Raw genomic sequence first — 72089 nt, forward strand, 5'->3', positions numbered from 1 at the left:
TTGATTGACTAGCACAGATCAGTGAAAAAAAAACAGGGGGCTTCCTTTGTGCAACGGCCACGCATGGCAGTCTGCAAAGACAGAGGACCTCACCGAAGTGCAGAACTTACTCCAGTTATTAACGAGTCTTTGTAGAATCTTGCCTATCTTAGGAAGCATTTTTTAAAAACTTTTTTGTCTATTTTTGAGAGAGATAGATAGAGAGACAATAAGCAGGGGAGGGGCAGAGAAAGAGGAAGACACAGAATCTGAAGCAGGCTCCAGGCTCTGAGCTGTCAGCACAGAGCCTGATGTGGGGCTTGAACTCATAAACTGCGAGATCATGACCTTAGCCAGAGTCAGACGCTTAACCGACCGAGCCACCAAGGTGCCCCTCTTAGAAAGCTTTTTAACTTCAAACAGGAAGCCCAAAGAGAGATAGGCTGGAAAATGTGGCTCCAATTAGATCTAGATACCCAGCAGTCCAGCACCATAGTTTTGAATGGTGAACTTGTGGCTGGTCCCGTATATAGGGGGGCATGGCTAGCTACTTACACAATATGTTGAGTTTCTCAAGCACTTGTAAGTCCCTCATTCCTCCCCAGCCAATCAACCAAACCCTGTGTCGTCAAGTGTTACAGAAAAAAAACACTGCGATGGGTTCTAGTCACCACGCTATTAAGATATGTGATTTCGAGAAAATCCGTTGGTGTCAATGAGTATCAGCTGCTTTGTCTGCAAAGCTAGGAATTAGTTCTCATCCAGTTCTGGCATTCTACAATCCGTAACTTACTGAGCTCTGTAACAGAGCAGCGGCTCCCAACCTTGGTTTGCACGTTACAAATAGTTTTGAGAATTTTATTTTTTATTTTTGAGAGAGAGAGATAGAAGGGGGCGCAAGTGACCAAGGGGCAGAGAGAGAGAAAGAGAATCCTACAAGGGAGAGAGGAAGAGAGAGCAGAGACAAAGAAAGAGAGGGGGAGAGAGAGAGAGAAGCGGGGCTCACCCGAAGTGGGACGTGAGCTCACCCAATGTGGGACTCAAACTCATGAACCAGGAGATCATGACCAGAGCCGAAGTCAGATAGATGCTTAATGTCTGAGCCACGTAGGGCCCAGTTTTGAGAGCTTGAAAAATGACCTTGACACATGGGCTGCAACCCAGATCAATGAAATAAGAATTTCTGTGATAAGGCTCAGGCATCAATATATTTAACTCTGTCCCTGTGATTCTGATTTTCAGCCGAGGGTGAGAACCATTATCTTATTTCATTTTTCAGTTTTCTAGAAGGGCAAGCTGAACAGGGTGAACAATGAGCCCTGGAAAAGCATACCTCCCAGGGACCCCATCAGTAGCCAGTGTGGCCCCGCAGCCAACGGCATCTGCCATGCGCAGTTAGTTCACTCGCTGCATTAGAAATCATTGTCTTCTATGGATGCTCCCAGTGCTATCTGGCAGTCCACATATTCTAGGGCAAACTTCCAGAATTAGGGGATTACTGCTGTGGGTGCTGAATTCTTGCTGCAAATGGTTTAGATGCAACCATTTCAGCCAAAGGACATTTTTCCCTATTGAGGGAAGAGAAAACTTCAAGTTACTCCACGCACTGCAGAATGAACTAGAAACGAGTGGCACCCAAGGGATAATTTAATCGTTTCCCTTCTCTTATGTAATAATGCATATTTTTGTTCAATTACGTGAATCATCGGATTCGTCCTAAGATCAGAATGCATTGAAAAGCAGGAGGAAATATATCTGTGGCAATTAGCTGCTTTTTAAAAGAAAAAAGGAATCATAATCAGTTGAGCTTTCTATGGTTCAATAGCACTAACCAGCATTTATGTCACTTTCAATGATAGGTTGGTCTGTTTCATCGAACCTTTTTTTTCCTGGGGAATGAAACGGCTATATAATTTCATGATTCACCTCCATACCTCCTGCCACATAACCTCATGTTCCACGCGAGCCTGCCTCCTACGTGCAAGGGCTCGCCCTTCACCTTTAGTTGTTTGTTCCTTCTTGTCTCTGCTTTGTGAGCTCTGGTGCCCTTTCAAAGTAACAAGACAGAAATAACTTGGCTTGAAGTTTCAGGAAGTTAACTTGTCTCCCTGAAGCTCCATTCATTTAAAGCCTTTGAAAAATGTATCTGACAGGATTAAAACACATGACATAAAGGAAGCCCACGAAAAGAGGAGCCCTCTTCATTCCTCTCTTTTCCTTTGAGGCTTAAAACAATCAAATATTGTAGTGGTCAAAGAAAAGCAAACATGTCCGTTAACCAAAGAGAGCATCATTAATTTTCTTCAGAGAGGCTCAGACCCAGGCAATATATTTTCCAGGGTGTGGAGAGAGGTCCCCGGCTGTGAAAGGGGGGCTTAGGCCTATTTTATATGGCTTCAAACCCAGCGTTTCCTCACTTCAGGGTAGGATGTGCTTCTGTGGGAAGGCTCAAAACCGATCTCTTCTATAAAACCTTTCCTATAGTGATTTCCCATATTAAGTTGGATTTTGCCTTCTCTTAATTAATCACACTGTCTGATAACACCAGATTCCATTCCCCGTGGCAACCCAGTGATCATTATTTCTCTGAGGTCTTACAACCATTACTTTCAGGTTCCCTGAACCCATCTGGGAGTTTTAAGGAGCCTGTATTTGTCAGGATTTTATAGAGATGCAAAACCCTATAGGACAGATAGATATAGGTGGATGTCTGATATATACACATATACATACACGGAGAGAGACTTTAAAGAACTGGCTCATGTAATTCTAAGTACCGTCAAGTCCAAAATTTGTAGGGCAGACCAACAGGCTGGAATTCAGTGAGTTGAACTTGCAGTCTTGAGCCCACAGTATGGAAACTCAGGTAGGCTTCCTATATTTCAGTCTGGAGGCAGAATTCCTTCGTTTTGAGGGAAATCTCAGTCTTTAATCTAAAGGCCTTCAACTGACTGAACAAGGCCCAGCTACATTATGGCATGCAATTGCTTTATTTAAAGTCTATTGATGGTACAGGCTAATTGCATTTTTTTAAATGTGTGTTTATTTTTGAGAGAGGGAGAGAATGAGCAAAGGGAGGAGCAGAGGCGGGGGGTACAGAGGATCTGAAGCGGGCTCTGAGCTGACAGCAGCAAGCCTGATGTGGGGCTCGATCTTGAAAGATCATGAGATCTTGACCCGGGCTGAAGTCGGAAGCTTAACTGACTGAGCCACCCAGGTGCCCCACATCTTTTAAAAATGCCTCCAAAGCCACACCTAGACCATCGTTGGACCAAATAATTGGGCACCATCGCCTAGCCAAGTTGACATATGAAATTAACCATCATAGAACTACAGGTGGTGGTTCTCAGGAAATACAACGTTAGCATCTCCTTTGCTTCCCCTTCCACTCTCTTCCTTCCTCAACCAGGGGCCCTTTATGTAGTCACATGACCAAGCAGCCTCATATTCCTCCCAAATTATTTTTTTTTAATTTTTTTTTCAACGTTTTTATTTATTTTTGGGACAGAGAGAGACAGAGCATGAACGGGGGAGGGGCAGAGAGAGAGGGAGACACAGAATCGGAAACAGGCTCCAGGCTCCGAGCCATCAGCCCAGAGCCTGACGCGGGGCTCGAACTCACGGAGCGCGAGATCGTGACCTGGCTGAAGCCGGACGCTTAACCGACTGCGCCACCCAGGCGCCCCTCCTCCCAAATTATTGATGATATCCCGTGGCAGCACCCCATCACTGAAACTGTACGTACAGCAAGGCTGAGCTGCCTGAGTGGGGGAAAGGTCTGGGGTACAAGGACATATGGGAAACCGCACCCTCAAGCAGTATTTCAAAGATCTGCCACCATTACATTTTGTGTTCATCAGTACTGTTTGAGCTGAACCGGCTCTTTTCCTCCCCAGTGATAGAAAGTTCCCTTGGGGCACCTGGGGGGCTCAGTCAGTTAAGCGTCTAACTCTTGGTTTTTGCTCCGGTCATGATCTCATGATTCCACGGGTGTGAGCTCTACGCTTGACAGTGTGGAGCCTGCTTGGGATTCTCTGTCTCCCTCACTCTCTGCCCCTCCCCCATTCGTATCATCTGTTCCTCTTTAAAAAAATAAATAAACTCAAAAGAAAGGAAAGTTCCCTTTACTCTTGTGGTGAATTCTTCACCACCCACTTACCCTTAAACATTTGTGCACCCTGAGTTCTGCTCTCCACCCGCACCTCAGTGAAGTTGGTCCTTGGAGATTTCTAGACGGCACATTATTTGTCAGATTCTGCTGGGTCCGCCCTGTCATTGGCCTGCAGCTGCCTGTGGGGCTCTTCCTGCATGTTCCTCTTGGGTTCTTTGTGCGATCCTCTATTTGTAGGGGAATCATCTTTATCTGACATCCTAAGAACAGTATTCTCCAAAAATTTCCTTTAGCCGTGTTCTCTTCTCTGCCACCAACTCCTTAACAATCTTCTCTACCTTCAAAATTCATGGCCTTGATAAAGAAGATTCCAACATGTGTATCTGTAGCTCCAGAGTCTCTTGCAAACTCTAGACTCATAACTTTTCCCCATATTCATGACCTCTCGACCTAGCTGTCCCTCCGGCACCTAAATTTTATTATATCCAGAAGTCATTGTCTATCTCCTTGCCAAACAAACAAGACAAAACAAAACAAAACAAAACAAAACAAAACAGTGTGTATGTGTGTGTTCCTGGTACTGATCTCTCTACAAATGTGCCATTAATTTCCAAGTACTTGGGTTTCAACTTGAAGTTGAGTGGTATTTTCTGACCATTGTTATGCCCTGCCCCCCACAGCCACTTCATTTCCAAACACTATTTATACCAACAAAACATGTTCTCACGGCCGCCATCTTGGTGAAGGCCTCCTTTTCACTCACCCCCTCCCTTGCAAGAGCCACCTCCCTGCCGTCCCTCCACCAGCAACTGAGCCTCTCCATGTCCCTAAGCACACTTCGGTTTCTCGTTCTCCATGCTTTCGCTTGGGCTCTCTCCTTTGCAGCCCTCTTTCCAAAAGTTACCCTGGAATCCAGAGATTTTGTTCGCCATCTTGGCATTTTACCATATGGCCTTGAAGTATCTTGTGTACCTCTCGTTTTCTATTATGGCTTAATCTGTATTATGGCTCTACCCGTGTAGAGGTAAAGAGTTTACAATCTGGAAGGGAAAACAAGCTACATCCACCAGTATAAAGTGTTGCTCATAGAAGGTGCTTCATTGATATTTGTGGAAGGAAGGAATACGTGTTCACGTTGTACCTCCTCCGGAATTTAAAGTAAAGGTGAGGGGGGGCGCCTGGGTGGCACAGTCAGTTAAGCGTCCGACTTCAGCCAGGTCAGGATCTCGCAGTCCGTGAGTTCGAGCCCCGCGTCAAGCTCTGGGCTGATGGCTCGGAGCCTGGAGCCTGTTTCCGATTCTGTGTCTCCGTCTCTCTCTGCCCCTCCCCCATTCATACTCTGTCTCTCTCTGTCCCAAAAATAAATAAACGTTGAAAAAAAAATTAAAAAAAAAATAAAATAAAATAAAGTAAAGGTGAGGACTTTGCCTTCTCCTCCTCTATTCCCTCTACTGCTCTGAGCTCAGAGTGGTGTGGGACACAGAAATCTCAGTAAACCTCAGTCACTGGAGGATCTCATGGACTTAAAAAGACCTGGAAATACATCCCTACCTTAAGCCCAAAAGAATACCTTAACTAGTGACAGCAAACTGATGGGCCACAGGCTGACTACAGGCCAGATTGCAAATATATTTTGATAATCCTCCTATGTTTTAAATACTAAAAATATTTTTTTAACATTTATTTATTTTTGAGAGACAGAGAGAGACAGGGCACGAGCAGGGGAGGAGCAGAGAGAGAGAGGGAGACACGGAATCCACGGCAGGCTCCAGGCTCTGAGCTGTGAGCACAGAGCCCAGTGGGGTCTCGAACTCACGACCCGTGAGATCATAACCTGAGCCAAAGTTGGACACTTAACCAACTAAGCCACCCACACACCCCAAGGTTTTACATATTTTTAAATTATTTCAGTAATTGTTTTAATAAATACATAATAAAGCCTTTAATAAATCAAAAGATTGCATATGGACACCTGGATATCTACCCTCTCTTGAAAAACAATGACATTTAGCAAGACTGGAACCATGTTCCCACTGGACACCCATCGGCTGGAGCTGATTTCGGTGCGTCCTTACCACGGGCTCAGACTCCACTTTGCCACAATTCCCTCTGACCCTCTTTAAAGTAAGAGCCTGGTCCCCATAGACTCAGCAACCCCTCATCTAAGCCATTTGGGACCATAATTGCCTTGTGTCGCCCACCCACTCGTCAGACTCTTCCTATGACAACATGTGAAACAGTATTCCAGACTTCACACTGACATCCCTCTCCAGGCTGACAAATGCAGACCCTCTTCCCAGGGGATCTTGTGGGGCCATTCCCTGTGCCAAGTACTGCCTGTGACCTCATTCCGTTTCCTTCTGCCTTTCTTCTCTGCTTCAAGCAGAAGCAAGCCAAGACCCTACACAAAGCCTAGTTTTCAACCTCATTCTCCTTAGAGAACAAATGGGACCGATGATTGCCAACCCATCTCTAGTGTGAGTATCTGCCCAGAACAAACGCTTAGAGACACTTTTATGTGGCCTGGCGTCCTCTGGGGTCACATGGAGAAATGAAGAGAAATGCCCAAGTGAAGAAAGGATTCAGCACCACTGTCCCAAGAGAGCTTTTAGATAAAACATGAACATTCCAGAAGCTTTTGGGGTATCTGGTTTATAAAACAGATATTTGGGGACCCCGCAAATCTTCCAGATGATTAATTTAATCTACCCCTTTCCGTCCAGTTACCTAATTGCCTATAGACTTAGCTTCTTACAGCTGAGCAAGACAGTGTGGTCTGTATAGAGACTGAACTCCCTTGGCCCTTAGGCATAGCAGAAATACTAATGATGGATTTGAACAGGAAATTGCTGGGTGGGGCCCCAGCTCAGATGAGAAGTGAAACAGGGCGTTTCTTCAAGTGGAAGTTTGTGTTCAGTTCATGTGTCATCAAATTCCTTAGGTTTTACTGTAAATCGGAGTCATTCCCCACAGCCAGTCTTTTCTGAGAGAAAATTAATATGTGTGTGTGTATTGATAATTCTATATATATTTGGTTGATAGAATTAATATTAATTTAAGAAAATTAATATTTAATGTATATGATTACAATTTATAAATAATTTTATAAAAATTAATTGAGATCTATATTACAATTGCTTGTACATTGGTTAAGGTTTGACTATGCTTTTCTTCTTCCAGAACTGTTGAGAAACATAATACAGATGCATCAGGAGTATGGTTCCTAGGTCATTTTTGTTTGCTTGTTTTTTAAGTTTATTTATTTATTGGGGGGGGGGGTGGGTAGGGGCAGAGAGAGAGGGAGAGAGAGAGAATCCCAAGTAGGGCTAGAACCTGAGCTGAAATCAAGAGTACGACACTTAACCCCCTGAACTGACTGAGCCACTCAGGCTCCCCCTAGGTTGTTTTTAATGCAAATAAGGGGCAAGATCCTGTTAGCTTTCCAGGTGCCTCAACTCTAAGGAAGCAGGGGCAAGAGTGCCTGGGTGGCTCAGTGAGTTAAGCATCCGACTCTTGGTCTCACCTCAGGTCTTGATCTCAGGGTCATGGGTTCAAGCCCTGTGTTGGGCTCTGCACTGGGCATAAAGCCCACTTTAAAAAAGAAGAAGAAGAAGCTGAGGCTTTTCTGGTGAACACTATCTCCTAAGCCTTCTTTGTGACTAGAAATGGACCTAATGCAGCTCTTGGATGAGTGTGTTAAGATGAGCAACATCGAGCTGTGCAGCTGAGCAGGTGTTGGAGGACCTAAGGGCCGATGATTCAACTCATCAGTATCTCCAGCTCCTGCGCGCAGAAGGCAGCCCACACCCCGAGACCTTTCCCGTGACTGGGAGTCAGGGTCCTGGGCATGGGGTGTGGGCAGGCTCCAGTGGGCCTCGCAAAGTTCCTGCTCCTACGTGTGGTTACCAGAAGACTGTAATGACCATAATAAAAAATAACACGAACATGCACAGTTCTGGGCCTCTGAGGTGCTGAGAGTACTTCTCAGCTGGGGCTCCTAGCGTCAGAGACAAATGAGCTAAGTGCTTACCTTAGGGGGGTTGCTCAGCACTCGGACCCCCGTCTCCCAAGGCGACCACTCCCCACGCATTCACTATGTGCTTTCTGTTCTTCCTGGCTGGGAAGTCATAGCTCCGGCCATTACTCCCTCCCTGACCCTCTGACAGCCCGGAGGTCCCGAACTGGCAGCCAAGGAGCTGGATCCTGCCTGCAGGATGGCCCTGTTCACCCAGCGACGTATTTTGCTGGCTCTGAGCACCTGACTCTACGCCTCCTGGGCCCCCCTCCCGCCTCTCCCTCATGGGCTTGTTGGCTGCGGGCTCACCATCCTACCAAATGACTTTACTCTTGTTGATGGCATAGCATCTGGCTCTTCTCAGTCTTTCCCAACAGTGTGTACTTTGTTTCTTGCCTGCTGGAAACAGTGAGCTCCTTAAAAACATGGGCTTTGGGGATTTTCACACAGGGTGTTCTCAAGGGGAATTCTAACAGGACCATGGAGAAGATGGGTTGGGTGGGAAGAGAGGAAAACAGTGGTGAAGGACCAGTTAATTCATTTCCCTAATGTCCACCAAGACATGCAAAAGAGATTCCCGTCACCCAGTCCACAGGTAGGATCCTGAGGACCACAGACTGTGATGAAATCAACCACAGATTATTTATAATAGAGCCTGGATCAGAGCCTAGATGCCCAACTCAGAAATATATATATTTCTTCTATCTGGATAAAGGGAGAAAACAAAGACAATTAAAACTCCCCTTTCTGGGAACCCTCTCACACTGTTGGTGGGAATGCAAACTGGTGCAGCCACTCTGGAAAACACGATGGAGTTTCCTCAAAAAATTAACCTACCCTATGACCCAGCAATAGCACTACTAGGAATCTATCCAAAGGATACAGGAGTGCTCAGTCCAAGAGGCATATGTATCCCAATGTTTATAGCAGCGCTATCAACAACAGCAAATTCTGGAAAGAGCCCAAATGTCCATCAACTGATGAATGGTTAAAGAAGATGTGGTGTATATATATGTGCATATACACACAACGGAATACTACTTGGCAATGAAAAAGAATGAAATCTTGCCATTTGCAGCAACGTGGATGGAACTGGAGGGTATTATGCTAAGTGAAATAAGTCAGATGGATATCATACGTTTTCACTCATATGTGGAATGTGACAAAACTTAACAGAAGACCACGGGAGAAGGGAAAGGAAAAAGACAGTTACAAACAGAGAGGGAGACAAACTGTAAGAGACTCTTAAATATAGAGAAGAAACTGAGGGTTGATGGCAGGGAAGGTGGCAGAGGGGTGAGGAAAATGGGTAATGGGCATTGAGGAGGGCACTTGTTGGGATGGACACTGGGTGTTGTACGTAAGTGATGAGTCATAGGAATCTACTCCCACAGCCCAGAGCACATGGCATACACCGTATGTTAGCTAACTTGACAATAAATTATATTTTTAAAAAATAGTAAAATAAAAAATAAATAATAAACAAACAAACACTCCCCTTTCTGTAGGGAGCCCAGAAATAAACCTATGCGTGTATGTTCAATTAATCTACAACAAAGGAAGTGAGAATATACAACGGGGAAAGGATAGTCTCCTCAATAGACAGTATTGGGAAGGGGTACCTGGGTGTCCCAGTCAGTCAGGCTTTCAACTTCGGCTCAGGTCGTGATCTCACGGCTCATGAGTTCAAGCCCCACATCGGGCTCTCTGTTGTCAGCACAGAGTCTGCTTCAGATCCTCTGTCCCCGTCTCTGCTCCTCCCCCGCTCATTCTCTCTCTCTCTCTCTCAAAAATAAATACATATTTTTTAAAAAGTTAAAAATAAATAAATAAAAACAAATAAACAGTCTTGGGAAAACTGGATGGCAACATTCACAGGAATGAACCTGGACCACTTTCTTACACCACACACAAAAATAAACTCAAAATGGGTTAAAGACCTAAGTGTGAAACCTGAAACCATAAGACTACTAAAAGAAACCATAGGCAGTAATCTCTCTCTCTCTCTCTCTCTCTCTTTGTTTATTTATTTTTGAGAGAGAGTGTGTACAAGCCCCAGAGAGGAAGAAAGGGGGCGGACAGAGGATCTGAAGCAGGCTCCGCACTGACCGCATCGAGACCGACGCAGGGCTCGAACTCATGAACCGTGAGATCATGACCTGAGCTGAAGTCAGATGCTCAACCGACTGAGCCCCTGGGTGCCCCTCTCTCTTTTTTTGAGTACAGTTGACACACGATGTTACATTAGTCAGGTGTACAATTTAGTGACCAGACAAGTTTCTGCCATCTGTCCCGTTACATCCATTACAATACCATGGGCTATATTCCTAATGCTCTGCTTCTTATACCCGTGAATTACTCATCTTACAACTGGAAGCCTGTATCTCCCGCTCCCCTTCACTTATTTTGCCCAGTCTCCCCTCCACCCCCCACTCCCCTCTGGGAACCATCAGTGTGTTCTCTGCATTTATAGGTCTGCTTCTGCTTTTTGTTTGTTTGTTCACTTCTTCAAGATTCCATTTATGAGTGGAATCATACAGTATTTGTCTTTCTCTAGCTGACTTAGCGTAATACCCTCTAGTCTATCCATGGCAGCAGTCTCTGGGACACTGGCCTTAGCAACACTTTTCTAGACATGTCTCCTGTCACCAAGGGAAACCAAAGCAAAAACAAGCTATTGGGACTACACCAAAATAAAAAGCTTTTGCAAACTGAAGGAAATCATCAACAAAACAAAAAGGCAGCCTACTGAGTGGAAGAAGGCATTTGCAGATGTTATATCTGATAAGAGATTATTGCCCAAAATATGCCGAGAACTTATACAAATCAACACACACCAAAACAAACAATCCGATTTAAAAATGGGCAGATGGGCAGAGGACCTGAACAGATATTTTCCCAAAGAAGACATACAGGTGGCCAACAGACACATGAAAAAATGCTCAACATCACTCATCATAAGGAAATGCAAATCAAACCCACAATGTAATATCCATTACATTACCCTGTCAGAACGGCTAGTATCAAAAAGACGAGAAACTACAGGTGTTGGGGAGGATGCAGAGAAAGGGGAACCCTCGTGCCCTGTTGGTGAGAATGTAAACTGGTGCAGCCACCGTGGAAACCAGCATGGAGGTTCCTCAAAAAATTAAAAATAGAAATGCCATAGAATCCAGTAATTCCATTAGTGGGAACTTACCCAAAGAAAACAACACTAATTCGAAAAGATACACAAACCCCTAGGTTTATTGCAGTATTATTTACAAAAGCCAAGGCACGGAAGCAGCCCAAGTGTCCATAAGAGACGAATGGATAAAGGAGACATGGTGTATACATACACAATGGAATATCAGTCGGCCATAAGAAAGGATGAAATCTTGCCATGTGCAACAACATGGATGGAGCTAGAGGCTATCACGCTAAGTGAAAGAACTCAGAGAAAGACGGATACCATATGACTTCACTTTACATGTGGAATCTAAAAATTGAAACAAATGAACAGCAAACGAAAGCAGAAACAGACCCATAAATACAGAGGACAAAGTGATGGCTGCCAGAGGAATGGTGGGTAGGGAGACGGGCAAAATGGGTGAAGGGGAGTGGAAGTTACGGGCTTCCGGTTATGGAAGGGATAAGTCGCAGGAATAAAAGGCACAGCCCAGGGAATGGAGTCAGTGGTATTGTAATAACATTGTATGGGGACAGATGGTGGCTACACTCGGAGTCAACATAGCATCACACACAGTGCCCGATCACTATGTCGTACCCTGGAAGCGAACAGAACCTCACGTGTCGGCTATACTTCAATTAATAAAACAACTTTTTTCCGTCACTTGTGGTGGAAGCAAATGAGTGGCCAGCATTGGCCAAATGAAGCCACTTTGCTCAGCAGACCCCTGCTTTCTTTGTGTGCTTCCATTGCCCACCAGAAGGAACGGTCCAGAGGTTCCCGTGTGCCTCATTCAGTCCCCAGGCACTTACCCAGTGCCCCCGGGGTACTTCGAGTGTGCTAAGCTTGCAGTTCAAAATTCCCCACAAACGAAGCCGACTTAGAGACGGTCTCAGCTGTGGGATGCGAGCCTGCCGCTCGGCAGAGGAAATCTGCTGTTTTCTACGTTGTTTTCACCGTTCTAGGAAAACTGTAAGACTGAGAGAGTTACTCCCTCACATGGCCCGGCCCCCTAGTGAGTGGAGGTGGTTCAGGACAACAAATGATGACCACCAGAGCTTCCAGACAGCCCTGCTGGGCTCGTTGGCTGGGCTCATTGAAATGCTGTCTAGTAAAATGAAGGCATATGGAGTTTCCTGAACTGAGTCCATACCAATAGCAAGGGGAGAGGGGGATACGCAGGGAGCACAGGCTCTGCGTCAGGAGTTGGGGGAGGTAAGCCACAGTGGGATTGTTTAGCCTCCCCCAGGCAGGGCCAGAGCAGAACACGCTCGGTTGGGAAAACTCAATGCCCCTGGGGTAGTTTAAGGTCTCCAGCATCACCCTGATAGTGGAATGGAGCAGTCGGTGCCAAGACCTCACTCCTAGAAGCCAGGCCTCATTCCAGGCGAGGCCATGCTCGCAGAGAGCTGGCATCAGAATATCTACTCATTCTTCAAGCGGCATACCTTGGTGCCACAGGACCCAGTCAAGCCAGGGCATGGCGGGACGATGACCTGGGGAATCACCTGAACTCCAAAGGGTATGGTCCTGGGTACTCCTACCCAGCTCACTACATTCCATACTCTTCGCCATATCTACACTTGGGGTGACACGTTCTCTCTTACTGGCCCCCAGGAGGTAACAGAATGCCCCCAGCAACTTGATGAATTCCCAGTGATGGCCCAAGGGTCAAGTATTTGGATTCTGTTGAAATGCGTGGATCTCCAGGAGCCTCCATGGCGGCTGGCTGGCAGGGGGCAAGTTCGTTGAATTTAATTATCTGAATAAAGACTCCATTAACATGCCTCAAAACTCAGGACGATCTAAAAAGTGCCCATCAAAAAGTCTGACCCCCTCTTCCCCGCCATCACCCACAAGTAACAGTTTTATTAGTTCCTCAAGTACGGTAGCAAATTGTACATACTGCTCTGCATGTTGCTGGCAATCACTCTCCACCAGTTGACTGAGAACTTCCTCACTCATTTCTGCAACTATGAAGTGTCCAGCTTCTTTCATCCCAGCTCATTTACCGGTCCTCTGTGAATGGTCCCTCAGATCGGGTTCAATCCTCGCTACTACGAATTGGGCTGCAACGGAAAATCCTGTACACACGCCTGGTAATATGTAAGAAGGCAATCCCAGAAGCGAGAGAGCGGGATCCAAGAATCAGTGCATTCGTAATTTTTGAGGGACGCGACCCCACCGTCTTCCACACAGGTGGCCAGTTTGCTCCTCGCGAGCGTTGGAGCAGAGTGCCTGCTTGGCAGGGGAAACGTTTGAAGATGGATGGTTCTGTGGGTCAGGGGTAGCCCTGCAGACACCACGTGAGAGAGAGGCAGAAGGCAGCGGATGGTTTCATGCTGTCCGGAGCGGTATCCAGAAGAACCCCGGAACGAATCTGAGAGATGCCAAATCCACTTGAGTTACTCTGGGTTTTAGAAAGTGCTCTAGAGCATGATCGCCCTCTGGGAGGCCTCTTGCAGAACAGAAATCCAACAAAGACCACAAACCCTTGGATAAAAGAACTAAAAAAATGATTTGATGCCCCCCCCCACCCCCCACCCCCCCGCCCCCCGCCCAGACAAGACCGGTTTTTGAGCTTATGAGACTCAAAACCCTGAAACCCTGGTGAACAGCTGGAGGGCAGTGGGGCCACAGTGTGCACAGTGCACACCTGGGGATCAGGATTCGTGTGTTCTAATCCTACCTCTGCCCTTCAGTGTCCCCTGCCTTTCTGTGACTTAACTAGCTCTCCGAGCTTCGGGTCCCTCACCTGAACAATAGATTCCATGCTCTGAGTCTAGGGAATCAGATAATGTGGATCCACATCTCCCGGAAAACTGGAAAGCGCTCTTCAAATGCTGGAGTTAGTGCTACTGAAGGGCAATGTCCAATCAGAATGCTGAGAACTTTGCATCGGGCCAGGAAAAGGAATGAGAAACCCAGTCACATGGGTCCCTTGGGGGGCAAGCTGGGTCGTCTGGAGAATACACGTGCCAGCCTGTTGCACGCGTTGCAGACGAGCGCTCCGATTCTGACCTCTCTGACTCCTTCGCCAACTCGTGGCCCTTGACAAGTTTATCACGGTCAAGAGAAGGACGTTCTATCTCTTCGGTGTCAGAGGTTTCCCTCTCCGCTACAGTAAGCGCAGAAGCCAAACCCAGCCCCCTCCACCGAAGGAACAGCCAACAGCTCTGAGCGCAGAGTCCTCCGGATCGGATCGGATCGGAGAGGCAGTGGGGAAAATCTACCCATGAATATTCATTTGCTACTCATTTAGGAGCGTTCTGTGTGAAGACCCTTTGAAAGCTGCTGGGAATTGGCATAAAAGGGTTTGATTAATTCCTGAGTCAGCTGGCGCCTACCCCAGAACACACGCAATGGTTGTCATCGAGAGCTGGTTTACTAAAGAAAAAGTCTCTGCAGATGTGTGGGCTTTGCAACGCTACAGCTGCCCACTCTCCAGCAAGAATAAAACAGACTCTGGGGCTGGGCTGGGCCCTCGAGAACGAAGGCACAGAACCAAACACCAAATGCAACTTCAGCTCCCTCCGGGAACATCCTGCAGGCTTGCGTCCGAGATGTCACGTCTGAGCAGGGAGACTCTCTCCTCTCCGCTCCATCGGCGGTGCTGTCCCCGACAGCATCAAGGAAGTGCTGGTAGGCACCTCCCAGGAGGGAATTCATTACACAGCTTGCCACCCAGCCATGTCTCCCTGCTGTGGTGGCCTGCTTTTAGAAAGGAGTTTCTTGGGGCGCCTGGGTGGCTCAGTCGGTTGAGCGTCCGACTTCGGTTCAGGTCATGATCTCACCGTTCGTGGGTTCGAGCCCCGTGCCGGGCTCGGTGCTGACAGTGTAGATACAGCCTGCTTTGGATCCTCTGTCCCTCTCTCTCTCTCTGCCCCTCCCCCACTGGTTCTCTCCCCCACCTTCAACTAAATTAACATTTAAAAAGATACATTTCTCCTTTCTTAAAGACTCGACTATTTAATTTTATTTTTTATAAAGCTTGTTTATTTGAGAGAGAGTGAGCAGCGGAGGGGCAGAGAGAGGGAGAGAGAAAGAACCCCAAGCAGGTTCTACCCTGTCAGTGCAGAGCCCAACACGGGGCTTGAAGGCACAGACATGAGATCATGGCCTGAGCCAAAGTCGAACACTTAACTGACTGAGCCACCCAGGCGCCCCGAACTTTTTCATTATTATTATATTTGTTATGCTCATCTGTGATCAGTGAGTATGGTTCGCTGAAAGCTCAGATGACAGTCAGCAGTTTTTAGCAATACGTTTTTTTTTCTTTAATGAAGGCATGTACGTCCAGGTTTTTTAGACATCATGCTATCACTCAATAGACTACAGGATAGTATGAACATAACTTTTATATGCACTGGGAAACCAAAAAATTCATTTTGACTCTCTTTATTGAGATGTTTGCTTTACTGAGGCGGTCTGGAACCCAACCCACAGTGTCCCTGAGGCACGCCTATAATGATGCCAATGGTGTAGTAACAATACCACTAAAAATGATAACAGCGTTGACTGAGTACTGTACTTCAGCTTCCGTGTTTTCCTCAGTCATTTAACTACCCCAACAACCCTTGGAAGGAAGGTATAATATTTATCGCCAATTTAGTGATGAGGCTCAGAGAGGCTAATTAATTTGCCTGCGGCCGCATAGCTAGTGTATGATGAAGTGATCAGTAAATCTTCAAAAAGTTCCTGGCTTTGTGAAGAGAGAAACCCCTTTTAAAAATCTATTTTTCTGAAGCGCCTGGGTCAGGCGCTCGGTCAGTTAAACAACAGACTCTTGACTTTGGCTCAGGTCATGATCTCGTGGATCGCAAGTTTCGAACGCTGCGTCAGGCTCTGCACTGACACTGCAGAGCTTGCTTGGGATTCTCTCTCTCCTTCTCTCTCTGCCCCTCCCCCTTTTTCTGTCTCTCAAAATAAATAAATAAACATTCTTTAAAAATCTGTTTTTCTGAATCGTCCTGTGCCATGCACACGAACTGTGTTTAGCTAGAACTCCACATGGGTTGTCTGGGGAACCTCTGTGGGGAATTCCTGTGGAAGAGATGCAAACTAAAACCAGAAAACGTGACGGGGGGTGTCCCACCCAACTCACACAGACTGTCAGAGGTCCACAACGAGGCCACAAACCCTGACAACCTGCTACCCAGATACATCATTACCTGTTGCCCTTATTCATGGTTTCAGAACACTTTCATGTTTATACCACATGGCAAACCCCTCAAGAAAAAGGGGGGTGGGATAAACTTACGTAGCTGACACTGTTAAAACCTCACCGACAATCATTTACCTGGCTGCCCCTTTTTAACAGGAACAGACCCCAAATTTTGTTCACTCTCCCCAAAGGATTCCATGCACTTCAGGGATCAGTTAAAGCCTCTGGGGATTGGTTTAGGATGGACAAATGAACCAATGCTGGCCAATGAGACACAGAGGAAGGCTTTCAGAAGACTTCTGGAAATGTTTTCTTCAGCTCTTAAAATGATGCGTGAGAGAGCAAGAGTACTTTTTTTCCTGCCTCTGCACATTGTTGACTATATGTGAAGGCTGGAGCTGTGGCAGCCATATTGGCACCACGGGAACCAGACAAACCGGCATGCTGTAGATGGAAAGAATCTGAGTCTTTGCTGATACTGTTGAGTAGCTCAATTAACTGATCCTGCAGATGTCTTTCTGCCGGATTTCGTAACAGATGAGATCCTGAGTCCCTTTATTGTTCAAGCTTTGATGCATTCTGCCATGAGTATTTGTACATGAAATGCCACTGTGCTCGTTGCTGGCAATGTTCTCCAGATATGGAGGGAAGATATGGAGGGAAGTACATTTTGCTACCATGCCACTGTCCATAGTCCACCCATGGTCTCCCCTTTCCCCTGGCTCTCCCTGCTGACTCCCTTTCTCTGGTTCCCGGTCCAGCCCTCAGACCCCAAGCACAAAGCGCAGACATCTGATCACCTGAGCCTGACTCCTCTCCAATGTCAAGTTGTGGGTTTCCTCAGAGCCTCAGATGACCTGTCCCTCGCTCTCTGGGTCAGTCAGTGGACACAGAGGTGGGGTGGCACTGGTGGCCGTGCTGAAAAAACTGTACGAATTTGAACCCAGCGCTGAGTAGGGAAAAGCTCAACGGTGAGGAATTCTCGAGGAAAAAGAAATCAGAGGCTATCAGTGTCTGTGCCAACAAACCCTGCTTGCGATGCAGGGACAGCAGTGTAAGGAATGTGAAGAGGCAGGACACACGCAATCATAAAATTCATTTGTTTTGTAGAAGGTACTATTTCCTGAGCGCTTACCGTATGAGGGGCAGCACGCTACGTGATTTGGAGATGACGTCTCCTTTGCTCCTTATGACATCCTGTGATGTAGATATTTCAGTGTGTCTACTTCAGAGAGGAAAATCAAGATTATCTAAGTCTCCCAGCTGTGTGCTGCTGGTTAGTGGCAGAGCCAGGATTCAATCCAACTTCAGCTGACTCAAGAGCCCATGCACCACAAACTACCGCAATGGATAGCTTCATTCATTCCTTTGTTCATTTACCAGTTTGGGTTTTTTTTTTTTTTTTAATTTTAGGGAGAGAGAGAGTGAATGAGCAAGCAGAGGAGAGAAGCAGAGAGAGAGACAGAGGGAGAGAGAGAGAATCCCAAGCAGGCTCTGCACTGTCAGCACAGAGCCCAATGCGGGGCTTGAACCCGTGGCCCTGAGATCATGACCTGAGTTGAAGCCAAGAGTTGGAAGCTCAACCGACTGAGCCACCCAGGCGCCCCTTCATTTACTGTTTCAATAAGAATTTACCGAGCACCAACACTGAGCCAGCCAGGATTTGAGTTCGACAGTGAAGACATAAAAGACAAGTAAGACAGAGTCTCTGTCCTTATGGAGCTAAGGGGCCAGCAGTGACATGGCTGGGCCAACATCTCCATTTGTACCACAGAAAGACCCCCAGGCCTCATGGAGCACAAAAGGGGCAGAGACGCCATAGAAGGAGTCCTGGACGAGAGGAGATCTCCTTAGTTTTTTGGTTTCTTTTTAGAATCATTCAACATTCTCACAATGTTGAGAATGTTATACATTCTCAAAATACAAATCAAGACCACAATGAGATCCCACCTCACACCTGTCAGAATGGCTCACATTAACAACTCAGGCAACAACAGGTGTTGGCGAGGATGCGGAGAAAGAGGAACCCTTCTGCATGGCCAGCGGGAATGCAAGCTGGTGCAGCCGCTCTGGAAAACAGGATGGCAGTTCCTCAAAAAACTAAAAATAGAACTACCCTACGACCCAGCAATTGCACTACTAGGAATCTATCCAAAGGATACAAACATGCTGATGCGAAGGGGCACATGCACCCCAATGTTTATAGCAGCACTATCGATAATCGCGGAACTATGGAAAGAGCCCAAATGTCCATTGACTGATGGACAGATAAAGAAGATGTGGTATATCGGGGCGCCTGGGTGGCGCAGTCGGTTAAGCGTCCGACTTCAGCCAGGTCACGATCTCGCGGTCCGTGAGTTCGAGCCCCACGTCGGGCTCTGGGCTGATGGCTCGGAGCCTGGAGCCTGTTTCCGATTCTGTGTCTCCCTCTCTCTCTGCCCCTCCCCCGTTCATGCTCTGTCTCTCTCTGTCCCAAAAATAAATAAACGTTGAAAAAAAAATTAAAAAAAAAAAAAAGAAGATGTGGTATATATACACAATGGAATACTACCCGGCGACCAAAAAGAATGAAATCTTGCCATTTGCGACAACATGGATGGAGATCTCAGTTTTAAACAATAGTTGAGAGTAGCTAAGGGGCTGTGGGGGGAGCCACGTGGCAGAAGGGACAGAACAGCAAAGGCTCTGCTGGTCCCTCTCTCTCTCCATGAGGTCTCAGGTCCCCTTCCTGTGATTTCTCCAGCACAGTACTCAGACTTCTTACGTGGGGTCTGGCTCTCCCTAGAGCAAGTGCCCCCAGGCAAGGGTCTTCAAAGACAGTTTCAAACAGACACGTCATTACGTTTGCCATATTCTCTTGGGTAAAGCAGTCACAGAGCCTGTCCAGATTCAACAGGAGGGGCCATACCCCCACGTCTCAATGGGAAAAGTATCAAAGAAATTGTGGCCAGCTGTAATCGACCTCAGCGGCCGCAGGAACTAAACATGCTAATACACATGAAACACTTAGAGCACTGCCAGCACGCAGCAAGCACTAGACCCACGTCTGTTGTTGTTGTTGCCACCACGTTATCACCAGTGGTGCATTCAAGATCCACAAGGTCAGGGAAGCAGGACCTTTCACCCTTGATTGCCCACCTCCCTCCACGACCTTTCCAGATAAAGGGGTGGTCCCCATTACAAAGAGGAAGATGTAACACTCCCCTGCTACCTCAACCTGGCACAACAACTCTGGCCAAGACCAGCCCGCAGCCTGATGGGGCTCCTGAAGGAGATGTGCAGGTAAGGGAAAGGCTGTGCCCTTGTCTGGCACCTGCATCCAACACCACCTGCTTCACCCATCTGCAGCCCTGACTCACAGCACAGAGGCTTGTGTGGAACACATCCAGCTGTGATGGCCTCCTTTGTAGAACACTCTGCTCCAAGGTTTCCGGGTAAATAAAGCCTACAAGGAAGAAGAAAGATCGGGGTGCCTGGTGGCTCAGTCGGCTCAGGTCATGATCTCACAGTTCATGAGTTCAAGACCCGCATTGGGCTCTGTGCTGTCAGCACAGAAACCGCTTCAGTTTCTCCTTTCCTCTCTCTCTCTCTGCCCCTTTCTCTCTCTCTCTCTCTCTCTCTCTCTCTCTCTCTCTGTCTCAAAAATAAACAAACAGTTGGGGTGCCTGGGTGGTTCAGTCGGTTCAGCCTCCAACTTCGGCCCAGGTCATGATCTCACAATTCGTGAGTTTGAGCCCCACGTTGGACTCTGTGCTGACAGCTCAGAGGCTGGAGCCTGCTTCAGAATCTGTGTCTCCCTCTCTCTCTGCTCCTCCCCTGTTCTCTCTCTCTCTCTCTCTCTCTCTGTCTCTCTCTCTGTCTCTCTCTCTGTCTCAAAAATGAATGAATATTAAAATTTTTTTAAATAAATAAAAATAAAGGGTTAAAATAAAAGAAGGAAGATTGTACTTTCCAGCTGTGCCTCTTGTCCTTTATGGTAAATATTTCCTATCCCTTCCTTCCCTCCCATCAAGATGAATGTATGCAGAGTCACATACACTTGCATTTACCCACTCACACATTGAACAAACACTTACTAAGCACCTACAGTGTATACAGAGCTGAACAAGACACACAAATCTTTCCGATATAAAGCTAATATTTTAATGGAGGGAGCCAGATAATAAACAAGTATGTAAGGAGGTAAACATGTGAAATATGTGATCACTGCTCTAAGTCAAAGCAGGTCACCTGATAAAGGGAACTAACTGCAGAAGCCTCTTTCACTCTGGTAGTTTTGGAAGGGTTCTTTAAGGTTACTGGAGTTTGGATCTAAGAAATGAGAATATGCTAGCCTCTTGAAAACCTCGGGAAGGGGCACCTGGGTGGTTCAGTTGGTTAAGAGGGTGACTCCTGATTTCGGCTTAGGTCATGATGTCACGGTCATGAGTTCAAGCCCCACATTGGGCTCTGCACTCACAGCACAGAGCCTGCTTCAGATCCTCTGTCTCCCTCTCTCTCTGCCCCTCCCTGGTCACCCTCTCTCTCTCTCAAAAATAAATAAACATTAAAAAAATATTTTTTTTTGAAACCTTGGGAGGAGAATTCTAAGCAACATGGACACCAAAGGCGAAGATACTGAGGTGAGAAAGGGTTTAATGTGTCTCAGGTCCAGGGCTGAGGGTAGAAAGGAAAATGGTTTGGGAGAAGGCTCAAGTGTAGACAGGAGTAGGTCCTGCGGGACAAGCTAGCCCAGAAACCCAACTTAAACAGGGAATGTGTTGGCTCAGCTGAGAAGTTGAGGCATGGCGTGGGACTGACTTGGCTCAACAGAGTCAATGGGACTTGCCCACTTGACATGGTAAGTTAGATGGGTTCCCAGAGGTCCAAGTGGTCACCATCTTTGCAGCCAGCATTCCCCACCGTTCCTGCAAAATACCTGGGCTTCAGTATTCCTGGATCAACTCAGGAGACGGACTCATCTCTGAGCCAGTCATTGTGACATAGGGAAAGAATATGCTGACTGTCCATGCTGGGGTTGCATGCCGACTCCCGGACACAGCGGGTGGAGGGAAGTCAGCCTGCCCAGAGCACCTGCGGTAAGAATCAGGGAGAGAAGAATTCCCCAAAGGAAAATGGAGAAGCAGCTCTCAGAAGAAGGTGCACAGATAGTGAACAGGCATAGGGTGGTGGTGGGGGGGAGGGGGAAGTTTCCATAAAGCAGGACCATGTAGACCATGGCAAGGAGCTGGGTAAGAAGCTAAGTACACTAGGAAGCCATGAGAGGGTTTTAAGCAAAGGAGTGGGAGGCAATCTGCTGGCATTTGATAACATTTCAAAAAGATTATTTTGGCCACTAGGTAGAGACAGGGTTACAAGAATCTAAGCCTGGAAGCACTGAGATCAGGGGACTATTACAGAATGACAGGCTGAAGAGGTAGGTGCCTTGAACGTGGGTATATGGGTGACAGCACGGAGTCAGAGAAACGTGAACAGAGCTGAGACACTCTTGTGGGGAAAGCTGATGTCTATAATCGATGGAGGAGAGTCAGCGGAGTAAGTGAAAGAAGTCAAGCGTGAATCCCAGGGTTCTGGCTTTGTCACCTGGGTGAATCATGAGGCCATTTGCCAAGAGGGGAAAGACATGGGATGTGGGAGGGCAGGGACAAGTCAGGAAAGTGAAAACCAGGAGGTCCATTGTGGGTGTGTTCCGTGTGAAATTCTGGTGGGATTATCAAGGGGAGACATTGACAAGGTCATTAGATGAGCGGGTCTGGAATATAGAAGAAAGGTCTGTGCTTGAGTTATATAAATCCAGGAACCATCAGCACACAGATAGTATTTAAATGTGCAGGACTAAATGAGATCACTTGGGAGCACATACAGTTGACCTTGAACAACATGGGTTCGAACTGCTAAGTTGCTTATTGTTGGATTTTGGGGGGTGGGGAGGTAAATGCAGCACAGTACTGTGAATGCATTTTCTCTTCCTTATGATTTTCGTTAATTTTTTTTTTAATGTTTTATTTATTTTTGAGAGAGATACAGAGCATGAGTAGGGTAGGGGCAGAGCCTGCTGGAATCAGGTTCCAGGCTCTGAGCTGTCAGCACAGAGCCCAATGCTGGGTTTGAACTCACCAACTGTCAGATCGTGACCTGAGCCAAAGGCAGACACTTAACAGACTGAACCTCCAGGCACCCCCGCCATTATGATTTTCTTAATAACATTTTCTTTTCTCTAGCTTACTTTATTGTGGGAATACAGTATAGAATACATAGGACATACAAAATGTGTTAATTGACTGTTTGCGTTATTGGTAAGGCTTCCGGGCAACAGTAGGCTATTAGTAGTTAAGTAGTGGGGAGTCAAAAGTTATACATGAATTTTTCACTGCATGCTGGGGCGGGGGAGGGGGGGACTTGGTGCCCTTAATCCCTACATTGTTCAAGGGCCAGGTGTAGACAGAGAAAAGGAGGAGGCTTTCATGCTAATTTCCCAACAAAACTGCCACTCTGTTCAAACTGGTTTACTTGGGTTCTAGGCAAATATAGGCTCTTCCACCCCTGGATATGTGTGTGCGTGTGTGTGCCCGTGTGTGTGCGCATGCACGTGTGTGCACCATTCCTTCTATCTGCAATGCTTCTGCTCACCCCTGAAGACTCATTCTTTAAAAATCAGCTTCAACATCACCTCCCCAGGAACATTTGCCTTATTAGCTCCACTGCAAATGCCAGCCCCTTGCATCCTATGATTTTCATTATCTGTTTACCATACATTTGGCATTTACAAAACATTGTCTTATGTTCTGTGTGTATATTACATTTCCCCTAAAGAGATGATAAGCCCTTAGAAGGCAGCCTTCAAGCCTTTGGACTCCCAACACGGGGCAAGTTGCCCCAAAAAAGAGTTAAAACAAAGATCTGTCGATCGATGCCAACATCCGCTCATACTTTCTTTTGGTGTTTTTGTTCCAGTGGCTGGGAATTCATGTCAAACTCCTACGCGTGGTGAGACAGGGGCTCAGCAAGGGTGTCCCAATCAACCCCCTGAGAACGAGGGAGGCAGCAATTGTTCACTGCTTTAAAATACTTGTGGCAAATAAAGGGAATATGACTCAATCCATATTGAAAAGAACCAGATGAAAGTAGTTCCCCACAGAGGAAAACCAAAGAATTAAAATGAAAGCCTATGAACCACTTCAACTATTTCTGCATCTATCCCCGAATAATATTCCACCCAAGTGGAACACATCTCAGTGTGTTTGCACCCGTTTAACACTCCCTCCTCCTTTCCCAGCCCGGGTTCCACAACTCCCAGCTTAGCGTCATCCCAAAATGTTTGCAGGTGGTTGGACTGGATTCCCAAGCTCCAGATGGCTCAGTCAGCACTGGAGAATCTGGAGAGCCCCGCATTCTCGTGCTTTTCTGGTTGCACCACAAAAGACCTTCCCATCCAGCCTCCTCCCCAAACGACCCCTCAGTTTTCCACGTGTGCTTGACTTAACCTGAGTCCCAACGGTCTCCGGCTCTTCCCGAGGCCCTCCATCTGCCCTCTCCTTGCTCTTCTGCCCACAACAGGGTTCTCCAATGAGGCAAATCACCCCTCCAACCCCACGAACACCCTCGGGTCTGTGAACTCCAGTGGCCGTGACAATATTGAAGAGAAACTGAGCAGGTGTGATGCCGGTTTCCAAAGTTGACCTGCTGCTGATTGAGTCATATCTGCCTGTCTTCCGGAGGTTGTATTACGTTCCCCTTCTGACTCATGTCACTTCAAAACTTGTATAACTTGAATCTGCCAGGTGAACATGACCCTTCATTTTTTGCCTCTGGGTCTTCCAGCAGCAGCCGGCTCCCGGGGCTCAACCTACAGACACCATGCAGTGAACCCACCTGAGAACAGAATCCCTGGACCTACCATTTAAAGACTGCTGCATGGGGGCACCTGGGTGGCTCAGTTGGTTAAGCATTTAACTTCAGCTCAGGCCATGATCTTGAGGCTCTCGAGTTCAAGCCCCATGTGGGGCTCTGTGCTGACAGCACAGAGCCTGCTTCAGATCCTCAATCCCTCTGTCTTTGCCTCTCTCGTTCTCTCTCTCAAATATAAACTTTAAAAAATTAATGGGGCACCTGGGTGAGCGTCCGACTTTGACTCAGGTCATGGGGGGCACCTGGGTCTTGCGTTCGCAGGTTCGAGCGCCTGTATCAGGCTCCGTGCTGACAGCTCAGAGCCTGGAGCCTGCTTCTGATTCTGTGTCTCCCTCTCTCTCTCTGCCCCTCCCCTGCTCATGCTCTGTCTCTGTCTCTCAAAAAATAAAATAAAATGTTAAAAAAAAAGTTTAAAAATTAAAAAAAAAAAACTGCTGCATGATCTGCTAGTTAGACGGAGCCTGCTTTCTTACTTGAAAAATTAGGCTTAAGAACACTTTGAAGTATTGTCATGATGATTACATGAGATAGCATGAGGGAAGGGTCTGGAATCAAACCTGGCATCGAAGTAGGGGCTCAGCAAACATGAAGTTGAATCTGCCATTTGTATAGGACCCAAAACTGGGCAAATATTGACAATTTCATATGACTCAACCTGCCACGAGCCTTCTAGTCAAGCACTGAGGACATTAGTATTCAACTGGCTGGAGTGTTGGGACCAGAGGAGGTGGGATTTTAGGGATGGAACCTCAGAGATGACTTTCAAAGATTCATTTAAATCATCAATGATTTATTTAAATCCTCAAAGAATCAAGGAATGCCAGAATCCAGCAAGAGGCTTTAAAATGCCAGGAGATTTTCTGGACTCTGAGCTACTTAAGCAAAACTCATTTAAAGAGCTAGGATAACAATGTGGTTAGGAGCCTAGATTCTGGGGACAGATTTCCTGAGCTCAAATCCCAGCTCTGCTACTCATCAGCTTTTTGACCTGGAGCAAGTTTGTTGGCTAATTGGAGTCTCAATGTTTTCCTCCAGGACTCAGGATTGTACTGGGTTGCTATGGAGACTAAGTAAGTTAATATATGTGAAGTTCTTAGAACACTGAAGTGTTAACTGTCATTAACTTGATTTAAAATAGGTGGTATGTAGGGGCACCTGGGTGGCTCCATCTCTTAAGCATCTGACTTCAGCTCAGGTCATGATCTCACAGCTCATGAGTTTGAGCCCCACATCGGGCTCTGTGCTGATGGCTCAGAGCCTGGAGCCTGCTTCGAATTCTGTGACCCTGTCTCTCTCTCTCTCTGTCCCTACTCTGCTCGTGCTCTGTTTCTCTCCCTCTCTCTCTAAAAAATAAACATTAAAAATTTTTTTTTAAATAGGTGGTATGTACTGACCGGAGACCCAAGATTGGAAATTCGAATTCCAGCAATGAGAAACCAGCCTCCTTCCTCTTCTAGCGCCGTTCCAGGACAGCAGCTGAGACACCCCTTGGGAAGTTCAAAGATGGTGGATGTCACCACCCAGGAGAGCTCAGGGAGGGTCCTCCCAGCCAGCGGCATTGCATCCAGTCCTTCCAGGTGCTTCGAGAGAAGGGCCGAGAACTTTAGTCACCCAGAGCAGAAGTGACTCAGGCGCACCTGCAGAATCCAATGGAGGAGAAGTGACGAGGGATGAAAAGGAAGGGAGATCGAACGGCCACACACCACGAAGAAGCGGACACAGCTCATGCTAGAGGGGAATGAAAGCATTAGTCGAATTCACGGTTTACTTAGAAAGTCAGATTCGGACAAAGACATCATAAGGAAAATGATAACGATGTCCTACAGGTTTTCCCATAACTACTTTCATGTGTATTACCTGATGACATCCATCCAAAACAAAAACAAAAACAAAAATAAAAAAACCAAAAAGTAAAACCCTATGAGGCAGGTAGCAAAGCTAGCATTGTATTTGAAGATGAGCAATTAGGGGCGCTGAGTGGCTCAGTCTGTTGTTCAGCATCCAACTTTTGGTTTCAGCTCAGGTTGTGATTTCACAGTTTGGGAGTTCGAGCCCCACATGGGGCTCTGCACTGACAGCACACAGCCTACTTGGGATTCTCTCTCTCCCTCCCTCTCTCTCTCTCTCTCTCTCTCTGCCCTTCCCTGCTCATGCTTTCTCTCTCTCTCTCTCTCTCTCAAAATAAATGACCATTAAAAAAAAATTTTAAAGATGAGCAACGGAAGGATCCGGGAGCTTCAATGACTTATCCAAGCCTACTTGCCCAGTAGGTGATGGAGCTGGAATTTGAGCCCCTTAAAGTCAGAGCCACATTTATCTTTGTCTCCCTAGCGCCAGCCACTAAGGTCAAGTTTACTGAGTGAATGGGCTCAAATGGGCTGGAACACAGACTCACGCTCTCAGGCTGGTCCTGGATCTCAGGCAATGACTCAGATGCTCATGCTTTGCAGATTCCCAAACCCACAGCTGGACAGTCACTCAGAGGCAGTGAAGGGGTGGGGGGTGGGTAAAGGGACAGGGTTTCAACAGTTTGTGCCAGAACAGATTAGGTATCTCGTACACATAATCAGCATGCATATGTCCCTTTTCCATAGCCCTAATGACAAGCGAGACTATCCAGCCACAGCTCTCAGGCTGCCATTTATAACCCATTTGCTCATGAGGGATAAAGCCTGCCTTATAAGGTGGTTTTGAGGTCCTTCCTCTTCGTGTGTGTGTGTGTGTGTGTGTGTGTGTGTGTTTGTAGATACATACAGGTATATACATTTACTTATCAGGCACACCATCGATTTGCCCCACATCTTATTAGAGACAGATCTGGACAGAGTACTTAAAGATCTCAAGAGAAAGGGGCACCTGGGTGGCCTGGTTGTTGAAGTGTCTGACTTCAGCTCCAGTCATGATCTCATGGCTGGTGAGTTCAAGCTCTGCATCACACCCTGTGCTGATAGTGCGGAGCCTGCCTGGGACTCTCTCTCTCTCTCCCTCTCTCTCTCTCTCTCTCTCATTCTCTCTCAAAAAAATAAATAAATAAACTTAAAAAAAAAATCTCAGGGCGCCTGGGTGGCTCAGTCAGTTGAACGTCTGACTTCAGCTCAGGTCGTGATCTCGCGGTCCGTGAGTTCGAGCCCCGTGTGGGCTCTGTGCTGACAACTCGGAGCCTGGAGCCTGCTTCAGATTCTTTGTCTCCCTCTCTCTCTGCCCCTCTCCCACTCACACTCTGTCTCTCTCTCTCTCAAAAATAAATAAACATTAAAAAAAATTTTTTTTAAAAAGGATATTCTTTCTCCCTTCCAAAGCAGTGGAGATTTCACTGCTAAGTGTCCAAGCCCCTCTTCTGTTCCAAAGAGTTTGGGGGGATTCTGAGCCATTGGAAGGATGAGAGGAGGAGGCGTTTCTCCAAATGGAGTATGTTTGATGAAGCACCAGGGAGTCTGGAGGCATCGCCATTGCCTGCAAGATAGATGGCCCCTGTGCTATCTGCTGTTAACTAGTGGTCCCTCAGTGGTGGCACATACAGTGACAGACGCAGGAATGCAATGCTGGCAAAACTTCCAAGAGCCTGAGTCCTGGTGACAGACGATGCTTGCTCCCAAGAGACAAACATTTGCAGATTTCATTCGCTGGCTCGCTAGTCAGTGATTCTAATCTGTCTACCACAACGGAGAAAGCCCTCAGGGTATAAATTGATGTAGCTCATTGTTGCTCTCTTGAATCCTTTAGAATTTCCTCTTTATCTTTCTGAAGTGTTGCCCACGTTGTGAAAGAGGGTATGTGTGTTACTGTGTTCTTCTCATTCTGCAACCGTAGGAACTCATATTCTTTCGTTTCTTTTGACCTCTCCCCTTTACTCTCTCTGTTCTCTTTTTTGTGAAACTCTTACTAGAAGCCGTTGGGACTGCTGGATCTGCTTCGACATCTCTTTGCTGTTCCCTCCTATTTTTTTCTCTTTGTCCTTTTGCGTTATGTAATGGGGTTGATTTTTCAGGTCAATCGGCAAGCTCACGAATTTGCTTTTCATGTGTGTCCCTTGTGCCCTTCATCTGAGGAATACTAGTAGTGACAGACCTAACATGAAAAATGTACAATGTTGCGGAACGTCATAATGAACAAAATAAAATGGAGAGGGGGCGCCTGGGTGGCTCAGTCAGTTAAGTGTCCGACTTTAGCTCAGGTCATGATCTCACAGTTGGTGAGTTCGAGCCCCGCATCGAGCTCTCTGCTGTCAGCACAGAGCCCGCTTTGGGTAGTTTGTCTCCCTCTGTCTCTCTGCGCCTCCACTCTTTGCACTCTCTCAAAAATAAATAAACATTAAAATAAATAAACAAAATAAAAATAAATGGAGAGATTTACCATGTTCTCAAATAGGAAGACGCAGTAACATAGAATTGTCCCTTCTTAACCTAGACATTCAAAAGTAATCCTGGTAAAACCTTAAGAACATTGTTTTTGATAGACAGGCCATCTAGAGTTGATTGGGATATGTGTGAAGTAGGAAGATTATTGTCTCCTCTCCTGCTGGAGACTCCACTACGTTGAGAGTAAGGCAACTAGGATGACAAAAGAAGGTAGAAACCTGTAAAGAGATGCAATTTTGGAAGACGGAACTGGATGGGGGAGAGGTGACTGATTGTAGCATGCGAAGGAAGTAATGAGCCAAGTCACCTGGAGGGGAATGACCGCTAATAAGTGAGCCAAATCACCGCAAAGGAAAACCTGAGATGCTCAGCTTTGGAGACGGCAGGTTCAGTGAAAGGCTGGGTTGAAGTGCGGAGCTAAAAATCGGCGTTGCTCGAAGCTTGTCAATGGAGTAGCCATATCCTTCCTCCACCTCAGGCAGTCAGGCTACTAATCTCCCAGACCAAGGATTGAAGAGTTCTTTTCTGTTTAATTTAATGGGCAAGGCTGAGACTCAGGCTTACGCAAATGGAGACAGCAGAGGGGAGGCACACAGAATTCTGCAAAAGAAATGGTTGAACTGCATGGTTCCCTTTCCCCAAATTGCGCTCCATATGCTGACAGGTGCATAAAGAAGATCAGAAGATTCTCTCTCTCTCTCTCTCTCTCTCTCTCTCTCTCTCTTTGTACAAACTAAATGGCCCTAAGGATGAAGCTTCCATTTTTGTCTTTTCTTCCTCCCTCCCTCTTCCTTCCTTCCTTCCTTCCTTCCTTCCTTCCTTCCTTCCCTCCCTCCTTCCTTTTTCTTTCTTTCTCTTTCCTTTCTTTTCTTGCTTTCTTGCTTCTTATGAACACTCTGTTCAATCACCCCTAAATGTAGCCCAGAGGTCAACAAATCCCGTCCACACACTCAGGCCCTCCAAACAATATTTGAGAGGCTCACTCTTAGATAGAATCAGAGTGCCAACCCTCCCAAACTATTGATGAGAACCTCCAGCACGAAAGAGAAAGACCAATGCAAGAATAAAGAAAAAAAAAAGAAGAAATCTCGAGAAAACAAACGGAAGGGGATATAAGATTTCCTTACAACACTAGGGAAATAAGTGAAGAAACTGTATCCTTATACCCAGAAATAGAGGTGATATAAAAGGATAAAATCAAAGAACAAGAAGTCAAATTTTCTGCTGGAAATAAAAACTTAATCAAAATCCAATATTCAATAGGAAGGTTGGAGGAAGAAGCTGAGGAAATCTCCCAAGAACTGGCACAAAAAGACATAGCACTAAAAATTAGGAAAGGAAAGAAAAGTAATGTAGAGGATGAATATAAGAGGAGGCACTAGCCAAGCAAAATGATTTCTTAAGAAAGAGAAGGGAGAAAACAGAGAGGTGGGAAACACAGAAGTAACACAGCAATAAAATTTCTAGCGCTGAAAACAATAAATCTCCAGGTTGCAAGTACCTCTTCTATGCCCAAGAAAATGGATGAAATAACCCATACCAAAGTACGTAAGTTGTGAGATGTCTGAGTTCTGGGGGAAAAGAGAAGATCCTAATGGTTCCCCTGAGGAGAAAAAAAAAAAAAGCCATTTACAAGGAAAACAGACAGGAGGTAGAAATAGGATTATTCACAGCTACAATGAATGTTAGAGACCAATAAGGTGGTGCCTTCAAGTATTTAAAGGAAAATTAAGTTTTAGCCTAGATTTCAAATCCTGGCCAAATTGTAATTTCAGGGAGTGGATAAAATGGACATTTTCAGGAGGGTAAGAACTGTAAAATACTCCCCTTGTTCCTTACAAAAAGCAAGTAGAGAACTTTCCACTCTCTGGATTGTAGGCTATAACAACCTTCCCGCTGAGGTCAACTAAAACAGTTGTAGGGATGGGCGTCTGAGTGGCTCAGTTGGCTAAGCATCTGACTTCGGCTCAGGTCATGATCTCGCAGTTCATGAGTTCGAGTCCTGTGTCGGGCTCTGTGCTGACAGCTCGGAGCCTGGAGCCTGCTTCTGATTCTGTGCCTCCCTCTCTCTCTGCTCCTCCCCTGCTCACGCTCTGTCCCTTTCTATGTCTCAAAAATAATAAATAAATGATTTTTTTAAAAAAGGAAGTAACAAAATAAAACATTCCTGGGAGTGGAAGCAGCATGGATACTTCCGCGTGCGTGCACACACACACACACACACACACACACAATCAAAAAACAAAACAAAACAAAAAAAACAGTTGTAGGGAAACAATATATCCAGATACAATTTTAATTATTTAAATATATTATATATGTATATATCTTTATAATTATCTTATAATTAGCATATTTTCATTTATAAATGTTAAATATATTATTTTTAAGATACTAGACTGAAATATATAATTAAACTATATTTTACAAATATGAATAACATATTTATATTTCAATTCTTCTTCAAAGCATCAAAAAGCTGGTAAGATAGTGATGGATTACTGTGGCCAAATTTTGGAGAATCTGAGAAGCAAGGTCTCACCGCTGTTTTTGCTCTGCTTAGGAAGAAAAGGCTGCAATAGGGAGCTGCGGTATCTGGCAACCTCACTGGACAAAAGAGATAAAAGGAACAGCCAAGTGGAGAGTCTGATAGACACACACATTAAGTTGAGGTCCTGAAGGGCTTTACTCTTGGAGCAGGACTTCCCAAATGTGCCTGCATAGTAGGATCTCAGGAGGGCTTTTATTTTATTATTTTTTTTAATGTTTATTTGTTTATTTTCAAGAGAGAGCACAAGCAGGGAAGGGGCAGAGAGAGATTGGGAGAGAGAGAATCCCGAGCAATCTCTGTGCACCATCAGCACAGAGCCCAACGTGGGGCTCAAACCCATGAACCGGGAGATCATAACCTGAGACCAGGTCGGATGCTTAACCCACCGAGCCACCCAGGAATCCCGTCAGGGGAGCTTTGAAAAATTCCAAAGTGCAGGCTGCACCAGAGACCAATGAAGTCACAGTCTCTGGGGGTGGGACACAGGCATCAGTAGATTTGGAAGCTCCCCCTGTGATTCCAGTGTGCTGATGACTTTGGGAACCTTCCAGTGTGTGGAAGTAACACTGTTCTCATGTGGGTGACTCTGAGAATCTCAAGTCTGGGATCTCAGTTCATGTGGTCCCAAAGGGTCAGAAGCAAATGAACGTTCTCTGTGGTGGTATATATTTTCATCCTAGGCCTCAGATTATTTCTCCAAAAAAAGAAAAATGCTTAAATGCAATGTCAAGTGCAAGTTCTCTATGAGTGAAAACCAGCAGCTGGGAATATTACCATTCAAACAAACCGAGAAAGACACCCTAACTTCAGAGAGTGAAAGTACTGGGCACAGACTCCAAAACCATGTTTCTTGTCTTAAAAGAGAAAAGGAAAAGCTTGAAACTTTCAGCTGGGATGTGGAAACCAAAAAAGTGACTTTGATTTGAAAAAGAAGCAAGTAGAAGTTCTACAACTGAAAAATATAAGACCCATAATTAAGAATTTAATGCAGAGTCTAACAGTCCAGCAGATACAGCCAAAGATTAGACTAGGAAACTGGAATATAAATCAGAAGAAGAGATCCAGAATGTGTTACAGAAAGGCCAAAAGGATGAGAAAGAAAACAGAAGAGGGGATAAAAAATATCAGGTAAGCTTTGGCAAACTTTTGCTTGAAAGGTCAGGTAGTAAATATTTTAGGCCAGGCAGGCAGGCTATACTGTGTCGGTTGCCACTGTAGCTTTAAAAAAAAAAAAAAAAAAAAAAGCCATAGACAAGAGGTGAATAAATAAGCATGACTATATTCAAAACTTTGTTTACAAAAATAGACGGCTGACCCACAGGCCATGGTTTGTCATAGAAAAAGATCTAATATATATATGTTAGATCTTGGAGACATATGTTCTCCAATCAGACCACAGAGGACAGTAGAGAGGAATAGAGTAAAAACAATAATCTAAGAAAAAAGTTACTAATAATCTTTTAAGAACTGATGAAAGACAACAACTCACAAATTTGGGAACCCAATAAATCCTCAGGACAAATATAAAGAAATCCACACTTTGGTTTGGAAGAAAAGCAAAAAGAAAGAGAAAAGCCATTTTTTTTTTAATTTTTAAAATGTTTATTTTTGAGAGAGAGAGTGAGGGAGAGAGCAGGGGAGGAGCCAAGAGAGACGGAGACAGAGAATTGAAAGCAGGCTCTGCACTGCTGGTGCAGAGCCCCAGGCAGGGCTTGAACTCACGAACCATGAGATCATGACCCAAGCCAAAGGTAGACACTTAACCCACTGGGCCACCCAGGTGCCCCAAGAAAGAGAAAATCTTAAAAGAAGCTAGAGAAAAAGTTGCTTTCAAAGGAGTGATGGAGTGACAGCTGACATCTCAATATTACAAAATAAAATAAAAAGCCAGAACACAAGGGAATGTTATCTTCAATGTATTGAAAGAAAATAACCACCCATCTAGAATTCTAAACTCAGAAAAATTATATGCTTCCAAAATGAAGGCACCATAAAGACATTACTGGATAAGTAAAAGCACAGAAATTTTGCCTTCTGTAGATCTCCACTGAAGTATACGATAGAGAATGCACTTCAGACACAAGAAAAATGATCACGGGCAGAAGGTATAGTGGAGAGGGGGAAAAGGACAGCAAAGAAAATAGTAAATACACGAGTAAATCTAAATGAATATTGACCATGTAGAATAATAACTTTTATGCCTTAAGGTGTCTAAATATAAAGAAAATTGAAATACATAGCAATAAAAGCATGAAATTTGGGAATATGATAATAAATACTGAAGTTTTTGTGCTGTCTGGGAGGAAGGTAAAGGAATTAGGTAACATTTGGTAAGTCAAGGATGCATACTGTAACTTCTAGAATAACCACCAAGAAAAAGGAGATGAAGTGTGCAACTTCCAAGCAGATAGGAAAGAAGATTTTCAAGCTAGTAAAATCAATGAAAACAAAAAGAAAGAGAAGAAAAAAAAACATAGACTGATGGTAAATAAAAACATTAAGCATTAAATTCTCTACATTAAACACAATGTAGAGAATTAGATTAAATGTAGATAGACTAACTGGCCGGTTAAAACACTAAGGTTGCCCATCTAGATCAAAAAATCAACCCCGAATATGTACTATTTAAAAGTTACCTATCGAGGGGTGCCTGGGTGGCTCAGTGAGTTGAGCATCCGACTCTTGATTTCGGCTCAGGTCATGAACCCAGAGTCATGGGATCAAGCCCCTCACTGTCAGTGAGGAGCCTGCTTGAGATTCTTTCTCCCTCTCCCTCTGCCCCTACCCCTCAAAATAAAATTAAATTAAAATAACATATCTAAAACACAAGAATACAGAAATGTTGACAGCAACTGGAAAACATGCTCCAACAAAACAAGGAAACAAATTTAAAAAGAGAAAGACTTGAGATGAAGAAAATAAGGAATTGGAGGAGGAAGACAAAAGTTTCTGGGAAGAAAGCTTCCAGGTAAAGGAAGAAGTAAAAAAAAACTATCTAATGCTTCTGAGCATGGGAGAAAATCCGCTGATAGGTATGTGGTCCTTCAATGGAATATTTGGAAAAAACTGAGATATGTTTATAAAAAAAAATCACACAAGCAAAAACAGGAGCAATTAATAACTCCAAAAAAAAAAAAACAAGAAAGGATTTTATTTATACTGAAAAGTAAATGTAGTCATAATATACTAATCAACTCCCATAATATACTAATATACATAATATACTAATCAATACTAATATACTAATCAAATACTCCAAGTATTTGTCCAATCTTAATGTAAACATGAATTACGTAGTTAGCCAAAATTGTGATAAACTCTGTTGAAGAGGGAGTGGGGTACGATGTAAAACAGAGGAATATTTATGAATGGAAGTCAATAAATGATGTGAAAAAGTGATCAATCAAGCAATTAGCAGTATAATAACATTATTTAGAAATTTAAAGGTTAATGCCAGAAATACCAGCTAAAAGAGGTAAAAGTGATTACCTCTGAGGAGAGGAAATGAGGAAATGAAGAGTAGTAGGACAAGTGTTGTTTGTAATTATAAGCCTTCTCATTTATTTAGTTTTTAAATTATGTACACATCTTATTTTGTTAAAATTTTCAAAAGTTAAAAATAAAACCAGAAAAGAGAGGAGGCAATGCAGGGAAACTTTTTCTACCGGATATAAAAAATTAAAATGGAAATTAAAATTGTAAATCACTTTATGCAGGAATAGACAAATAGATATCTGACTACCTCATAAATTATATAAGTTAAACAGTGATTAAGTGGCACAGATATAAACAAATAGATCATTGAAACAGAATAAAAGTCCAGACAGATGCACATTCATACAAGAATTCAGTTCATGATAAAAGCAGCATTTTGTTTTTTTCTTAAGTTTATTTTTTTATTTTGAGAGAGAGAGAGAGAGAGAACATGAGCAGGGGAGGATCAGAGAGATAGGGAGAGAGAGAGAAAATCCCAAGCAGGGTCTGCGCTATCAGCCCCAAGCCTGACATGGGGATAGATCCCATGAACTGCAAGATCATGACCTGGGCTGAAATCAAGAGTCGGATGCTTAACTGACTGAGCCACCCAGGCACCCCCAAAAAGCAGCATTTTAAATCAGTAGGGAAGGATAGTTTTTGATGACTGGGTGAGACACCTGTCAATTCATTTAGAAGATCAACGTTGGAGCCCTGTCTCACACCATACACAGAACGAAATCTCACACAGATTAAAAGGCTAAATGCAAAAAACAAAATTATAAAAAAAGAATGAGGTACTATCCCATTCTGAGTTTGCAATAGGTCTATAAAAATTTTGAAAATATGAAAAAGGAAAATGGCAGTACAGTATAATAAGGATGATTCCATTTTTTTAGAAATATATGTGAGGGGCGCCTGGGTGGCGGAGTCGGTTGAGCATCCGACTTCAGCCAGGTCACGATCTCGCGGTGCGTGGGTTCGAGCCCAGCGTCGGGCTCTGGGCTGATGGCTCGGAGCCTGGAGCCTGTTTCCGATTCTGTGTCTCCCTCTCTCTCTGCCCCTCCCCCGCTCATGCGCTGTCTCTCTCTGTCCCAAAAATAAATAAACGTTGAAAAAAAAAATTAAAAAAAAAAAAGAAATATATGTGAGTGAGTTTCTGTGTGTGTTTGTGTGCACACTTGTGTGAGTGTGTATGTGAGTAAGTGTGTGTGCTTATGTGAGTGTGTATATGTGGGTGAGAGTATATGAGTGTTTGTATGAGTATACGAGTGAGTCAGTGTGTGTATGTGGTGGGTGTGAATGTGCATGTGTGTGGTTGTGGGAGTGTGTATGTGGGTGAGTGAGAATATGAGTGAGTGTGTATGTATGAGTTTGTATGAGTATGTGAGTGATCATGTATAAGTGTGTGCGTGTGTGTGTGTTAATAACAGTGACTAGATTTTGGTGGTGGTGATAATGGGGGAGGTTATAATTCTCAAAAATGTGGCAAAGATGGGATGAGTGTTACTTTCATTTTCTCCTCTTACCATTTTTAAAATAAAAAATGTTAAAAGGAAAATTTTTAAGTATTTAAAAGTAAAGTTTTCATCTTAACCTTTAAATTTATCCACCTGTTACTTACCAGGCAATTTGTAAAAAACTGTGTTCACTCGGCCACAGCAACTGCTTACTCAACACATCTCCAGAGGCAAGGGAAACCAAAGCAAAAATGAACTATTGGGACCTCATCAAAATAAAAAGCTTCTGCACAGAGAAGGAAACAATCAGCAAAACGAAAAGGCAACTGACAGAATGGGAGAAGATATTTGCAAATGACATATCAGATAAAGGGTCAGTATCCAAAATCTATAAAGAATTTCTCAAACTCAACACCCAAAAAACAAATAATCCAGTGAAGAAATGGGCAAAAGACATGAAGAGACACTTCTCCAAAGAAGACATCCAAATGGCCAACCAACACATGAAAAAATGCTCAACATCACTCATCATCAGGGAAATACAAATCAAAATCACAATGAGATATCACCTCACCTGTCAGAATGACTAACATTAACAACTCAGGCAACAACAGATGTTGGCGAGGATGCAGAGAAAGAGGAACTCTTTTGCATTGTTGGTGGGAATGCAAGCTGGTGCAGCCACTCTGAAAAACAGGACGGAGTTTCCTCAAAAAACTAAAAATAGAACTACCCTACCACCCAGCAATTGCACTACTAGGCATTTATCCACGGAATACAGGTATGCTGTTCCGAAGGGACGCATGCACCCCCATGTTTAGAGCAGCACTATCAACAATAGCCAAAGTATGGAAAGAGCCCAAATGTCCACTGATGGATGAATGGATAAAGAAGATGTGGTATATATAATCAATGGAGTATTCCTCGGCAATCAAAAAGAATGAAACTTGCCATTTGCAACTATGCGATGGAACTGGAGGGTATTATGCTAAGTGAAATTAGTCAGAGAAAGACAAAAGTCATATGACTTCACTCATATGAGGACTTTAAGAGACAAAATGCATGAACATAAGGGAAGGGAAGCAAAAACAATATAAAAACAGGGAGGGGGACAAAAACATAAGAGACTCTTAAATATAGGGAACAAACAGAGGGTTACTGGAAGGGGTGTGGGAGGGGGGATAGGCTAAATGGGTAATTACTCCTGAAATCATTGTTGCACCATGTGCTAACTAACTTGGATATAAATTATAAAAAATAAATTATAGAAAGAAAAAATAGTTTTTTAAAAAACCTGTGTTCAGATGTAAAGCCTGGAAGAATAAATGCATATATTTATATCTGCTACGACTTCTCTGATCTTTATTTTTTAAAAAGTCTTTGTTCAGCCTTTGTAAGTAGGAAATGTTCTCTTTAAGCAACATGTATTGAATGATTATAATATGCTGAACATATGACTAGGTATATCATGTAACTTCTCCTAACTCAGGGAAAAATCCCTAAGTAAAATTGCAAGCCAAATTACAAGAGGGAAACACTCTTTCAGATTATGACAGGAAATAACTTCAGAACTCCCAAGCAATAATGGCAATTTTTTTTAATGTTTTTATTTTATTTTTGAGAGAGAGAGAGTGAGAGCAGGGGAGGAGCAGAGAGAGAGAGAGACACACACAGAATCTGAAGCACGCTCTAGCTCTGAGCTGTCAGTACAGAGCCTATGTGGGGCTCGAACTCATGGACTGTGAGATCATGCTCCAAGCTGAAGTCAGACGCTTGACCGACTGAGCCACCCAGGTGCCCCTCAATAATGGCAATTTTTCAAATGGACTCCTGTATTGTGGAAAAACTAAAAAAATGATACAACTAGCACCCCTATATATTATGAGTTGTAAGAAGTGCAAAGGAAAAGATGCGATGGGAGAAATTTTTCTGGAAGCACTTAATTAGAAATAAATCCTGTTTAGGGTGCCTGGGTGGCTCAGTTGGTTGAGCATTGGACTCTTGGTTTCAGCTCAGGTCGTGATCGCACGGTTAGTGAGTTCAAGACCTGCACCGGGCTCTGCGCTGACACTGTGGAGCTTGCTCAGGATTCTCTCTCTGCCCCTCTGCTGCTTGTGCTCTCGCTCGCTCACTCGCTCGTTCTCTCAAAATAAATAAACTTTTTAAAAAATTGAGAAAAAAAAATCCTGTTTGCCCCAGTCAATTTAAAAAAAAATTTTTTTAATGTTTATTTCTGAGAGAGAGAGACAGACAGACAGAGCGTGAGCGGGAGAGGGGCAGAGAGAGAGGGGAGACACAGAATCCAAAGCAGGCTCCAGGCTCCGAGCTGTCAGCACAGAGCCCCACATGGGCTGAACCCAGGAGCTGGAGATCCTGACTTGAGCCAAAGTCAGACACTTAACCAACTGAGCCAACCGGGAGCCCCTGCCCGTGTCATTTTCAAGCCACAAGAGTAAGGTCATTTTTTTTTTTTTTTCTCTCTGTGTAGCATAGAAAGCAGACCAACAAGATCAAATTGAAAGCAATAGGGGGGAAAAAGCAAGACTAGAGGTTTTATACTGTCTTGGAGAACCTGCATGGGTGTCTGAGACCTTGAAGAGGATGGGGGCTCTATCCTGACCTCTGTTTTACCCCCCAGGTGACTACCATCTCTTGCTGTCATTTGCTCAAAGACACCCTGGAGGCCCGCTTTTGCCAGGCACAGTGCTGGGCACTGAGGATGCGGCAATCTCAAGTTGCTGTTAGCAGAGGGAGTGGGCAAGACGGATAAGTGACAAGCAAGTACAATTCAGAACTCAAACGCCAGCCTGGAGGTGCGCGCAGAGAGCCGGGGAGCCGGGAGCTCAGACTGTCTCCCGAAGCCATCCGTTATCTCCCCAGGCGTGAGAAGCCACACAAGGAACAGAACAGCAACAGAACCTGAAAGCATCTCTGTGATTGCAAAGCGCATACCCTGTTAAGATAACTCAGACGGGGAAGTGTGGAGGTGGGCTTGGGGAGGTGAATCAAGCACCCAGATGCACAGAGGGTACAGAGTCCTTAGCAGACCGGCTGGGACCCTCCCCCCACCCCTCACCCCCACGTGGCCCCTGCTCTCTGTCCCTTCCTGGTGCTGTCACCCTGCTGTCCCATGTCCTGCCGCCTCCAGGAGGCTGCTGTAGCACTGTGCACAGCTGAGCTCTGCTGGAGACACCCCCTCATGCCACCCCCGACTGCTCCTACCTCTCAGCCCTCAGGGAGGGGACGCTTCCTTCCCACTGTGTTTTCTGTGCTCACTCACCCCTCCCTTCCCTTCATTCTGCACACACAAATGCCCAGGCAGCAACATTTAAGGAATCTGCACCGAACTGTCAGAGGTGATGGATTGGAAATATGGTTCAGGGAGTAGCTTCCAGTAAATGCCAAGACCCAGACCAGCCTACAGCATCCCTCCTGTCCCTCTCCCTCTCGGTGCCCAGCCTGCTGCCATTGTGGTAGGGACGTGCCCCAGGTCTCTCCTGCCTCAGAGCCCAGGGAGGCAGTATTTTCTCTTATTCCGCTCAAGTGTCCTAAGAGACACACAGTCAGTCCTGGTTCACACCTGATATGCCTGTGTAATTTTATTAATAGGCCCCCTTTTCCCTCCCCAGACAGACCTAGTCTGGATGTTAAGCTACGGGATCGCCTTGCCTGGGAATAATCTGCTCTAGGAGAAGCCGTGAGAATACCCATCCCTTTGGTGCACATCTGGTACACATCTCACCCCCAGCACCAGGGGAATGAGTGGGCCCCAGGAGACCCAATAATACTTAGCCTCTGGTTGTCAGAAAGCAGAACTTCTACCAAAGTCTGGCTCATTTTGTCGTCTATAATGTCACATGTGGGACATCGGCGGTCCCATCCAGGGCCCACTGTGGCTAAATCAATACTGTCCCGGGGCGCCTGGGTGGCTCAGTCGGTTATGCATCCAACTCTTGGTTTAGGCTCAAGCCATGATCTCTCAGTTTGTGGGATCGAGCTTGGGATTCTCTCTCTCCCTCCTCTCTCTGCCCCTTCCTCTCTCTCTCTCTCTCTCTCTCTCTCTCTCTCTTTCTGTCAATAAATAAATAAATACATAAACCAAAAAAAAAAAAAAAAAAAACCGTCCCTTTTAAGCAGCAGGTGAGAGCTCTACTGATTCAGGAGCCCAAATGAAGTTCACGTCTGTCTGGGCTTGCCACATGCCATTCACACATACAAGCCACCTGTACACAGGACAGTTCAACCAGTACGGTTCACCTTCAGTGATGGGAGCCCGTGTGTTAGAGGACTGAGAGATTTTTGCAGATATACAAGCAACTAAATATGCAAACAAACCTCAGACCTAGCTGCCAACTTTATTGGGAGAGGGACCGAAATGCCAGCTCAGAAGCAAGCATCCTTCTGTCTGCAACACTTGGGTGTGAACAGCCATATCCAGAGGCTATCTGATAAGCAAGCTTATGCTGTCTGCAGGGAGGTGATGCATGTCACATCGGTAAGAAAATTGGGTCTTTGCACCCCCCCCCACAACCCTTTCACCCTCAAACCCAATCAAACTGAATCAGGATGTGGCGGGGGGTGCTGTAAAAGCAGGTCCAGGTGCCTAGCTGCTCTGGGGTCTGATGTGTTTTTTTTCCATTCGCTACTCATTTCGATGTTTATATTGCAGGAATTGATTCTGCCCTTGGCTTTCAAAGCCTCCTGGCACGTGAGGCGATTGTTGCACCAGGAACATAGATTCCGTCTGGGCTGCCCAAGTGCCTCACAGCCTGCGAGTGGCTAAGCTTTGAAGGCAACCCAGCATTCAGCTCCTGCCAGATTTAAAAACTGCAAGGCCAGCCTAGAGTGGCATACAGCTACCCCGTGGGTGTGAAACGCTACAGCTTCCCCATATGTCTATGTCTCATATGGAGTTCTGCAGTTTCTAAATGGAGTCAGAAAATGTAGACCTGAGTTCGAATTCTAAGCTCTTCTTCGAAGGAGCTCACGTCTGCTCTCCGGGACTTGGTGCCTGCAACTGGAAAGTAGAGTGGGTGGCTAGGAAGCCACCGACACCCCTCCTGTTCTGATATTCTGTGGGACTGTGCTTCTGTTGCTGTCTGGTTGTTGGACCTCAACAAGTATTCTCTGGGCCTCAGTTTCCCCATTTGCAAAAGTGGTACCATGGTACCCATGTACTAAACGCCTTGCAAGGAGCCTGTGGGCTTTAAAAGTGGGACAGGGACGTGGAAACAGGCAGCAAATGAGTGCATGCAGTAGGAACTCAATAAATGTGTTTGCATGGCCTCCCAGATTCTCCATCTGTGAAAGCTGAGAGACACCTACATGCTTGTCTATCTCGTGAAAATTGCAATGAGCTATGGAAAGAGATACAAAGCGCTTAGAATTAAGAAAAGCATAGGCAAACAGCAGGCATAATTATCAGTCAAAAGTGGATGGGGGTCAGAGTTTAAGACATAGCGGGTAGCAGATTTGATGTGCCTGATTAATTAAATGAACTAAAACCATAAATAGAGTCATCAGCTTAAACCCCTGGACTTGACCCCAGATCACACTGTGAGAGGGAAAGCAGAGGGGGACTCTCCGGTATTTCCAGGGCTTGTGGAGCCCCCAAAGCCAGGCCACGGGGGAAGGTGACAGAGTGGAGGCAATGGTGACAGAGTGGCTGTTGGGAGACTGGGGAGCCACCAAAGCCAAGGCAGCAGCAGGGAACAGAGGCGGTGACAGCTGAGGCAGAGGGGATCTTTCAGAACTCACGCTCGCTCTTGCTAGGGCAAAGGGATTGAGCTGGAGGGAGTTTGCTTTCCCTGTTAAGAAAAAGGGTGAGATTTTTGCCCGGGAAGGGAATCATCACAATAAATTGTGTGCCTGTTTCCTTCTAGGCAGAGAGCTCAGACCCTCAGGCAGTAGATCTTCACCTGGGAGCCCAAAGCAAAGCTGGAACCATGGGCTGGTCAGAGAGATAAGGCCCTGGACAGAAAACTGGGCATGGCGATGGTTGTTTTCTCTAACATTTTGTTATGAAACTAACATTTTAATATGAAAAACCTCAAACAGGCAGCACAGTGGAAAGCACTTTGCTGTGAACCCTGGGCACCACCCCACCTGGATGACTTCATGATCATTTGACTATCCTTTCTGTATCCCATCTATCCATCTGTCTAACCCTGTCTTCACTCATTAGTCCATATTAATTCTGGTACATTTCAAAGGAACTTACAGGCCTCAGTACACTTCTCCCCCAAATACTTCAACATGCATAGGGTTACCTAGCGCTCAATTTTTTTTTTTTTTTACAGATCTTTCCTTCCCACGTAAAATTTATGTTCTATGAAATGCACAAATACTATGTCTATGGATGCTGTGTTTTGACGAATGCATGCACCTGTGTAGCCCAAACCCCTATCAGGACATAGAATATCCCCAGTTTCCTAGGTCAGCTACAGATTTGTTACATGACCTTGCACAGGAGTCTTATGTAACTTTGATTCCAGCATGTCCCCAACTTGTCTGATCATAAAGCCTTTTTTCCAAGTGCCAAGTTCAAAAATTCTACCTTATACAATTAAGGCTGCCTGGAATACTGAATATTATTTAGTTCAAGCCACTATATTACAGCTAAAGAAACTTGAGAACTGTAGATGTGATTTATCCTAGGTCCCTAAGCCGGTGGCACAGTTACAACAGGAAATTGATATGTATTGAGCAACCGCTCCCAACCAGGAAATGTACTAGATGCTGTATATGGGAACGCTTACCACAGCCTGCCTCACGGGGCTGTCATAAAGATAAAGGACAATCGTGTATGTGGAGTGCCTGGCATTGTCCCTAGCACAGAGAGGACACCAGAAGTCACCAGTGATTCTCTCCTCCGTTCCTCGCTAACATTTTAACGTGTTCATGTCGCTAAGATAGCAGGTATACACGCTTCATTTCATTCTGCTATCCCAATAACCTGTGAGGTAGGTAGGGGAGGTATTTTTATCCGTGCTTTACAGGCAATTATACAGCATGTCCCTGATCATTATTAGTAAATGATGGGGGCACCAGGACTTAAATTCAGTCTCCGGAGCCCAAGTAATTTCAGCAGAGAGCTTTAGGAGCTTTGTCCGTGTTCCTCCCAGGCCATCTGGGACCAGAGTGGAAGGGCACTTTGGAAATGCTAAGAAGGATATATTTGGCTCAATGACAGACACCCAACTTGAATTGGCTAAAGAAGAAAAGGAAATCTATTGGCTCCTATAATAGAAAGTCTCCTCCCGACGCCCCTCTCTCTCTCTCCCTCTCTCCCCTACACTCCCTCCAATTTCCTCTTGTCCTGGCTCCACTCTCAGGCAACATCACCCCCATGGACACAAGATGGCCCCCACAAGGTCTTGGTTTACATCCATTCAGGTGAGCAATCTCAAAGGACAGAGAGAACTTTCTTTGGCAATGTCAGGCAAACATCCAAAGACTAGGTTTATTAAACTAACTTATTTCATGTGCCCACTCTTGAAACAATTTTTTTTTAAAGGATGAACTCTGTTGACTTGCCACCATGTAAGCAGGGGGTGGGTCAGCTCCTCCCATGGTCTGAAAGGGAGGAAGGGATGATGCTCTCTGGAAAAATCAACATGCTGTTATCAGAAGAAAGGGAAAATGGAATGATGAATGCTGGGCAGCAAATTTTAGTTAACAAAAATAAGTTTAACAAAACTTAAGAACTTAAATTGCTGAAAGTGGGTTGACTGGTACCCCTTGGAGCTTTCTAAACCCAGCCTTTTCAGAGATTTTCATGGTGGTTTCATTACACAAATGACTGAATTGTTGGTGACTGAATTCCGTCTCCACCCCTGAAGAGTGTAGGGTGGGGCGGGGGTGGGGAGCTGAAGGTCCAAAACTCTAATCACCTGTTTGGTTTTCCTGGCACTAGCTCCCTTCACTCCTCAAGCTGAAGCTCCCCATGTCCCCCTCACTCCCCAAGAGTCACTCATTGGCACACACTCAGGTAAGGTTGAAAGGATCTCACTATGAAAACAAAAGACACTCCTAATAGAAGGTCCAGCTGAAGCTCCTGGCACTAAGAAAATGCTATAGAGTTACCCTATTTTCTTTCTTTTTTATTTAATGTTTATTCCTTTATTTTGAGAGAGACAGACAGAGAGAGAGAGAGAGAGAGAGAGAGAGAGTGTGTGTGTGTGTGCGCAAGAGGAGGAGGAGTAGAGAGAAAAGGAGACAGAGAGTCCCAAGCAGGCTCCCTGCTGTGAATGCAGAGCCTGACTCATGGCTCAAACTCATGAACCATGAGATCATGAACTGAGCCAAAACCAAGAGTTGGATGCTTAATCGACTGAGCCACCCAGGTGCCCCAGGATTTTGTATGTTAAGTCTTGTGGCCCTTGCTGATGATCCTCCTAATAGACCTGGAGGAACTGGTGGGTGACAGTGATGAAAACATCCCTATTTCACAGATGCAGAAGCTTGCTATGCAAGGGTTGGCCAGGTGGCACCAGAGAGTGAAGTGTCAGCAAGCTCAACTTGAACCATGAATGGAACTATCTCCCACAAGAACTATCTCCTCACAATCCGGGGTCAATGGTGTCCTTTAGGCCAGTGTGTGTTCAGGATATGTCTGAAAGAGGTTTGTGCTTGTTTGTTTGTTTACAAATGGCTCTGCTCTTTCTAACAATTAAATATGACATCTCAATGGTCAATCATTGTTTCATTCCATTTGACCCAAAGAATAAATGAATTTCTAACCTATGTCCTAGAGAATATTCAGTTGAAATGGTTCTCAGATAAAGTCAAAGTTTAAGTGGAGAATAGATTGGAACTCTACTAATATATTCTGAAAGAGATATACCTATTTGTGAATGAAGAGATTCAATTGGTTAAGTCTAAGGATAAGTAGACAGTTTACTCTTAACAGAATTAATTTACTTCATGGTAGTTTCCAGAGAGTAAATCATTCAAGTCCTACCTGATTTCTTCAATTTTCCCATTAATTCACCTGATCCCCTTGGGGTAGATATAGCATCAAAGAAGTTGAGATATGTATGGAATCTTAGAGGGAAGAATGGCATGTAGCCAGGAATATACTCAGATAGGGATTAGAAATCTGGACTCTAGTGGTGCCTGGGTAGCTCAGTCAGTTAAGTGTCCAACTCTTGATTTCAGCTCAGGTCACCATCCCAGGGTCAGCTCAGGTCATGATTCCAGGGTCATGGAATCGAGCCCCACATCAAGCCTGGAGACTGCTTGAGATTCTCTCTCTCTCTCTCTCTCTCTCTCTCTGGACATTTCCCCTGCTCACACTCTCTCTCTTTCTCTAAAACAAAACAATAATAATAATTTAGACATCTGAACTTGGGTAAGTCAAATCCCCACTCTGGGTGTCAGTCTCCTAAACTTGGGTAATAATCTCTAAGATTAGGGGCACCTGGGTGGTTCAGTTGGTTAAGCGTCTGACTCTTGATTCTGGCTCATGTCACGATCCCACAGTTGGGATCCAGCCCCATGTTGAGCTCTTCACTGAGCATAGAGCCTACTTTCTCTCTCTTCCTCTCTCTCTTCCCCTCACCAACTCACTCACATGCTCTCTCTTTCTATCTCTATCTTAAAATAAATACATAAATTTTCTTTAAACATTAAAGATTCCTTCTAGCATTTTTTTCAAGATATTAGGCTGTCAGGGTTAATTCTCTCCCCCATTTAATTCAATAATTTCTCCTAAAGTGCTCTAATGGAAATATACTCTTCTTAGCTGAGATGCGTGAGTGACAGGGAAGTCAACTTCCCAAGGCGTTCACTCCTCATTAGTTGGTTTGTGGTCTTAGAACCTGCCTCTCTGTAATTTCCTCTCATTGATCTTTGTGCATCAGGAAAACCCAGAACAACAGACCTTATCTGGCCACATGACTGCTGTTTAAATTTTTTTTTTTCAACGTTTATTTATTTTTGGGACAGAGAGAGACAGAGCATGAACGGGGGAGGGGCAGAGAGAGAGGGAGACACAGAATCGGAAACAGGCTCCAGGCTCTGAGCCATCAGCCCAGAGCCTGACGCGGGGCTCGAACTCCCGGACCGCGAGATCGTGACCTGGCTGAAGTCGGACGCTTAACCGACTGCGCCACCCAGGCGCCCCATGACTGCTGTTTAAAACTTACAGACCTTAGGGGCGCCTGGATGGCTCAGTTAAGCGTCTGACTTGGGCTCAGATCATGATCTCACAGTTCTTGGGTTCAAGCCCTGCATCTGGCTCTGTGCTGATAGCTCAGAGCCTGGAGCCTGCTTTGGATTCTGTGTCTCCCTCTTCTCTCTGTCCCTCCCCAGCTCACACTTTGTTTCTTTCTCTCTCTCTCACAAATAAACATTACAAAAATGTTTTTGTAGACCTTATCCTGTCCTCCATTTTCCAGGAGAATCCTCTCTGCTTCCTTTCACTCCTATATAAGTGCTTTCCAGACACGTCAACATCCTCTTTGCTGAGATCTGGCCCCTCTCCATATTATCAACATCTATCTTAAGATGTAGTTTTCCTGTCTGTGATCTCAGCCAAGCTCAATGAGTGTCTCCAGTGATCTAGCAAAAACACGTCTCCAAGTATTTTGGTTTGATGGGTAATGAACTCAAAGCAAGCACTGGCTGTGGATATGGTGGTTGGTTTTTGTTGTTGTGTAACCATCTACATCACACTGTTGCTTCTCACAGGTGCGGTTCCAGCTGAGCCTACGCGGGGATTCAGACTGTGAGGATATGATGCATTGGTACTAATGATGACCCAGGGCATTGGTCATTCTGCGTGAGGTGGCTTTCACAGAGGAAGGAATTTGCAGTGAGGGCTTGGTGCCAGAGTGCCTGGGAATGGAGATGGGAAGCGGAGACAGGTGCCTATCAAAACTATGGCCTTGGAGATGTCTTAGATCTGGGGAGAGTAGGGCTGGGTGTCATATTAGGGTACACACAAGGCTACGTCAGCAAATGCAGGAGGTGGTACCTCCCCATCTCTGCTCATGGCCTAGCGGACTCTTTTTTTTTTTTGAAGATATTTGAGGGGGTTTTTTGTTTGTTTGTTTTAATGTTTATTTATTTTTGAGACAGAGGGAGACACAGAATCTGAAGCAGGCGCCAGGCTCTGAGCTGTCAACGCAGGGCCCGACGCAGGGTTCGAACCCATGAACCATGAGATCATGACCTGAGCTGAAGTTGGACACTTAACTGACTGAGCCACCTAGGTGCCCCCCCTTTTTTTTTTTTAAATACAGTGGGCTTAAATTTTGTTTATTTGAGTATAGTTGACATACGATGTTACATGAGTTTCAGGTGTACAACATACTGATTCAACAAGTTTATATGTTGCGCTGTGCTCACGAGTATAACTACCACTTGTCACCATACAGCGTTATTACAATACCACTGACAATATTCCCTGTGCTGTGCCTTTTATTCCCATGACTCATTCATTCCATAACTGGAAGCCTGTATCTCACACTCCCCTCCACCCATTTGTCCACCCTCCACCCCCTAATGGAATCTTGATGTGGTGAATATTGAAGGAAACATGGCCCTTGAATATGTCTGCCCATTGGAGGGGATTTGGGGCTGCCATGAAACACCCCAGCAGGCAGTGACAGGCAACAGTCGGGGAGGAAAATCTGTCCCTCCAAGTGGCATGTGGGTGACCTTCTGAGGAATACAAGGAAAGCTTAAAGGTACTTAGAAAGTGAACTGAGATCCTGTCCTAGACGCTGCCAGGGAAATCCGAGCTAGTGACGTTGAATTCTTACAGATACCGAGAGCTTACTGGGACCATCAAGTCAGGGAAGCAAAGGAAATTTGTGTTCTCTTCCTACAAGCTTAACAGTTAACGCAATCTCTTTTTTGTTAATGTCAAGCAGGACTTTCCTGAACAATTCCCACGTGATGCCAAATCTTCTGGTCCGCATACTACCCTTTGGGTAACAAGGAATTAGAATGATGAGGCTGTAGATCCTCTAAAAAAAAAAAAAAAAGTATCGAGTGAAAAAGTGCCCTGAACTTGGACTATAACGTTTGGTGTCTCTGTTTCTTGCTGACTCCCCATCTTTCTAAATTCTCTGAGACTTCCTCCTACTTGTTAAAAATGAATCTCTGCCCCCAATATTTTTGCCGTGTTTGTGTGGTCCCTGAAAATAAAGAGAGAACAGCCATTTGCAAAGGAAACGGCTGGCAAGCAAATCTGTCTACTTTGCGGAAGGAGAAGAATCCGCTTTTCTTGAGGATATATTAAAATTAATCCGAGAAGCAGACTTGGAATTTTCATTATGTTTGATCTGATATTTGATATTCCAGAATGACTGGTAAATGAGTGGAGGGAGAAAATGCCAGGAAGTCATTTTAATATGATTTCTCCGCTCCTGTAATCCCAAAAACAAACTGTCTAGGGTTCTGTAGAGACTTTAACCCCATGCAATCAAAGCATGTGCTCACAGGCGACTCCCAGGTGAGCTTTTAGATCTTGTGAGCATTGAGATCACTGGGGACTTGGGTGGGTGCAGAAGCTACAGGGGTAGGTGAGGGGTTAGAGAGAAAGGGAGTGAGCTCACCCTGATGGGGCTGAGTGTCTCCCTCTCTCTCTGCCCCTCCCCTGTCCACGCTCTGTCTCTGTCTCAAGAATAAATAAACATTAAAAAAAAAATTTTTAAACATTGTCAGAGTCTCCTCCATTTTCCTCAAGTATCACACTTCAAAATCTCGCACAGAAAAGCCTTCCCAACAGCCAACCCTAAAACACTAGGCAGACAGTCAGGGACCAGGACACCAGCAGAAATTTCACATGACACTCAAGGGCAGAGGGATGCACAGACATACGATCACCACTGGAAGGTGGCATCTCAGAGGAACACCGCACTGACTCGGGCTCATGCTGCAGGGCAAGCTCTGTGGGTCCCCCTGCTCTTGTCCCTGCTATAGTCTTCAAGTGCCAGGGCTTCAGCTCTCCAAGAGGAGTAGTTTAGGAACCCTGCCCACTCAGGCTCCAGTAGGTTCCTCTCCACACTACATGAAGAGCAGGTGTGTTCACACAGCACTCGCTCCCAACAGAGGCTCTCAAGCCCTGCATAAGAACGTTAACTGCGGATGGGGCGCCGGGGTGGCTCAATCGGTGAAGTGTCCGACATCGGTTCAGGTCATGATCTCACGGTTTGTGGGTTCGAACCCCACATCAGGTTCTTTGCTGTCAGCTTGGAGCCTGCTTCGGATCCTCTGTCTCCCTCTCTGTCTCTACCTCCCCTGCTCACTCTCTCTCTCTCTCTCTCTCTCTCTCTCTGTCTCTCAAAACTAAGTGAACAACTGGGGCACCTGGGTGGCTCAGTTGGTTAAGCGCCTGACTCTTGATTTCTGCGCAGGTCATGATCTCACAGTTTGTGAGTTCGAGCCCCATGTTGGGCTCTGTGCTGACAGTGCGGAGCCTGCTTGGGATTCTCTCTACCACTCCCCTGCAAGCGCGCTCTCTGTCTGTCTCAAAATAAATGAATGAACTTAAAAAAAAATTAACAATTAAAACAAAAAAGAATATTAATGGCAGAAGCCAAAGTGATGTCCAACTGGCTTCTTTTGGCTGCCCAGGACCAAGCGAGTCCCAGATGAATAAACACACGCCTTGTGTGTGGAGAGCAGAAAAGCAGCTGACTCGGGTAAAATGTAGCCAGGCAGGTATCTACACTGGGATAGGTGACTGAGAGAGGAATTTTTATCACCTTCTCCTTCAGCCTGCCTGTTAAGTGGTTGTTTTTCAGATCTCCTTCCATTTATTGATCTTTTATTCCTCACCTATTAAAAAAAAATGAGGAAGTTTATGATAAAAGCCCCAAATCCAATTTACTCATCAAAATAAAAATGAATGAATGAGGGGTCTGGGTTGGAAAATACTGAATTATAAAATCTAAGCTACAGAAAGCCATTGCAGTCAGTTCCCAGATTAGCTCTTTGCTCCCGGTAGCCAAAACAAAAAAAAAGAGGATACTATTAATTTAGTTTAATTTTTAATTTTTTTAACGTTTATTCATTTTTGAGACAGACAGAGAGACAGGGCAGCAGTAGGGGAGGAGCAGAGAGAGAGGGAGACACAGAATCCGAAGCAGGCTCCAGGCTGAGCTGTCAGCACAGAGCCCAACGCAGGGCTTGAACCCATGAACTGTGAGATCATGACCTGAGCCCAAGTCAGACGCTTAACCACTGAACCACCCAGGTGCCCTGGATACTATCAATTTTAAAACTGCTATCTAACAAAAGGAGACACATTTGTCCATGAACAGAAACAAAAATGTCCCCTTACTTCTAAAATGACCCTTCCACATCTTGGGTTTTCCCAATGTGATGAAATCAGAGTCAGAGATGTGCACCTGCTCTTGGAAATTCACACCAGCAGCACCGGAGGGTCAGAAAGCCACTGTCCTGCTCCTGGACTTTACATATACCTCTATGTGGGGAATGCGTGATGACAGTGAAATTGACAAGTTTATTTCTGGGATAAAAATGAATTAGTGGAGGGGAGCCTGAGTGGCTCAGTCAGTTAAGCATACGACTTCCGCTCAGGTCATGATCTTACGGACTGTGGGTTCGAGCCCATGCAGGAAGGATTTTCAAAGAGGAGAGACAATGAGACAAAGAACTTCGTGTATATAGAAACAGGTGAGGAATAAAACTTTGTGTGAATTTCTAATGTCCTTAACATAGTACTTTCTTTCCCTTCTGTTCCCCTGGGAGTGATTTAGGGGTGCTACTCTGCCACATGTTAGTTCCATAAGTTTGCAGCTGGTATCTTTCTGCCTTGATGTATTATTCATCTATAAAATGGGGTAGTAATACTGATATCAATGTCGTTGTGGTTTTAAATGAGGTAATACACATCAGGAGGGATCTTAAAATTATTCTGCACAAGTTGGCTATTATGTATGTGAAATTCCGGTCCTAATTAATTCCATTATGTTGCAATTTCCTTGAGGACAGGGTCTGGGTCCTGTTCACTGCTCTGCTGAGACTCCAGACTAAGCACGTGGTTGGTGTTGAGCAAATATTGGTTAAATGTATGGAGGGACAAGATATTTTCATTTTCCTGCAAGTTCCTAATGTATCTGGGATAATGAGGAGTAAAACCTTAAAGAAGAAGTAAGTAGACTCAATAAGAAAACGAGTCTGTGTGTTTCGTTGCACGCTGGGTCCAACCTGGATGGAATTATCATTATAGTGTGTAAAGCTGGTGCTTAAGACATGGGCACTAGTGACCCATCACGAACTTCCTGTAGGGCAATTTGGCAAAGGGCACAAAATCCTCAAAAACAATCACAACTTGACCCAAAACTCCACGTCAAGGAAGTTATGAGAGACATCCAAAGATGTGGGCAAACATATAACCATAAGGATGTTACCCAACAGGAAAACCAGATACCACTTTCTGACTCAACAACAGAGACTGGCAAAATAAATCATCTATATCTAGACAACAGGACACAATGCGGCCAACCTTTAAAATGACTGTATAGAGGGGCGCCTGGGTGGCTCAGTCTGTTAAGCGTCCGACTTCGGCTCAGGTCATGATCTCGCAGTTTGTGAGTTCGAGCCCCGCGTCAGGCTCTGAGCCTGGAGCCTGCTTCTGTCTGTCTGTCTGTCTGTCTCTCTCTCTCTCTCTCTGCCCCTATCCCACTCATACTCTGTCTCTCTCTCTCTCTCTCTCAAAAATAAATAGACATTTTAAAAAATTAAAATAATAATAATAAAATTATTGTATAGAAGTGTATTTGTTAACATGGAAAGATGTCTGGACATACTCAATTAAAGGAAAAAAAAAAAAAAGGATTGCCCAGCAATAAACACACACAATGAAGGAAATACATGTAACAAAATGCCAACAAAGATGACCCCTGGCATTATTCCTGCTTCTCATTTTGCTGTCCCTGAATTTTCTCCTGATTCTATAAAAGGCATGAATTCTTTGTGTGGTTTTAAGAAAAGTTGACAACAGAAAAGGAAAGGAAACATAGTCTCAGATATGCTTTGAGGAATTTTGGGATGCTTGGAAAACACATGAGAAGTTCCAGAGAACAAAGCCCTATATTTATACACCAGCTAGGCAAATTGAAAGCTGAGGGGGAGCTTAAAAGATGTCAAAACAACTGATCCGCTGGCTGGTTTTTGTCCACTAAGGCATTTGGTTAAGGAAAATACCGCTGCTCTCTGCTTCCCGCATCCCCAGCCAATGCCACTCTGACCTCAGGCTGCCTCACTTAGAAACTCAGCTACCGGTGTCGGCCCCTTTTCTTCTCCTTTTGAGGTCTGGGCATCTGCACGAAGCAAAGGGAGGAAACGTCCACACTCTGAGTCACTCTGCCACGTTCCCAGCAGGAGACCATCGCACCTCCTTCCCTCCTCCCAGAGGAGACCACCCACAGCCAGTGCCCCCCAGCCACGAGTATGCTCCGGGGTCCAACACAGAGGGACTGCTGGATATCAGTGCACAGTAATTTCCTCCGGTTTAGTAACCCCCCCCCCCCCCCCCACCGCCCCCAGAACAATCTGAGGACTGGATTTTTAAACTGTGTTACACACACACACACAAAGTGCTCACACAGTAAGAGCAGACAAGGAAGTATCAGTTCTGGTTTTTCGAAGTTGCTACACTTTCCGGTTGAAAATTGCTTCATTATCTACAATATCCTGCCTGCCTCGCCTCTCTGCCTCTCCAGCTTTCCTGCTTTACTGACAGCGCTAAAATCCCCCCATGCTTCCAGAGTATAGAAGCCTGTTCAAAAATCCATGCCACAGCTGTAGTATTGAAACCCTCCATAGCTTGTCCTTTCTCTGAAAATGCTTTCTTGTTGCTGTGCCTCCAACAACCTCCAAGCTCATCATGTGCCCAAATTTTGGTCTGTTCGGGGGGATCTGGGACGCTAGCAATCCCGAGGAAGACCTAGACCGAGTTTCCCCGAGAATAAAGGCCCTTCAACACGAACATCACACTGGACCCAAAGTCTGTGGTTATTATTATTATTAGACGTGTATTTTTTAAAGTGTCTATTTAAATGCCAGTATAGTTAACATGCAGTGTAATATTAGTTTCAGGTGTACAATGTAGTGACTCAACACTTCCATCCATCACCCAGTGCTCATCATGACAAACTATGCATCTTAATCCCCATCACCTATTATTTAACCCATCCCTTAGTCACCTGCCCTCTGGTAACCCTCGGTTTGTTCTCTAAAGTTCTGTTTTTACAAGGCTCTGGAGAACCAGGCTCAGTTCCTTCTGAGCACGAAAATGCTGTTCAGAGGACAAGTCCAAAGGCAAGACTTTGGAGACCATATATATGTTGGGCCCTTGATTACTTTCCTACACTCTACAGGGGAAAGGGAAAAAGATAAGGAAGAACAAGATAGCATTTGTTGTTGGCGTTTGGGGATGAAAAGTACTTTGTTCTAGAAGGTGTGGTCTTAAAGCACAGGTTTAACAAACACAGCATTAGGAAAGTCCACGTGTTGGGTGGATGTCTGTTGGCGCTCTTTGAGTTCCAAATGAGAAAAAGCCCAAGACCCGAGGGCTTGAGCCAAGGGGAATTTGTTATCTCAAACATCAAGGCTGGGTCTGCCTGGATACGGAATTCAGATCAAACGATCGATGCCAGGAATCGGTCGCTCTCTCTCTTGCTAAGCGTTCATCTAATTTCCTCTGGGTTGGCTTCACTTTTCAGTGCGCTCCCATGTTGAATTTACAAAGAATCCTGGCTTTCACCCAAGTACACCAAAGAAAGAGAGCTTCTGTCCTATTTATTTATTTATTTATTTTCCTTTTTAGAGAGAGAGAGCATGAGCAGGGGAGAGGGGTAGAGGGAGAAAGAGACTCTTAAGCAGTCCCCGTGCTCAGCACGGGCCTGACATGGGGCTGGATCCCACGAACCACAAGATCAGGACCTGAGCCAAAGTTGGACGCTCAAGTGACTGAGCCACCCAGGCGCCCCACTGCAATTTTTGTCTTTTTTCTGATCACCCATGGCTTTCTTTGGCTTCCTGCCTGGGACGTTTTCCTAGACGATGGTCACTACTTAGCATCCCCGAAATCTCTCTATTTTCCCTTCTACCCAAACCTTTATGCGCCCTTACTAATAACCTTTTAAATGTGCCTCAAACTTCTCATTATAGGACAGTGATAAATACAGATGTATTATTTTTAGTTATTTTGTATTTAATCTATTTTCCACAGCCCTCGGGTACCGGCACTGAATTAGCATCTGAAAAATGCTCACTAAGCACGCAGTAGTGCTTATTCTAAATGCTAAATAGAACGTGTGATTTCAGTAAATACAGGTACACATCAGAGATATTTCAGGTTTAGTTCCAGACCAGACAATAAAGCCAACATTACAATAAAGTGAGTCAAACAAATTTTTGGTTTCCCCGTGCATATTAAAAAATTTTTTTAATCTTTATTTTTGAGAGAGAGAGAAACAGAGTGTGAGTGGGGGGAGATGCACAGAGAGAAGGAGACATAGAATCCGAGGCAGGCTCCAAGCTCTGAGATGTCAGCACAGAGCCGGATACGGGGCTCGAACTGACGAACCGCGAGATCATGACCTGAGCTGAAGTCAGAAACCCGTGTATATTAAAGTTATGTTTGCCCTGTTCTGTGGTCTATTAAGCGTGTACTAGCATCGTGTCTAAAAACAAAAACAAAAACAAAAACAAAAACAAAAACAGTGTACATGCCTTAATTAAAAAATACTTCACTGCGAAAAAATGCTAAACATCATCTGAACTTTCGGGGAGTCGTAATCACTCATCACAGATCACTGTGACAAGTACAATCATAATGAAAACGTTTGGAATATTGCAAGAATTACCAAAATGTGACACAGACATGGAACGAGCAAATGTTGGGAAAATGACGCCGACAGGCTTGCTCGACGGAGGGTTGCCACAGACTTTTAATTTGTAAAAAACGCACTGTCTGTGAAGTTCGATAAAGTAAAGCACAATAAAATGAAGGGTGTCTGTCTTTGTTGTGGTCCCACCATGTGCACCGTGTGGGGCCACAGAGATGCCTCAGACCCAGTTCCTGCCCTCAGAGAGCTGACTCCAGTTTGGGAGTAAGGACTTGCTGCTAAGAAAACATTATACACATAAACACTTTGGAAATAAATATTCAAGTAATGAAGTCCTAGAAACAATGGTGGATTTCGAAAGCTTTGAAGTAGATGCCACTGGAAAAAAAAAAAAAAAATCAAAAAAGGTGATTTTTTTTTAACAACTTCTAATTTTTTATTATTATTTTTTTAAAGTTTTTTTTTTTTAATGGGGAGCCTGGGTGGCTCAGTCGGTCAAGCATCCGACGTCGGCTCAGTTATGATCTCACGGTTCATGAGTTCCAGCCCCATGTCAGGCTCTGTGCTGACAGCTCAGAGCCTGGAACCTGCTTCAGATTTTGTGTCTCCCTTTCTCCCTGTCCCTCCCCCACTTGTGTTCTGTCTCTCTCTGTGTCTCAAAAGTAAATAAGTGTAAAAAAAATTTTTTTTAAGTTTTTTTAATACAAAGCTGCAAACTACTTAGTATTTTTTTAATGTTTATTTATTTACTTTGAGAGAGAGAGAGGGAGAGCACAAGAGGGGGAGAAGCAGAGAGAAGGAGAGACAGAATACCAAGCAGGCTCCATGCCATCAGCACAAGAGCCCAGTGCAGGGCTCAAACTCACAAACCATGAGATCATGACCTGAGCTGAGATGAAGAGTCAGACGCTTAATTGACTGAGCCACTCAGGCACCCCTATTTTTTTGAAGTTGTATTTATTTATTTCGAGAGAGAGAGAGAAAGAGACAGAGGGGGAGCGGGGGAGGGGCAGAGAGAGAGAGGGAGAGAGAGAATCCCAAGCAGGCTCCACGCTGTCAGCCCTGAGCCTGACATGAGACTCGAACTCATGAAGTGAAAGATCATGACCTGAGCCAAAGTCAGACGCTAACTGACTGAGTCACCCACGTGCCCCATCAGCCTCAATAGTTTAAATGTCCGAGATTCTATCATTTTTCCAGAACAGATGGGTGATACTGCCTCAGTTCACACCACAAGGGGCCTCATACACACTGGTAAGAAGGCCCAGCCCTCCAGTCCAAGTTCCTACTATGCACCACTCTCCCTCCACAAGAGATGCTCTCAGCCACCCCTAGGGCCTGGGGGTGCACACACCAGTGGCTTGACCACTTTGGGACCCTTTGAGCAGGGGACCCAGGGTATGTCTAGAAAGGAGGATATGGGCTCTGGGTGGGCAGAGGTGAAGCCAGAGGACCCAAAATAGGGCCTTCCAAAACCTAGGGGGCCTTTGTGCCCAAGTCTAGGGGACACTGCACTTACAGCAAAGGTCTGCCATTCAGCAAGACTCATCAGGGCTGCCCGGCACCACACTGCAGGCATGCACCTCCACTGCCAACCCAGCCACACCTCTCTCGAAAGGCCAGGCCCAAGTGACACCATCCAGAGGCCACGCCCAAGTCACCTGTCTGCCCCAAGCCTATTCCAGGCAAGAAGAGGCCCCACCTGGGCCCCTGGGCTTCCTCCCAAGGCCACAGACAGAAGCAGAAAGGGAATCTACAAAAGACACTCAGGGTGCCTCGGGCAAAGGTGATTAGTCAGATTGGCTCATTCGGTTACCCATCCGACTCTTGACTTCGGTTCAGGTCATGATCTCACTGTTCGTGACTTTGAGCCCTGTGTCAGGCTCTGCACTTGACAGCGTGAAGCCTGCTGGGGATTCTCTCTCTCTCCCCGCCTCCCTCTATCTCTCTGCCTCTCCTCTCTTTGCCCTTCCCTCTCTCTCTCAAAATAAATAAACTTAAAAGAAAAAGAAAAAAAAAGAAAACCATAAGTCAGAGAAGATATATTTATAGTACTGTACTCCACCGTATTTGTTGAAACAAATATGTGTAAATGGGTGATGGGCACGGAGAAGGGCACTTGTTGGGATGAGCACTAGGTGTTGTATGTAAGCGATGAATCATGGGAAGCTACCCCAAAACCAAGAGCACACTGTATACACTATAGGTTAGCCAACCTGATAATAAATTATATTAAAAAAAAAGAAAGAAAGATAAGGAACAAATGGGTATAAGTGGACCCACAAACTTCAAACCCATATCGTTCAAGGGTCAGCTGTACATTCCTACTTGTTTATGCTTAAAGTGTCTCAGACGGGTGTACAAATAATCTAATAAAAGTGGTGGCAGGGACTGGTGTGGGGGGCGGTGAGGGGGGATGTGGAGGGGGGGAAATGGGGCTGGAGAAGGAGGGAGACTTTCCAACAATTTCTCTGGTGCATTTCTTCCTGAAAGAAAAGTGTTATGAAAGCAAACAAAAGTGGGGACGTACTTAGCTTATGATATTACCTTGTGGATCCACAAAAGAATGAAACACGTCCACGTATTATTCAAATAATTCAATAATTGAAGAGTGATTCAGTGATACAAAGAATGTGAATATTCCTACAGTTCTATGGATAACTGTAAAAGGCAAAATGGAGAAATGCATTTCATAGTGAAACCAATAGGAAAGGAACTTGCGGTGCTGGGGAGATAAACAAAGATGCCTGGACCCCTTTTTCGAGAACACAAGCCTTTCACTCCACCCTCTTAGGGGCAAAGCTGTGTGCAAATGGGATATTTTTAAAAACATTTTTTAACACTGATTTATTTTTGAGAGACAGAGCATGAGCAAGAGAGAGAGAGGGAGACACAGAATCCGAAGCAGGCTCCAGGCTCTGAGCTGTCAGCACAGAGCCCAGTGAGAGGTTCGAACCCAGAAACTGTGAGATCATGACCTGAGCTGAAGTCAGATGCTTAACTTACTGAGCCACCCAGGTGCCTCCAAATGGGATATTTTTAAAAGAAATCATTGGGAAATCCTGAATGGCCTGATTGATGTATGCGGTTGACTGAGACCTAGAATTTGCTTTGAGAATTTGTTTCCTTTCTTTCTCTTCCTTTCTATGTATTCCTTCATAGTACAAACACAAGGGTTGGCATTCTTTTCTATCCTTTGGAGAAACAATGAAGCACCAGCCAAGGAGATTCTAAGAAGCCAAGAGGCATAAGAAGAAAGAATCACACAAATGCTTTAGGTGATTTCTTAAAAATTTCTTGAACATGCCCCGAAGCGTGGAATTGCAGATCTGCTAAAGAGTAAGGAAATGAGGGAGAAGTGCAGAGGTGAACAAAAGACCCTCATGAAAGAGAAATTAAAGCCTGTGTTCCTCCCAAAGGGAAAAGAGACTAGGAACTCCAATAATTTTTCTATTAACTAAATACTCCCTTATAATTGCAAAATGAAGAGTTCAGGCATGTGGTTGACATTCCAAATGTATTTAAGCAAATATATTTCTAATAGGAGAAAGGCAAGAGAGATGACCTCAGTTATCTGACAAGGGTCCTCTAACACCACTTAAAACATTGTTTTAAAAGATGTGCCCTCATCTGTTAAAAATGGAAATTGAGGAATAAAAGGGCATTTGGTGCTTTGCTCCAGAATAAGTCATAAGTCAAGGGGGTAAAGAATGTTTTTAGAACGCCACCATAGTCACAGACATGACCACCCTGATGTTCTTAGTCACAACTTGGTCCTGAAGCTTCCCCAGGATCCCATATCGGAAACAATGATCTTTTTTTTTTTAATGTCTATTTATTTTTGAGAGAGAGAGAGAGAGAGAGAGAGCGAGCAAGCGTGCAAGCAGGCAGGGGAGTGGCAGAGAGAGAGGAGGAGGACAGAGGATGTAAAGTGGCTCTGTGCTGACAGCAGTGAGCCCCTATGTGGGACTCAAACTCACGAACCGCGGGATCGTGAGCCGGAGTCAGATGCCCAACCAAACAAGCCACCCAGGGGCCCCTGCAAACCATGCTGTCTATCCGTTGGCACAGTGGACAAGAACTGTGGGATTCTGAGGTCCAGTGTTAGCACATAGCCCCCCTTGTCTCAAAGGCATCTTACCTGGTGCGTCTACCCTTCTTCATTTCACAGAAGGAAAATGCGAGTATAGAGAAAAGTGGGGAACAAAGGTAAAGCCAGCCAGGAAATAACTCACTCAAGAGTACAGCTCCCAAAAGAAAAGGGGAGGGAGGTAGCAACTTTCTTTACCGACACTCCTGTATGTGGGCACTTCACAAACGTCATCTGATTTAATCTCACAAGTGCTTATTGCCGACAGGTACTTTCCTCTTCCTATTTTTCATATGAGGAAACAGGTGTCAGGAGGTTAGGTACTTGCCCAACGCCACTGAGCTCCAGCAAGTGGCTCCTTTGGGAAGCTGGGCACGGAGGGAGGGGGTGCCAGGCAGTGCTGATGGCTCCTAACCTCACTTCTATTGGGGCCGACCCAATTTCACACTTGGCCTCTATTCCCTGGTGCTCAAGCTAATTTATAAGATTGCCCTACTTTTTTTTTTTTTTTAGACAGTGACTCTATTTGAAGGCTCTTCGTCACAAGGGCACAAACATCTTTTCTAAGTGAGTGCTGTCTCTGCTAATTCTAGAAGACTGGAACAAGCAGGAGGGCAGTCTGTGACTCACCCCCTTTGGCTCCGTCTATGAAAATGGACCCCAGAGATTCCAAAGAAGAGAGATGATAAAAGGCATGGGTCCGGGCACTCACCTCCAGTTGGTTGCAGACATGTGAATGTGACTTCTGTCTGACCCAGAAATAAGGCTTCTACAACTGAAATCTGTTCAGACACTCATCAGAAATATCTCTGCCTCTTTCCTCTCTCTCCCAAAGTGCTTCTGGAGCCTCAGCAGATCTCGGCTCAAATATTCCAGAACAGCCCCTCCCATTGGCAAAGGAGGACTAAAGCTGTCTAATTTTAGGGTCTGACAGTTGGCATGCAATTAAAACTGTATTTATTATGGGCTTCAGAGGAGAATAATTTATTTATGGGTAAATTAGGATCATTGCAATACAAACACGCTCCCACGGACCAGGAATTTGCTATGCTCAACCAGGGACTGTAAGAACTCTGCCATTTTTACAACATGGAGCTTACCGTCGCAAAACACGCGAAAGATCCGATGTTTCTAGACTACTTTCAGCATCAGTCCCAAATGCTGAAGCAGGATTCCAGTCAAGACTATTTTTTTTTTTAGCATTGGGAATGATCTGAGGTAATTGATCAAAGGAAACCATAAACAAGAACATTCTCCTTCCTGAAAAGAAAAAAAAAATTATATTAGTGTTACAGTTCAGAAAAGCGAACTGAGAGTATTTTGGTTTTGATTTGCTTTAACATTTTTGCTGACCAGAAATTCAGGCTGGAATCCGTGAGTCTAATTATGCTGGCTTATTTGATGACACTGATTTGCTAAAGCAGAGAACATCATGTTTTATTATTTAATAATGAGAACTCAAAGAAAAAGAAATAAAATTGCTTCCAGCAGCCTACACTCCCATTGTCCTCTTGAGAAAACAAAGTTTCTATAATATTCCTCTCTGTCGATTCAGTATTGCCTTCAGTTTCCTGTTTAAGAATCTTCCAACCTAAAGTACGTCACCTTCCCCAGCACCGTTTTACAAAAAGGTATAAAGCATAAAAATACACAACAGTACGAGTCCTTTCCCACTGCAACTCAAAAACTGTATCACAATGTTCTATGCAGGGTAAGACTTTTTTTTTTTTTTTTTTTTTAAGAGAGACAGAGAGTGCAAGCAGGGGAGGGGCACAGGGGGAGAGAGAAAGAACCTTAAGCAGGCTCCGCACTCAGTGCAGAGCACGACTCGGGGCTCAATCCCACAACCCTGGGACCATGACCTGAGCTGGAATCACAGGGCAGACGCTTAACCGACTGAGCCACCCAGGTGCCCCATGTGTTTAACCTGTGTTTATGTTCTGATGTAGAAAAAAGTCTAAAACCGAAAGCTAGGATGCACTTGTGTGGTGTTCCGTTATATCATCTATTTCCCCTAGACTGAGGACAGATTGGCAACCTGTGACTACGTTCTTAGGGTTAGTGTCTCTGCATCTTCTTTTCCTGCCCAACTCACCATGACACAGTAGCCCAGGTGTTAGTAGTTACGCGTGATTCCCAACTAGTCCCTCTGTGGTCAAAGCCATTCAGTATAAAGAGAAAGGCTGAGCTGATAATTACGCCCGAGCACCCATCCTAAATGAGTACAGAGACACCCTCCCAGCTTAGGTCAGGCTTCGTCACAGATCATGTTTTGTTTTGTTTCGTTTTATTTTCATGGAAACATTCATTACTACAGGAAACGATGTCGTTCACTTATTTGCTGCCTTGTTCATTGCCTGTCTCTTCTTACTACAACAGGCTTTCTTTTTTTTTTTTTTTTTCAACGTTTATTTTTATTTTTGGGACAGAGTGAGACAGAGCATGAACGGGGGAGGGGCAGAGAGAGAGGGAGACACAGAATCAGAAACAGGCTCCAGGCTCTGAGCCATCAGCCCAGAGCCTGATGCGAGCCTGACGCGGGGCTCGAACTCACGGACTGCGAGATCGTGACCTGGCTGAAGTCGGACGCTTAACCGACTGCGCCACCCAGGCGCCCCTACAACAGGCTTTCTACGATGTTAGGAAACTTGTCTTTTTAATTCATTCCTGTGTCCCAACCACCTAGAAGACACACTGGTACATAACGGAGATTCAGTAAATGTTTGCTGAAGGAATGAATGCCCTAATGACTTTGGAAAGTACATGCAATGGAGCTATAAGTGAATCCCTAGCGAGAGTACTCAAGAACTTTAGAACCTTCCGGATAGAAGGACTCTATCTCATAGGTCATTCAGAGTTGGCAAATTTATGTTAGAGGACCGGACAGTAAATACTTTAGGTTTCATGGGCCGCATGGTCTCTGCCATGGTGACTCAAGTTTGCCTTTTTGCAGCATGAAAGCAGCCAGAGACAGACATGTACATGAACAGGCATGCCTTGTTCCAACAAAGCTTTGTGAACGAAAATGGTCAGCACAGCAATCTGAAAAGATATCTGTACTCCTATGTTTATTGTAGCATTATTTACAGTAAGCAAGCTTGGAAGCAGCCTAAGTGCCCACTGATAAATGAACAGATAAAGAAAATATGATATGATATGATATGATATGATATATATATATATATATATACACACAAATAAATATATAGTATATAAGATGTGGAATATATATATATGGATGTATACACACACACACACACACACACACACTGGAATATTATTCAGCCATAAAAAAGAATGAGATGCTGTCATTTATGACAGCACGGTTGGATCTAGAGGGTATTAGGCTAAGTGAAATAAGTCAGACAGAGAAAGACAAACGTCATATGATTTCACTTATAAGTGGAATCCAAAAACAAACAGACTCATACATACTGAGAACAAACTGGTGGTTGCTGGAGGGGAGGCGGGTGAGGGGATGCTCGAAATAGATGAAGGGTGAGGGGGAACGCACTTCCAGTTATAAACTAAGTAAGTCACAGAGACGAAGAGTACAAGCATAGGGAATATAGCCAATAATATTGTAATAACATATTATAAGTAGCGTGGTGACTACTTATCATGGTGAACACGGAGTAATGTATAAAATTGTAAAACCTGTATCTTGTACACCTGAAACTAATATAACTATTAGTCAACTATACTTCAACAATATAAATAAATAAATAAATAAATAAATAAATAAATAAATAAATGGAAGTTGAGAACCAGGAAAAATAAATAAATAATGGTCAGTGATGGGCTGAAATCTGCTGACCTCTTTCATACCTACAGCATCCCAGTGGCTTTCTAAGAACACATTTACCAAGGGCAATTAAAGGAAAATATAAGGATGTTACTCTGAAGTTTTTCATCAAGCTTAATGTTTCCAACTTAAAAAACATTTTTTTTTTGTTTGTTTTTTTCTGAGTATCTGTCCTTCTTAGTGTTTTGATCATCAAAATATTTCTTCAGATCAGGGGTGCCTGGGTCGCTCAGTCGGTTAAGCATCCGACTCTTGATTCTGGCTCAGGTCATGATCTCACAGTTCCTGGGTTCGAGCTCCACGTCAGGCCCTGTACTGATAGTGCAGAGCCTGCTTGGGATTCTCTCTCTCCCTCTCTCTCTGCCCCTCCTGCCCTCTCTCTCTCAAAATAAATAAACTTAAAAAAAATATTTCTTCAGATCAACTATGGTGATAACAAATTCATTTTGGGTTGTTAACATTGTCAATATCCTTGGAACAAGAGAAGTGAGCACCATTCATGAAGTGCCAAGGTATATTTTAGACATTCTTCCTATCCAAGCAACTCGAGCCACTGAGGACCACCGCAGCACTGTCCCGTACATCCATCTCATTCTACAGCCTGGTCCTCATTTACAGTCAAGAGAGCCCTTTCTAACTAAGGTGCGCAGGAGACTTTAGAAGTGGACAGAATCCAGGGAGGGACAGAGAACTAAGCACCAGGAGAAAGCTACCCCACCCTGTGTAACTGTCTTGGCATAACTACAGTTTTTGGAAGAAAAGCAGCATCCCAAAAGGTTACCTAGGGGGCTGACACCACCCTGAAACATCTTCAGCCTGTTGGTGAAAATAGAAAAGTGAAGGACTGGGCTGTAATTATCCAGATAACTCAGATCTCAAAACAACTTTGCCTGACCACTAAGGCAAAAGGTAAGAAACAAAGACCTTTACACAATTCAAATAATTGTTTTAGTCATTTTTTGCATGTGCAGACCTATTTAAATTTTTTTTAATGTTTATTTATTTTTGAGAGAGAAAGAGAGAGAGAGAACACAAGTGGGGGAGGGGCAAAGAGAGAGGGAGGCACAGAATCCAAAGCAGGCTCCAAGCTCTGAGCCATCAGCACAGAGCCCAACATGGGGCTCGAACCCACAAACCATAAGATCATGACCTGAGCCAAAGTCAGTGGCTTAACCAACTGAGCCACCGAGGTGCCCTGAATGTGCAGACATATTTTTTTTTTCAACGTTTTATTTATTTTTGGGACAGAGAGAGACAGAGCATGAACGGGGGAGGGGCAGAGAGAGAGGGAGACACAAAATCGGAAACAGGCTCCAGGCTCTGAGCCATCAGCCCAGAGCCTGACGCGGAGCTCGAAATCACGGACCGCGAGATTGTGACCTGGCTGAAGTCGGACGCTTAACCGACTGCGCCACCCAGGCGCCCCTGTGCAGACATATTTAAACCCTGGAGTCGAGGAGGATGGGGCTGGGGGTTACTTCTTCTAAGCAAAGCACAGTGGCTACTGCATGCAGCTATCAGACCCAAGCACTAATGTCAATGAAGCAACTGACCCTGAATAGAGAGAGGATTCTATTTAAACAAAATAAAGAATCACATCAGGGGTGCCTGGGTGGCTCCATTGGTTAAGCGTCCGACTCTTGATTTTTGGCTCAGGTCATGATCTCATGGTTTGTGGGATCGAGCCCCATGTCAGGCTCTGCGTTGACAGCACAGAGCCTGCTTGGGATTCTTTGTCTCCTTCTTTCTCTGCCCCTCCCTTGCTTTCACTGTCTCTCAAAATAAATAAATAAACATGAAAAAAAAACCCTAAAAAAAAATTGCATTCGCTTCTTTTTGTCTATTAAAAGATCATTAGTGTGAGATAAGAGCTGGAAACAGCATAAAGAAAGTTAGATTTAAATAAAAGTTGTTTGATGGGATAGTTCCAGGAATCAGAGACCCAAGTAAACACACCAAAATGTCAGTAGTTGTTACTTCTGGATAGTGCAATAGTAATGATGCTCATTCTTTCCAAATCTTCAAAATCATGCATACACTATGTATTTAATCCTGTTTAAAGACAGAACCATTTACTCTCAAATGGTATATCAGTATATAGATATTTCTTTTTAATGCATTTAAAATGTTCACCCCTTCAGTAAATATTTACAGTTCATTAGGCACAAGATGGTATCTAAGACACAGGAGTCCAAAAAGATGCCTGAGATATGATCCTTTCCTCAAGAAGTGCACAACTGAATGAACAACATTTAGTAACAAATGACGTCATTACAAATACTACAAAAGGCATAAAGTGTTGTTGTGTATGTTGTATGAGAAACTACATAAAGTGTTGTTGTGTATGTTGAGAGAAACTACTCATTTTGTGAGGAAAGAAATGTGAATGCTAATGTACACACATGATTTTTTTTTAAGAGAGAGAGAGGGAGAGAGTGTGTGGGAGGGAGGGGCAGAGAGAGAGAGATGGGGGGGGGGAGAGAGAGAATCTTGAGCAGACTCCCCACCCCACAAGGAGCCCAACTCGGGGCTCAATCTCACAACCCTTAGATAATGACCTGAGCTGAAGCCAAGTCTTAACTGACTGAGCCACCCAAGTGCCCAGCACATGTGATTCTTGGATGCATGAAATTTGTTATTGTGAGAGGGGGTGAGCGGTTGAGGAAGAGGTGAAGGAAGCACATTGCATCAGAGGGAAGAAAAACAAAGATGTACCCACCGAGTGGTTAAAGTTTGCTGATAATCTCAGTTCAGTGGTGTCCTCAATTTCTTAATATATAACCCAGGGACCAAAAATATCACTCGTGCATATTTGTGTAACAAAGTCCTCCTTAGGATTAAAACACATCAAAAAAGTCACAACCACTGAATTTTCTAATGAAACAAATCAGGATGAACGACGTTATGTGTTACCAGTCCATTTGGGCTGTGATCACGAAACACCACCAGGCTGGGTGGTTTATAAACAGCAGAAATTCATTCCTCACATTTCTGGAGGCTGCAAGTCCAAGGTCAAGGCATCAGCACATTCAGTATCTGGTGAGAGCCCGCTTCCTGGTTGATAGACTGATGGCCGTCTTCTCCCAGTGTCCTCACTTGGCAGAAGGGATGAGCAAACTCTCTGAGGTTTCTTTACAAAGACAATAATCCCATTCCTGAGGCTCCGCCCTCAAGACCTATCCACTTTCCAAAGTCCCCACCTCCCAATATCATCACAGTGGGGATTAGGTTTCAACATGGGAATTTTAGAGGGATACAAACATTCAGTCTATAGCGTTATGTCCTAGTATTTGTAAACAGCAGGCTAAAAAGTTAGGGGGGTGCCTAGCCATGTTCTGAATATCAGAGCCAGTCCCCCCCCAAAAAACCTGCTTTTTCTTTCTAATTTTTTAATGTTTGTACCTATTTTTTAGAGACAGAGAGAGACAGTGCGTGAGCCAGGTAGGGGCAGAGAGAGAGGGAGACACAGAATCCAAAGCAGGCTCGAGGCTCTGAGCTGTTAGCACAGAGACCGACGCAGGGCTCGAACCCACAAACCTTGAGATCATGACCTGAGCCAAAGTCGGAGGCTTAACCGACTGAGCCACCCAGGCACCCCAAGAACTATTTCTATTAAGCATGGCACCCTTTAGAGGTTAGGACTAGCCACACAAAAATCCTCTTTCTTTTGATGAATGGGAACATTCTCTCCTAGACTTGTGGTCAATTTCCAATCAAAGATTCTTAGCAGAGTGGCGTCTACACTGCGTTCTGAGACCTGCCTCTCCACCAACACTGGGAACACTTGTTGGCAGCCTCTGGGATGTGGTTTACATTCAGGAGATTCATTTACAAGGAAATAGTTCCGTTTATCTCTTGGCTGGGTTGCAGCTTAATCCCATGAAATTACTGACTTAATATTAAGTGGAGTTTATATCTACTGACCTAAATGTAGGCTGACCGAAAAAACAAAACAAAAACGAAACAAAACAAAAAAAGAGGAAGCATGTTTACTGTTGGCTTCAGACATACACAGACAGGCTGATAGCCCTCAGGCTTTGACGGAAGCCAGCTTGTAGGGTCAGAGATAAGTGGTTGCAGAGAATCCCTCCTGATCCAGCTACTTGGGTGGCATTTCTGTGTCCTGGGGAGAAAAAGCCTTGTATTCTGGGACTGACAGAGCTCCCCGCAAACCCTGCTCCAGAACCGACACAGTCTGTGCAGAGGGTGGTGTGGCCCGCGTTAACATTCTTACTACACAAAGGTGGGAGCTGAGAGATAGTCAAGCATCCTGGGGAAGACTTTTGTTCAATATAAGGATGACTTTTTGGTTTATAACCTACTGGAAATGTGAACAAACCATCCCTCCCCCCAAGTGGAGTCCTAAACCTTTAGACACTTCACTTCCTGCTTCTTCTTTCCCCTCGCCGTTTCCAGGGCTTATTTTCACGGGCTTTGCAATGAGCATGCGCCAGAGAATAAAGGGAGGAGGGACTGAAAGTTTCTAGTCACCTCTGGGAATGTTTGTTTGTTCCCCCTTCCGTGGGCATAGGACCTCCAGGTAAGGCTGCAACGTGGTAGAATTCAGCCAATGAAGAAGCAGGGGAGGGACTTCATGGTAGGAGATACATGGTCTGCTGTGACTGCCCCTGAGTCTGCCTGTCCAGACACCTGATCTTGTAAAAAGGTTGATTAAAGCCTCGCTTCACTGTGCTCTGGGTGTCCGCGTCCCTCCTTCGACTGGGGACAGTGGGCTTATTTCTCACAATATGCCCCCCCCCCCCAGCACTGGAAGGAGTTAAGCAGAGACTGAAAAATCAATGCTGGATGGAGAGCAGTCTGACCAGCCTCTAAGGTTCCCTTCCAGGGTTCTATGCTTCTAGCTAAAAAGTGGGCTCAAGGCGCCTGGGTGGCTCTGTGGGTTGAGCGTCGGACTTCGGCTCAGGTCATGATCTCGAGGTTCGTGGGTTCGAGCCCCACGTGGGGCTCTGTGCTGACACTGTGGAGCCTGCTTGGGATTCTCGGGATTCCCCCCCCCCCCCCCCTCTGCCCCCCCCCCTTTCTCTCTCTCTCAAAAAAAAAAAAAAAACCAAAAAAAAAAAAAAAAACAGCAAAAAAAGAAGACCCTATGTCGATCACGACTCCACACTGGTGTTCCACACCTTAATTATTTCACAGGGAGCCTTGCTCACACTCACTGGGACCTTACCCGTCACGGATTGAAGCGCACACTGCCCTCCCTTCACCCTCAATATTTCTTTTACGTGAATTTGGTTACACAACTTGACGATCTTCCTACTTGTCCTGTCTTTCACGTCACTTACAAATTCACTTGCCTCTCTCTCTTCCATGGCTTTCTTAGCCTTCTGCATCTCTGTGAATATCTTGCTTAAATTGTAGGTTCTGATTTCAACCAAGGAGGCAAGAGACTTACTGTGCAAGTACCATGTTGGAGGTGCTAAAAAAAAAAAAAAAAAAAAAAAAAAGATAGGAACCCTCTCCTTCTTTTCCTACCCTCCCAAACGCACCCCAATCAAACTCCGTGTGTCAAACGTGAGGCCAGACCCTGCTCAGGGACTCTGTCAGCCTGGCCCCCTTGGCTGGATGGGTGCCTTGCGTTTGATCTGGACTTCCATCATTTCTCCTGACGGCAAATCACAGGTCAAAGGGCGGCACAATTTCAGTGAACCGTGAACACTTTGGAAGACAGAAAGAGCAGCGTGAACTGAATATGGGCCTTCAAAAAAGTGCACAAGATGTGTAGGTGTTATTTTAAAGCATATGCAAAGAAAATGTGTAAAATGTGTACAGAAAGGAGCAGTGTGACCTTGAATGAGTATCTGTGTCACATCAAGCATCTGCCTGAGAAAGTCATGGGAACCGATTTCCCATCTAATGTCCTTTTTTTTTTTTAAGTGGATGGTTAATTTTCAGAGTCCCTTGGCACATTTATTTTATTTTTAATGTTTATTTTTGAGACAGAGAGACAAAGCGCAAGTGGGGAAGGGGCTAAGGGAGAAATACACAGAATCCAAGGCAGTCTCCAGTCTCTGAGCTGTCAGCACAGAGCCCGATGCGGGGCTTAAACCCACAGACTGCGAAATCATGACCTGCGCTGAATTCAGATGCATAACAGACTGAGCCACCCAGGCACCCCATTTCTCAGGCTTTCTTTTGCTGAATAGGCAAGCGGGAGTTTTACTAAAGCCAGGGTTTGTTACTAAAACGATACAATTTAACTGTGTCTCAGCTAGGGTTCCTCCATCACAAGCCATAGAAACTAACACCAGCCAACTCAGCAAGAAAAGGGATTTCTTGAGAGGATATGGTAGCTGATACTCACAAAGAAACAGCTGACTACCAGGTCTCACCAGGGACAGGAATTAGGCTACTCTGGGGATCTAAGTAGTTGAAATCAAGAGGGAGTCTCTTCACGATGCCACTGAGTTTAACAGGTTCCAGTCATTTTTTTCTCTCTACTCAATCCACAGAGACAGCATCTGATTGCCCTACTTTACTGAATGTTCGCAGAGCAGTCCCACTAAGGGCGAAACCCTGTGGAAGAGGGATGAGTCTACCCAAAAGAATCACGAAGCTGCTACCAGAAGACAAGAACGGATGTTGTTGGGGGGTGGGGGTGGCACCGGGTGGATACTGATGGAAGGTGTTTTCAACTTACTTTGAAGAGTTAATTTGATGACAGTGACTAATTTAATACATTAAGAAAAGCCTCTTGGGGCGCCTGGGTGGCTCAGTCGGTTCAGCCTCTGACTTCAGCTCAGGTCACAATCTCACAGTTCATGAGTTCGAGCCCAGCGTCGGGCTCTGTGCTGACAGCTCAGAGCCTGGAGGCTGCTTCGGATTCTATGCCTCCCTCTCTCTCTGTCCCTCCCCCCGCCCGTGCTGTCTCTCTCTGTGTCTCTCAAAATTAAATAAACATTAAAAAAAAAAAAAAGCTTCTTGCACTCTGCATTGACTTAGCCAACAGAACGCTGACTCTGCACAGGGGTTGTCTTGAATTCTCACAGGAGGGAATATTCTGTGTGCCACTAAACGTTCACACTCCTTAGGGACACATAGGCTGCATATTGTTACTCGCCAACCCCTGCTGCACTATCGTTATTTTAGGGAGAAACAGGTACTCCAAACACGGATGGATAGACTGTCTTAACTGTTTCCTCCCCTGAGTCTCTCAATAGGCTAACATTTTTTAAGTTGGCTTTTGCATTGTGGGTTTGGTTTTTATTTTCTGTCTGAACCACTGCCATTTGCAGAGTTCATCTATTTCTGCCTTTGCATTTTTTTTTTCTTTCTTTCCTTTTAAAGATTCTGACAGCTAAGGGAATATTTGCTCTTCCCTTTGTGAGACAAAATTACCATGGTAATCTAAAAGAAAACATTGTAAAGCTTCAGTTTTTCAAATCCCATCGTTCCCTCACAAGTGCACCGGGGACTGTCAGTCACTGAGGCTGCTGTGTTTTGTACTGTGTGGCAGAAATGACAAGGGGCCATCAGCCAGGGTGGGTTTTGTTTCGTAACTGCTGAGGAAGCGACAAGTTGCCAAGCACTATGTTTAGAGTCCCCGAGTCGTTCCGCCCTCCCACGCATCATCCGACCCATCAGCCATCCTTCAGGAACCGCCTCTGAACTCGAGTCTGCACCCCTCTACTTCTGTCTCTGTTACCCGAGCCCTGGGGGCAGCCACCGCTGTCTCTCGGCTGGACTACAGTAAGAGCCTCCTCAAGTTCTTCAGCCCCCACTCACAGCCACCCCTTCTCTCCTCTCTCTCTCCCCCTCTCCTGTCTCAGTGCAGATGGCAGATCCTCGGAGCAGCTGTAGGGATCGATCGCCCACCCTAAACTGCCACCACGGTCCCATTCCTACTCCTTCTCCACCCCTCCACATTGCTTGTATGTTTCTCCTTCAGGACATGTATTCCTATCTGAAATTATTTTATGGAGGTCAGTCTTGCACTGGGAGGTAAGAGCCGTGACAATGGGAAATTTGTGTGCCCCTGCTGCCCCTCCTCTAACTCCTCACCCATCACACGGTAAGCTCTCCATCAAAGCTTGTTGGAGGAATGAATTCTCGGGAATACAATGTTGTTGTTTCCCCATGAGCTATTTATTTTTTTTAATGTTTATTTTTTTATGACAGAGCGTGAGTGAGGGAGGGGCAGAGAGAGAGAGAGAGAGATTGAGAGAGAGACAGAACCCGAAGCAGGCTACAGGCTCCAGGCTCCGAGCTGTCAGCACAGAGCCCAACGTGGGGCTTGAACCCACGAACCATGAGATCATGACCTGAGCCGAAGTCGGTGGCTCAACCGACCTTTCCCCCCAGGGCGCCCCTCCCATGAGCTAGTTATGAACCCAGTTCTCCTAACAGGGGAGATTCCTGCAGAAGCGATGTGTGACAATGTGGTACAGTAACAGAAGCGCAGTTGGAAGGGACCCTGGAGCCTCGATCATTTCACGTGGGCTCCTCCATCGCACCACACCGCCCGGTCACTGAAAGACTGGCAGTGACTCCCTCCTGTCTGTACTTTAAAGGTCTTTGGCAGGAACGCGTGGTCACTGGAGGACGTGATAGGACGCCCCTGTTCTTTAGCAGAGTTAGTAATCAGAGCTCAAGGCCGTCTGAAAAATCCGGGCCTGTGTCTTGACTTTACAGAATCTCCCCACTCTCCTCAGCTGCTGTGGCCTAATGCTGAGCCTACTAACCTCTAAAGACAGCCTGGGGTGGCGATCGGTCCTAAGTGCAAAGGCGGGAAGTCTGCATTCTGAGTCAGAAAAGGTAGGTTTGAAGTTAAGAGTGCGGCCGCTTCACAGCCTGGGGACTTGGGTCCAGTTTCTGATGAACTGATTGCCTTATCTGTCTGTACAGGAGAGATAAGGCTGCCTACCTCACAGGTTCTGCTTGGGGAGTGGGCAGGCAAGCTAGGGCTCCCTCCGGGCACTGAAGAGTTCAGTGCATGTTAGTTTCTTCCCATCCTGCAAACTCTGTGGCTCTTTTCCCCTTGTCCTTCAGGCAGTCAGGAAAGGATTGCGTACGCGGGGGCGCCTGGGTGTGTCAGTCGGTTAAGCGTACAACTCTTGGTTTCCGCTCAGGTCACGATCTCATGGTTTGTGAGTTCGAGCCCCGCATGCGGCTCCGGGCTGACACTGCGGAGCCTGCTTGGGATTCTGCCTCCCTC

General features: G+C 45.1%; 2 long non-coding RNA genes across 2 annotated transcripts; one reads left to right on the forward strand and one right to left on the reverse strand.

Moving 5' to 3' along the window:
• Window positions 1–18960: 18960 nt before the first annotated feature.
• On the reverse strand, window positions 18961–60418 carry LOC121010550 (uncharacterized). Its single transcript, XR_005781221.1, has 3 exons — window positions 60213–60418; window positions 25741–25983; window positions 18961–19883 (listed from the first exon to the last, which is right to left on the reverse strand). It is a non-coding gene; the product is annotated as an uncharacterized LOC121010550 (long non-coding RNA).
• Window positions 43327–44975, forward strand: LOC121010551 (uncharacterized). Its single transcript, XR_005781222.1, has 3 exons — window positions 43327–43584; window positions 44105–44179; window positions 44643–44975. It is a non-coding gene; the product is annotated as an uncharacterized LOC121010551 (long non-coding RNA).
• Window positions 60419–72089: the final 11671 nt, after the last annotated feature.

Source organism: Herpailurus yagouaroundi, unplaced genomic scaffold (genome assembly GCF_014898765.1).
Source record: "Herpailurus yagouaroundi ecotype Mexico unplaced genomic scaffold, PumYag 192, whole genome shotgun sequence".
Taxonomy (NCBI): domain Eukaryota; kingdom Metazoa; phylum Chordata; class Mammalia; order Carnivora; family Felidae; genus Herpailurus; species Herpailurus yagouaroundi.